The 71,653-nt window shown below is 42.6% G+C and overlaps 3 protein-coding genes, 1 non-coding gene and 1 pseudogene across 5 annotated transcripts; 4 read left to right on the forward strand and 1 right to left on the reverse strand.

Moving 5' to 3' along the window:
* Positions 1–342: 342 nt before the first annotated feature.
* On the forward strand, positions 343–8,909 carry Homez (homeobox and leucine zipper encoding). Of its 2 annotated transcripts, XM_032918028.1 has the most exons (3): positions 374–540; positions 6,125–7,639; positions 8,753–8,909. In XM_032918028.1, the coding sequence occupies exons 2-3, from the start codon at positions 6,157–6,159 to the stop codon at positions 8,791–8,793; spliced, it is 1,524 nt and encodes a 507-aa protein (XP_032773919.1). In that variant the 5' UTR covers positions 374–540; positions 6,125–6,156; the 3' UTR covers positions 8,794–8,909. The 2 variants fall into 2 exon arrangements, with proteins under 2 accessions (XP_032773920.1, XP_032773919.1); XM_032918029.1 differs by lacking the exon at positions 8,753–8,909 and having other exon boundaries at positions 343–540; positions 6,125–8,456.
* A 1,762-nt stretch (positions 8,910–10,671) lies between these two features.
* Positions 10,672–55,748, reverse strand: Rnf212b (ring finger protein 212B). The gene is made up of 14 exons (XM_032918217.1): positions 55,649–55,748; positions 52,792–52,844; positions 52,511–52,585; positions 33,272–33,387; positions 32,200–32,260; positions 31,054–31,082; positions 28,781–28,827; positions 28,514–28,556; positions 28,286–28,346; positions 27,497–27,545; positions 17,113–17,152; positions 16,471–16,565; positions 14,674–14,735; positions 10,672–10,734 (listed from the first exon to the last, which is right to left on the reverse strand). Exons 1-14 carry the CDS (start codon positions 55,746–55,748, stop codon positions 10,672–10,674), a joined length of 894 nt encoding a protein of 297 aa, XP_032774108.1.
* On the forward strand, positions 21,424–23,223 carry LOC116913951 (WW domain-binding protein 11-like). Its single transcript, XM_032918216.1, has one exon. It carries the CDS (start codon positions 21,424–21,426, stop codon positions 23,221–23,223), a length of 1,800 nt encoding a protein of 599 aa, XP_032774107.1.
* On the forward strand, positions 29,919–30,024 carry LOC116914169. Its single transcript, XR_004389714.1, has one exon. It is a non-coding gene; the product is annotated as a U6 spliceosomal RNA (small nuclear RNA).
* Positions 36,764–37,001, forward strand: LOC116913953 (annotated as a pseudogene).
* Positions 55,749–71,653: the final 15,905 nt, after the last annotated feature.

A 71,653-nucleotide genomic window follows, 5' to 3' on the forward strand; every position in this document is an offset into this window, starting at 1 on the left:
GTGTACATTCTCAGTGGCTTGAAGCGGTTTGCCCCGGCTGCCGCTGCTGGTGGCGCTTGGTCTCCAGGTTAAGACTGGTGGTAGATGTTTTAAAAGGTCTTCCGAAGGTCTTCCTGCGGGACTGGGGGCCAGTTCAGTAAAGAACTGTGGATGGACCACAGGGTGCAGAGGTCCACTACAGGCGCCTTGCCCAGGAAGACATGTTCCCAGCCCCACGCGCCTACACTGACCGATTCCCCGCAGCCAATCGCGGACCTCGGCTGGAACCCGTGCAGCCAATGGCCGGCCCAGTGCGTTGTGCCGATGCCCGCCCACCAATCCCGACCTTGGCCCCGCCTCCGCCCCCGAGCCGCACTAGTAGGGGCGGAGCGCCTGGTTCCAGGGGCTGGGGGCAGCGGCGGTCCAGGGCTTCGCGTGGCTGGGGTGCCAGGAGTCGGGCGTGCCGCAGCCCCTCTCCCTCTTGGATACCCTACCCTCTTCCCCCTTCCCGCCCTAGCCCGCGGTGCGAGGCTGGGAGCCGCCGCCCGGGGCCGCGCCGTGGTGAGTGACCGACCCCCCCAGCCCCTGGGCCTGCCTCCGGGCCAGTGCGAAACCTCCGACCCTCTGAGTCCCATCCTCGTGGTGGGAGGAGAATCCTCCGTTGGAAGTCGTCGGGTCCTGTCCCCATTTCCTCCCCTGGACTTTCGAATCTGTGTTGTTGTAACTGGGGGAGGCTAGGGGGGGGGGGATGGGAAAGGTTGGGTTGGGACGCCCTTTGCAAGGATGCAGGTTCACCTGCCTTCTGAGCTCACTGCCCCAAGTGCTGCAACTTTTTGTTCTCTGACCCAGTTCCGGCCCGGGCTTCCCCTGTCCCCATGACTACCTCCTGGCGACCTCAACAGGCATATACAACTAGACCTCACTTCTCGGGGAGCCCTACCATTTGGAAATGAATGGTTTCAAACAAACAAGTGGCCCCCCGACTCTTGTGCCCCTCCATACTGAGAGAACCAACCAGGAAATGAAAAGCCCTCATAGGTTCCTGGTATTGCGTCTGAGACTTGTCAGCTGGAAGAAAACTCAAGCTTGAGGCCTGTCTGAAAAATCAGTGTGGGCCTAGATCGATGCGTATTATGAGTCTTCGTCATATGTTTCAGATAGCAGTAGTTGCAAAAGCCAGAAATCGAAAAATTATCCTAAACCTTAAAATTCAAAGTAAATTTCACCAGTGTTTGGTGTATTGTTTAACCCGTTTTTAGCATTAACTGCACCCTGAGAACTTTTTTTTTTCTTCTTTTTTTTCGGAGCTGGGGACTGAACCCAGGGCCTTGCACTTGCCAGGCAAGCGCTCTACCACTGAGCTAAATCCCCAACCCCCTGAGAACTTTTTAAAATTATGAATGCCTGTGTCCCAGTGCATTAATCAGAAGGAAGTGGGGAGGAGGGTGGCCTTCTAAGTTTCCCAGGTAATTCTAGTGTGCCACTCTAGGTGAAAGCTACTCACTTTGACCATGTTATTTCCAGTTTGGCTTTTCTCAAAGTGAAGTGAGATTGGACCTTTGGAAGCTGTCTGAGTTGGAACACACTTCAGTCTTCAACAGTTGCCTTGCCCACTCCTGACTGGGCAGGCTTTTAATGCATATTCTTGAATTAGTCTCTCCAAAGCATTTAATTTGTGTTAATACAGCTTTACTGTGTAGCTCAAGCTGGCCTCAAATTTGTGATCCTCCTGCCTCAGCATGCTGAGGCGTCTTTAGTTTCCATATTTAAATAGGTGCATGACATTTTAATTACATTATTATACAGATACCCAGAGATGCCCAGAAATGGGCAAGTGTGTGGGGCCACAAACAGTTGGAGAAGCACACAGTTTCAAGCACGACAACTGAATAAAGCCAGTGTGTTGCACTAGACGGTAGCTAACCTTGAGTGTCCAGGACATTGGGTATTGACCATGTAATCTATTGGGTCACTTTTTAGCATCTTTCCCATCCTGTCTGGTACCACAGATACCCTGGTCCCTTTTAGACAGTTGGAACTCTTGTCTCCCACTCTTTCCGTTCATTTAATTTGCTTGTTCACTTTTAAGCAAGACAGCACACTGCCTTCATTAAGTTAGGAAGACTTACAAAGCAGAGATCTGAAGCTGATCTCTTGGCAGTGATGTCTGAGTGCAAGTGTGACTTGTATTGGGTATACATTTTTAAGTCATAAATTTCGAAAGGTCTGGCTCTTAAAAAAAGATTGATTTGTGTGTGCCTGTGTGAGTTTGTGTGCACTATGTACAATCAAGCCTGGGGAAACCCGAGGGCTTTGATCCCTTGGAACTGGAGTTACAGGTGGCTATGAGTTACCTGATATGGGTGCTTGGAACTGAACTTGTGCTGAGCCATCTCTACAGCCCAAAGTGCTGTGATTTTTATCTGATTCTCAAAGAAGTTGATTATTTAAAAAGTGCAGAAGCAAAAGGCCCTTAACACTATATTACCCAGTAGGCAACTCAGAAGCACGTAAGTTAAACATCACAAAAGTCCGTAAGGCCCTTAACACTGTATTACCCAGACATACCTTAGGCATTATTTCAGATCTTATTTGAATAAAGACGTAGGAGCTGAGCAGGATCATATCCAGCTTTCTGCTTTGTTTTCTGTTTTAGTACAAGCCTATATTTAAGTAAACATTCCAAACTCTTTTCCCTATCAGTGTATGGGCAGCATCTAAATTCCAAGTTTAAGCTGCTTGTCCTTTCTGGCTGGCTGGGGTGTTAGAAATCAAAGGGAGGGAAGAGCGTTATAAGTGTATTTTTTACATCGATGACTAAGCAGAAAAATATACCTGGCATCTGTAATAAGGATTCAGGTGTGATTATTCATAATAGATTTACCACCATCATCTCTGCCCAGGTAGAAACCCTCCAGTTTGGATTCTCCTTCTCTCTCCAGTCCAAGATAGAGGCACAAGAATACTGTTAAGAACACTGGTCTATCATCCTTGTCACTCTTGCTTTTGAGACAGTCTCTTTACGTTGTGCCATTGTGCCTGGCCCCTACTTGTTATTAGGAGCCATGTGCTCCTGATTGAAAGACAGATTCTTCAGAGAGTTACCAGCCGCACAGTGAACGTCTTGATTCTAGCTGGGTATAGTGGCACACGCTTTCAATCGGCATTTATCCCTCTGAGACATGGCCACAGACTATTTTTCTTTCTCCGCTGTATTTTACATGTATGTCTGTTCACCACATGCATGCAATACCCACAGTGGCCAGAAGAGGGCACCAAGTGTCCTGGAACTTGAGTTGCAGCCGGTTGGGAGCTGCCTTGTAGATGTTAGAACTGAACCTGTGGCCTCTGGAAGAGCAGCCAGGTCATTAAGCACTGAGTCCTCTCTCTAGCCTTTATACAGATTTTTTCAAAGCAGCAGACTCCATCTTGAAATTGTTTCAAAACCTCAGAATTGGAGAATATAAAGTCATGGGGCTGGAGCTGTATATAGCTCACTGTTAAACGGCCTGCCTGCCAGAAGACTGACTTCTACCCAGTTTAGACTTCCCAGGTAGGGTACCTTTTTCTCTGAGGAGAAACTAAGCTTTAGGTGAAATAACTTGGCTAAGGACAGATAGCATTCTAGAAAGCAGGGAAGCTGCAGTTAACCTCAAGTGTGCTACACCCCAAACTTCGGTCTCCCCAAGCTGCTGTTTGTGACGCTGTAGCACCTGCACACAACAGATGCCTGGTGACAATATGGCTTTTCCGTAAGCACACAGCATACAGCATTCTTTACAGAGGAGGGAAATGGAGCAGAGAATCATTAGGGATTCAGTGACTAACCCAGAGCTAGACCTAAGTAGAAGGAACTTAGAATTCTTTTTTTTTTTTTAAGATTTTTTTATTTATTATTTTTGAGTCCATTGTCAATGTCTTCAGACACACCAGAAGAGGGCATCCGGTCCTATTACAGATGGTTGTGAGCCACCATGTGGTTGCTGGGACTTGAACTCAGGACCTCTGGAAGAGCAGTCAGTGCTCTTTTTTTTTTTTTTTTTTTTAAATTTATTTCTTATATATAAGTACACTGTAGCTGTCTTCAGACACACCAGAAGAGGGCATCAGATCTCATTACAGATGGCTGTGAGCCACCATGTGGTTGCTGGGAATTGAACTCAGGACCTCTGGAAGAGCAGTCAGTGCTCTTAACCACTAAGCCATCTCTCCAGCCTGCAATCAGTGCTCTTAAGCCCTGAGCCATCTCTCCAGTCTGGAACTTAGAATTCTTAAGCTGCTTCCACTTAGATCTGCCTCCTCACCTGTAAAGAACCCTTCAAGTGTAATGCTTTTAGGATCTGCATGACTTCTGGTCTCTTAGATTTGATTGTCAGAAGCTATGGCAAGCAAACACTAAAACGAATGTCCAGTTTTATAACCATAAAGCCTCAAGGGGGCTGGCTCAGCGTTCAGGAGCACTTGCTGCTCTTGCAGAGGACCTGGGTTCCATTCCCTCACCTACATGGCAGCCTAGAACCAGCTTTAAGTCCAAATCCAGGAGATCTGATGCCCTCTTCTAATCTTTGAGGGCACCAAGCACACACATGGTGCATATGTACATGTGGATCAGTTATCAAATAAAATCTAACTAAAAAACCTTTATAGATTAAAATAAAGCCCCTAGGACTTGACCTTTTGGAGCATTTGCCTAGGCTGGAGGTCTCCAAAGAAATGAAAACAGTATATGCGGTCTTTGTAGACTTGAAACTTGTCAGTTAATCAGTAGCATTTATGTGGGAATCTCATCCTATCCTAGACAGACCAGAAATAATATAAATACCAATGGGATTCCTCCAAGAATAAAATGTGATGTGATAGAGTATCTCTAATACCTAAGGAGGGAGCTGAATTAAAATGTTAGAGAATGAGTGGAGATGGCTCAGTGGTTAAGAGCACTGACTGCTCTTCCAGAGGTCCTGAGTTCAATTCCCAGCAACCACATGGTGGCTCACAACCATCTGTAATGGGATCCGATGCCCTCTTCTGGTGTGAACAGAGACAGCAACAGTGTATTCACATACATAAAATAAATGAATTTAAAAAAGAGAAAACTAAAAAAAAACAAGTTAGAGAATACTCCCGGATTTTGCCAGGCATTGGGGAATGGACAGGTCCCTTCCCACCGCTGGGAGCGAGCCGTGCTGTTTAATGAACTTGCCCCGCTGGTTCTGAGGAGAAAACTGGACTGAAGAGATAAAAGCAGGAGCCCTTTTGCCCTTTGTGGAGTAGGCTGTTCATGGGGAGGGAATCATCTCTGGGCTCCTTAGGCTGAGCTGTGAGAGGTGACAAAGTCTCGGGGAGGGGATTAACCTTTATTAAGCTGGCTGAGGGAGAAAACTGCCCTTTCCACAAAATCTAACCCAAGGGGAATAAGGTTCTTTTATACCAAGGTTTTGGACTCTGTCTTCCTACTGAGATGAGTTTAGGGCTTTAATGTACTATGAATACAGTTTCCTATTTCCAGTACTCCCACCACCAAGAAAAGAGGGGTGGTCTTTGGGGCTGGGCAGAGTACCCCCACCCTGTTTTGTCATTGCCTGCTTTTTGTATGTTTTGAGATAGTTTTATGTAGTTTAGGCTGTGCTTGAACTCCTGGTCCTACTAACTATCTCTCAAGTGCTGGGATTGTAGGCATACACTCTCGTGCTGACATGACAGGTTGTCTCCCTGTCTTCATGTTCTGGAAGTCATACGAGACTGTTAGGCACTAACGAGTAATCATTCTGAGATTAGAGCACGAGGCCCTGGTTTTGTGGTTAGGTACAGACTGAGTGCTGGTCCATGAACTTAAAGGTGAGAGTTGAGTGACAGCTTTAGAAGCAAACTGAAGTTGGAACAGTAAAGGCTGTGGCAGGATACCTATTTTCCTTAGCCTCTAAAGACAGATTTTTGTCATGAGGCTTAGGGTCAGTTTTACCCCAACTTCTATGGACCTTACATTTAATACAAAGAAACAAGAATTACAGCAGGTCCTGATGACTTGACAAGATTGTGAAAGTTGAGAAATGATTTTAGGAGCGATAAACATGATTCAGATAGAAAACTGTCTGGTTTTAGCAGTTTGTAAACATTAAATGTGATGGAACTATTTCTTTTCTTACAGCTGTCTCTGAAGGGTACAAATCAGAGCAGGTCATGAGTCCGAATAAAGACGCCAGCAGTCTCAACAGCTCGGGAGCAGGCCTTGTCTGCCTCCCGCCAGTCTCCGAGGAGCTACAGCTTGTGTGGACTCAAGCGGTCCAAACCAGTGAGCTGGACGGAAATGAGCACCTGCTACAGGCTTTCAGCTACTTCCCCTACCCAAGCCTGGCAGATATTGCTCTCCTCTGCCTGCGGCATGGGCTGCAGATGGAGAAGGTAAAGACCTGGTTCATGGCCCAACGTCTCCGCTGTGGCATTAGCTGGTCATCTGAAGAGATAGAAGAGACTCGAGCCAGAGTGGTGTACCACCGAGATCAGCTCCTTTTCAAGTCTCTTCTGTCTTTCACACATCACGCAGTGAGGCCCCCACAGGAGATGCCTCCAGTGACCCCTCCAGAACAGGTTGCTCTTGGACTGCGTCCTCTGGCGCTTAGCGAGCCCACTCAGATGAAAGGATTGAAGGTTGAGCCTGAGGAGCCCTTTCAGGTCTCACAGCTGCCACTGAATCATCAGAAAGTTAAGGAGCCTTTGATGATGGGCAGCAGAACATTGAACCACCAATCAGATTGTCAGGATCTTCAGATCAGTGGCCTCTCTAAGGAGCAGGCAGGCGGGGGTCCTGACCAGTCATGTGGTGGAGGAACTGCTTCCTGGAATCACTCCATAGCTGTCCATCAGCCAGATAAGTCCCCATTGATCTCATTACTTGATAATAGTTGTAAGGAGGAATCCGAACCTAGTGGAACACCTCCATCTTCCTCTACCTCTTCTCCTTTCCAGGTACTGGCTAATGGAACCACTGCCACCCATAAACCCCTCCAGCCTTTGGGTTATATCCCACAGTCATTCTCACCTGGTGAGCAGGCACTGTCTCCACAAGTAGAACCACTCTGGTCCCAAAGGCTACGGAATAACTCAGTACCGAGCAGGGTTGGCCCCACCGAATACCTTTCCCCAGATATGCAACACCAGCGAAAGACTAAGCGTAAAACCAAAGAGCAGTTGGCCATCCTCAAATCCTTTTTCCTGCAGTGCCAATGGGCACGACGAGAAGATTACCATAAGTTAGAACAGATCACTGGTTTACCTCGCCCTGAGATCATTCAATGGTTTGGTGACACACGCTATGCCTTGAAGCATGGACAGCTGAAATGGTTTCGGGACAATGCAGTACTTGGTACTCCTAGTTTTCAAGATCCAGCCATTTCTACATCATCAACTCGTTCTTTGAAAGAATGGGCCAAGACACCACCTCTACCAGCCCCACCGCCCCCACCAGATATACGACCTTTGGAGAGGTACTGGGCCGCCCACCAGCAGCTGCAGGAAGCTGATATCCTTAAACTGAGTCAGGCATCAAGACTAAGCACTCAGCAAGTGCTGGACTGGTTTGACTCTCGATTGCCTAAGCCAGCAGAAGTGGTAGTTTGTTTAGATGAAGAGGAAGAGGAGGAGGATGAAGAACTGCCAGAAGATGGTGAGGAAGAAGAGGAGGAGGAGGAAGAAGATGATGATGATGTAATCATACGGGACTGAGGGAGGCTGAGGCAAAGGGCAGTCTATTACTGAAATATTAATCAACTTAGTGACTGTTGAAACTTTTTAAAATTGCTCTTGTAAATGTTTTGTTTTCTTGAATAGTCGAAGTGTGTGATCTTGACAGTAGACAGGAGAGGGTAACAAGGATAAACTGAAGTAATTGGATCAGCACAAATCCAATTCTCCAGCCTCCATGTAGAGAGAATTTGGGATGTGGACAAACAGTGGCTGAAAAGAGCATTTGCTCTGTCTTGTTCTTTAGGACTCTTAAGTTATGTCTCAGCCCCACATCTACAGGGCACCTGAGTGGAGAGAAGCATTGTGATCCAGTTGATCCTAGTGCACCCCAGCATTGGTCAGAGAATCCTTTGTGCCTGTCCTGTCTTTCTGAGCACATGTCAAACACAATGCTGCTACTGATTGCAGGGCCCTGGTTTTGTAACAGACATGTCCTCAGACCCCTTTGATTTGTCACTAATTCACAGCAGACTGTTCTTGCTTCTGACACTGACCAATCTGCTCTCTACCATTTTATTTCTATTCCCCTCTTTGCTCACTATTGTCTCAGGGTAAATCTTTACATACAGAGTTTGTGGAAATTTTTTTAATAATCAGAGTGTGAATATTTGTATATTTATTGTAGGTGTCATAGTCCCTGTGACTACTATACTTGGCGGGTAGAGGCAGGAAGATCAAGGAGTTCAAGGCCAGCCTTGACTACTACCTAGGACGTTAAAGGCTAACCTGGACTATGTGAGAATCTTTTTTTTTTTTTTTTTTTTTCGGAGCTGGGGACCGAACCCAGGGCCTTGTGGTTGCTAGGCAAGCGCTCTACCACTGAGCCAAATCCCCAACCCCGAGAATCTGTTTTTGAAGCAACAGTGTGACAGAGGAGAAGGGCAGTGGGGTAGTTACAGGTTGGATTTACAAACCTGACACTACTTTCTGCCCAGGTTGATAGAGTTTGTTAGGTGGGCTTTTTTGTTTGTTTGTTTCCTTTATTGCTAGTGCTTCAGTTTGTGTCTAACGAGAGATGTTTCCCTCTTTATAGGGTCTGTCTTGTGGACAGAAGGACCATGGTCTTCTAACTAATGGTGCTGTAGAACGGGGATCACTGCTAACAGTTGGTTAGTCATCTGAAAGTAGAGTGTAAGCCCCAGTTGCTAAGATAATAAAAAGGCCAAAAATAAAATTGTTTCTCTTCTCCACTTTGCCACTCCTATGTTTAAAGATATATCTTTATCTGTCTATCCACCCACCTTCACCTATATATATGTGAATATACTGTCTGTGTCTTCAGACACACCAGAAGAGGGCATCAGATCGCAGTACAGATGGTTGTGAGCCACCATGTGGTTGATGGGAACTGAACTCAGGACTTTTAACTGCCGAGCCATCTCTCCAGCCCCCTCTTCAGTGTTAAATGCTTGCTTGCTTTGAACTCACTGACACCATGGCTGCTGGTGGACTTCTGATCCTCCTGTTTTCATCTCCTAAATGCTGAGTGTAAGTATGTATGTGCCGTCATGCCCAGTTTATACAGCCCTGGGATCAGACCAAGCCTCTGTGTGGTGGGCAGGTACTCTGCCAACTGGGCCACAGCTGTACCTAGCCTAGTGTAGGGGTTTAATGTAGCCAAGTCCATTACCATCTGACTTACTGGCTGGTGCGTAGCTCAGCGATAGGCCTCTTACTTAGCATGTGTGACATTCTAGTTTCAAGCCCCAGCACCACTTTAAAATTACTTCTGGTTTAGTATATTTTTATTATTTTTTTAAAGAGTCGGTCAGTACACACTGCAGTAAATAAAAATAGAAAAATTAAAGACAGTAATTCAGCATCTGTTGACACACAATGGTTTCCAGAGTCAGATGGCAAGATTTATTGGTCCTTCAGCAGACAGACTGTAACTTTATTTGTTCATCCCACCATTCTAGAAACTGTTTTAGCAAGAGTTGCAGTAGCCACAAAAGGGTATATTTTTAATGATTTTTTTCCTCTTTATTAGTCTATATAGTCTATAATAAAGCTGGAAATCTATTGTTGTAACAGAAAATCAAAGCTGGAAATGTATTCTACCTATTGTTTGGACAAAGGAAAATCAAAACATTTCATAGCAGCTGACTGTAGAACAAACAGTAGGTAAACATGTGATACATTAGGGCGGGAGCAATCGTTTATTAACCTTGGCAACACGATAGCTGAGTCCAGAGCTAAACAGTGAAATCCAGAAATGAACCAGGATATATATAGAATGAATATATATATATATATATATAATATATATATTCTAGTCTCCCTATGCCAAAGCATGAGGCTAAGGATTTCTGCAACTTTAGTTTGGAACTAGGAAATGAAAGGCTGTGCATGAAGGGGAGAGATGATTATCTTCCTGAAGCCCTGTGTAGGACCTAATCGCTTTCTCATGTGTTAGTGGAAGATAGAGCCACTGAGATGGCTTAGAGAGTAAAGGCACTTGCCCCCAAGTCTAGTGACTTGAGTTGGATCCCCAGGACCCACTTTGTTGGAAAGAACTGACTCCTACAAGTTGTCCTCGGATTCCCCACAAGTACATACACCAAATAAATTAATAAAAAATTCAAGGGGCTGGAGGAACGGCTCAGCAGTTTAGTATGCTCTGTGCTCTTCAAGGAGCCCAGACCGGGTTCCCCGGCACCCACGTCAGCCAGCAAACTGCCTATAGCCCTGGCTTTTGGGGATCACACGCCCTCTTTTGGCCTCTGAGGGCACCTACATCACAGGTGCAAGTGGTATACCCTCCTACGACAGGGAATATTCTTTAAAAAATGTTAAATGTTTTGGAGAGAAAGACATGTAAGATAAAGTTCAAGAGATGAAGCTGCAGACTGAAACCAGGAAACTGCAGGCCCCCATATTCCCTAACAGTGCTGGACACTGCAGTCCAGTCGGAGCATTACGCACAGATCAGACCTTTCAGAAGAGGGATCTCTATCTGGAAACGCTCCATCCGTCTCTCCTGGCTAGTCCCATCTGTCTCTGTTGGTAGAATGTCTGCAGCAGAGAACAGATTTGCATGTTATGACAACACAGATGAGTAAGGGGTTCTACCAATAAAGTTTTATTGAACAAAATCAACTGCCTATTGCTTCTCCATAGATTTTCCTCATTGTATGGTGACTAACTTCCAAACTAAAAGAAATTTTGTTTGAGACAGGGTCTCACTATCCCTGCTGGCTCTGTAGACCAGGCTGGCCGGGAATTCAGAGAGATCGGCCTGCTTCTGTTTCCCAAATGGCAGGGATTAAAGGTGGTGCCACTGTGCCCAACCCAGACTAAGATCTGATACATCCTGTGTGATGAGGGCTTTGTTGTTACTTAAACTGTACGCTTGGGGTTGGGGATTTAGCTCAGTGGTAGAGCGCTTGCCTAGCAAGCACAAGGCCCTCCTGGGTTCGGTCCCCAGCTCTGGAAAAAAAAAAAAAAAAAAAAAGAAAGAAACTGCGCTTCAGTGCTTTTATGATGATGGTGTAAAATATTGAGAAACTTTTGGAAGATTTGGAACTTTGACTATTGTATCAAAAAGCAATTACCAGGGAGGCAGAGATCTTACACCTCCAGTGATGTGGCGCTGTTCAGTAACTTTTTAACTTTATAGTGTTTTATTTTCAAAATTTTATATTTATGGATGTTTTGCTGCATGTATTTCTGTGCTCTGGAGATCCCCTGGGACTGGAGTTACAGAGGGTTGTGATCCACTATGTGGGTGCTGGGACTCGAACCCAGGTCCCCTAGAAGAGCAGCCAGTATTCTTAAATGCTGAGTCATTCCGAGTCACAATAAGTTTTGTTTTAAAACAGTGGTTCTTGTCTTATTGGTCTCCACCCCTTTGGGGTCAAATGAACCTTTTACAGGGGTCACATCAGATATCCTATATATAAGATATTTATATTATTCATAACAGTAGCAGAGTTACGGTTATGAAGTAGTAACAAAATAATTCTGTGGTTGGGGTCACCACAACATGAGGAACTGTATTAAAGGGTCTTGAAAGAACAAATGAAAGAACCGCAAATTGGGGAGACTCTCGCTCCAGTCTCGGGATGGCGGCGTGCCCCAGGAAACTCGAGAAGCCGATCTTGGATCTTGATGTAACAGCAAGAGGTAGTTTTATTAACGAGATCTCGGGCCGACATGCCACGCATCTCACGCAGGAGATAGAGGAGCCGACCACGAGTCTCTTCAGGCAGGGGTTTATATAGGGGAAGCCAGGGAATTTCGCGCGGTTACACAGGATTGGCTAATTCAAAGGACTCACAGTTACTTTTGGCACGGGATTACATCAGCAAAGAGTACAAGCTATCTAGCCGCTCAGCAATGTGGGGTGGGATGATCCATCACACTCAGCAGGGGGATGACTCACCTCTAGGGAGTGAAGGAAGGGGAGGGGGTGGCTCCAAATGGTCCAGCAAGCCCTATAGTCTCCCTCAGGTACGTCTGGACCTTGTTTATGACTAACTTTTTAAAATTTAACTCTTCAGTCTCAGCAGTAGGAAGGTTGGGAACCACTGTTTTAAAGGGTAGACCAGAATAATGACTTATCATCTAACATCAACAAATCTCATAGCCAACCTTTATTATTTTCTATTACTTCTTTTTAGTAAATTATACTAAAACAAAATCTAGATACCACTTAACTTCATAAAATTTTTATTTACATACATATGGGTATGAACTTATTTGTGTTTGTGCAAACAGAGTCATCAGACCTGAAATATTTCTTGTGTTTACAGTTCTTTTAATACTTCAGGGAATAGTACATACCTTTAATCCCATACTCAGGAAGCAGAGGCAAGCGGATTTGAGTTTGAGGCTAGCCTAGTCTACAGTTCTAGACCAGCCAGGGTTACAAGAGAGAGCCCGCCCACCTCCCACCCCAAACCCCAAAAAATGTTTGTAATAGTGCCTGACAGACTAAGATTCCTCAACTGTCTCATAGAAGCAGGGTTTGTTTGTTTTGTTTTTGAGATAAGGTTTTATATAGCTCAGGTTAGCCTGAAAACTTGCTATGTAGTCGAGATGATCTTGAACTCCTGACCCTCCTACCTAGATCTCTCAAGTGCTGGGCGACAGGTATGCATCACTATATCCAGACAGAAATAAGTGTGTTTTTTGTTTTTTTTTTTTTGGTTCTTTTTTTCGGAGCTGGGGACCAAACCCAGGGCCTTGCGCTTCCTAGGTAAGCGCTCTACCACTGAGCTAAATCCCCAGCCCCATAAGTGTGTTTCTTAACAAGATTCAACTTGGGGCCACATACTTCTAGATCTCTTGCATTTCCTTATAGGTTTCTCTCTCTCTGAGGGTCTGTGGGAGCATGCTGTCTGTTTCCTTAGTGTTACTTCTTACAGCTTGAATCCCAGCTTTTTCTTTTGTTGGTTTTGAGACAGCTTAGTTATCTCAGTCTGGCCTTAAGCTCCTAATCCTCCTGCTTGTCCCTCCTGAATGCTGGGGTCACAGGTATGTGTCACTATGCTGGGCTCCTGATATCTTAAAACAAAAACAAACAAACAGCAGCAACAACAATGCTCTTCCCTTCCTCTCTTCTCTCTATTGAGACATGGGCCTTGAACTTGATATATAAACAAGGATACCTTTGAACCTCCTGTTCCTCTCCTGAGTGCAAGTATCTAGATTTATGAAATGCAGGGGATTGAACCCAGGACTTAGCTCATGTTTTAAATTTACAAGCAAAGAGTTTGATTATTAAACCTTAATTTCTTTTTATTCTCTGGTTTTAGGGATTGGTATCACCGAGGGCCTGGTGGATGCCAGGCAAGCATACTTACTGGTGGCCTGTATCCCTATATAGACTTGGTTTGTCTATTCTTTTACCTGAAACAAGGTCTCTAGCCAGCCTGGCCTGGAACTTGCTGTGTAACTTAAGATGGACTCAAACATGTGATTCTCCTACTGTCATCTTCTGAAACCCTGGGATTATAGGTACCCTGTACCACACCTGGTTAATTGTCATTTTTCAGGCAGGGTTTTACTAAGTCATGAAACTCACACTATAGCCCAGGCTGGCTTTGAACTTGTTTTTCTTTTTTCTTGAAGTCTCTGAGTAGCTTGAATTATAGACTTTTGCCACAAAGCCCTACTTAAATTTGATTCCTTGCTGATAAAGGACATCTTAGATTGTGGAAATAAACATATCCCAGGAGCTATTCCTTGGTTCATGGGAGACTTTCAGTAAAAATAATCTCAAAAAACTGCAAAGACACAAATGTGGAGTTTTTCACTTCGGGATATCCTTACAAACTTCTGCCACACCCTTTCTTCTTGTTCTTTGGATTAGGATTAGCCCCATAAATTCATCTCTGGAGACATGCTCTCCACAGTTTGTGCAAAAGACACATTCCATTGAGAGGAGTCTTGGTTGCCAGAGATGACCGTGCAGGCCTGTGCTCACTGCTATGTGGAAGACTGAGCCAAGAAAGCTAAGCCCATGACCAGCCTGGGCAACTCACTAAGATCTGACATAAAATGGAAAAAGGTCTAGGGAGAGAGGTAGCTGGGAGAGTACTTGCCTATAATGCACAAGGTACCCAGTACCCAAGACAAAACAAAACACCAAACCAGTTGGGTAGTGATGACTCATGCCTTTGATCTTAGCACACAGGAGGTAGGCAGATCTCCGAGTTCAAGGCCAGCCAGGTCTACAGTGTGAGTTCCAGACAGAGAAACCCTGCATTGAAAAAAAAAAAAAACCAAACAAAAACAATTACTCGCCCCCCTCCCAAAACAAAACAACCCATAGCAAACTAGTATTACAGTAAGACAGAATCATTGAAACTGAAACTGAACACCGGCTTACCACCGTGACACCTACGTCACTCTCCATTGGTTATCTTCTACCGCCTGAGCTTCAGCTTTTAGCATGAAGGCCTAACTTCCAGAGTTCCATACACTGATAAGTTACTAGTCAGACCTCACCTGTAGGACTGGAAGTTGGAAGCCAGGAAGGTTCTCTGGTGTGGTTCTGCTTTCCCTCTGACCTGAAGAGTAGGACAGAATTGTAAAATGACTTACTCAGACAGTTACTCAGCCATGTTACTGTAGACTATAGTATCTAGTAAGATCTAAAACAAAGACTACTACTTGGAAAGGGAAAGGCAGCTTGGCATAGTGATGTATGCCTGTAATTCCAACACCGATAAGGTAGAGGCAGAAGAATCATGAGTTTGAGACCAACCTGGCTATAGACAGTTCAAAGCCAGCCTTGGCTAAACGGAAAGGCCCTTAAAAAGGCACACACCTGCCCCCCATGCAGAAGACCAGCCTCAGTTACAATGGGAATTCCAGGCCAGGCTGGGCTACTTGAAACCTTGTCTCAAAGAAGTTAAGCAGTTTGTCGGTTCTTTTCATGATGCCAGTGTGGCTATATAGGATGGTATGGGGACAGAACAGTCTGAGACTTAAGTTTAATTACAAGTTGAAAGAGGCAGGATAAACATTTGAGTGTGCAGTTGAGAGATAGAGTTTTAAATTAGCCCTAAACTCAGCAACAGGACCTGACTCAGGAAGACAGAGTGTTAAAAATGCAAGAGAACTACTTTGCTTATCACCCGGTGTGAGTAACTGTTCTTTGTTCTGCCCGGTGATGTTTATTTAAGCCCCTACTGTCCTTTCCAGCCATTACCTCCTGCAGAGAACATTCCAAGAAACCGGAGGCCCAAACCCAACCAGAGGTGTTTCAAATGCAGATGCTTCATCAATTCTGACAAACTTTTAAAAATAATGAGGACCTAAAGACCCGACCCTTCTCCTGATTTAGTAGCTCTGTTCCAGGAACCAGGGGGCCATAAAAACTTTTGGCGTCCCCTTATCTCCTGGAGCCATAAAAGAATCCTGTAACTTGCGTGCATTCCCCTGTGACATCCCCCATCCCCTGGGCTCACAGCCTCTCCCTTTAAATACCCTTTCTCCCAGCCTCTCGGGTCGACACCTCTGTCTCCTGCGTGGGATATGAGTCTCGACCCCAGTGCACTGGTTCCTATCGATAAACCTCATGTGATTACAGCAAGGACGGTCTTGTGTGAGTTCTTGGGGGGGGGGTCGCCCGCTCGGGGGATCTTTCACATTGAAGGTGACAACAGGGCTGGTAACAGAGGTACTTTAAAAACATACTGGCTTTTACAACCTTTGGAACCAAACACCCACCATGTTCAATGTGGGATCTAAAAATCCACAGCTTTTTTTTTTAAACATTTACTATTATTATTATTATTTGTGTGTGTGTGTGTGTGTGTGTGTGTGTGTGTGTGTTTATCACACACACGGGTGCCATATGCACAGGTGATATCCAAGGGCAACTTTCAAGAGCTGCTTTTCTTTCCTTCCATTATACAATTTTCACATTTGTGAGTCCTAGGATCAAACTACGTCATCAGGCTTGGTAGAAAGCCACTACCTGCTGTCCTCTTACCAAATCCCAACATGAGATATAGAAAAAAGCCAGATCACTAGTTTGAGATATACCTGGACCTCATAGTTGGTTGAAGGCTATCCTGCACGAGGCCTGGCTCAGGAGATCTAATTTGTGGTTAGCATACACTTTTAATAAGGCCCTGGTCCTGGGTTTGATATCTAGCTTGTGGAGGGCATGGGGAGCCAGCCCACTACAAGCCAATCTGCACATAATAGGATTCTACTGGTGACAGGTTTGCACTAGTCAGGCAAAATGCAAACCACTCTCCTCATTGTAAAGAAAACTTGAGAACATTAACTTACCAGAATTGTTGGGGGTGAGGACTCTTGTGTGGCCTGAATCCCCACTGAAGAATGGTCTAAAAGAAACCCCCTGTCCAGAGGAGGCAGATGAAGGTCTAAGGAGTAGAAATAAAAGCAACAGCAAAGCTAGAATTGTACGAGCCCAACTGTAATCCCAGGGGTGGTGATCCAAGAGACAGGAGGATTGAATCAAGTTCTCAAAACAAATCAACCAACCAACAGTAAGCAAAGTAATCAAACTCAATAGGGAAGGAAAGACAGGGTAAAGTGCATGTAAAAGTAAGCCTTTAGGCAGTGGAGAGAGAAAATCCTGCCCATAACTGAGAAGAAAAGAATCTGATTGCATATTATACAAATATTCCTCTACTCTATAGACTACACATTATGAATGCCAGTAGTATAGGCTTTTGGGCAAGGAACCCGAGGAATTCTGGCAGAAACATTGTAAACACATCTCTAGAAAAGGAAACAAGACAACAAGGCATGGTTGTGCTCACCTGTGATCCCAGCACTTGAGAGGCAGAGGCAGCAGGATCAGGCCTTCAAAGGCAGACTGGCCTACATAGTAAATCTGAGGCCAGCCTGAGCTACACGAGACTCTGCCTCCAAAACAAAACAGAAAGGAAGTGCAAAGTTACTTACCGATAAGAGAGGCTATGAGTTGAAGCTGGTGAAGGGGTTTCTGGAAAGCATAAACATGAACCAGTGAGATAATTCAGAAGGGATTCTGGGGCCAGAGCAAAAGAAATAGGGCCAAAGATTTTTCCCATATGTTTTAGGGTTAAGGCTAATGGTGTGTGAAAAGGCTTGTAAGTCACAAGGCAGCACCCCATAAAGGCGTTCTTTTCCCTTTCTTGAGTTTGGAGCCAGGGCCCATCACTGATGTGTAACATGGCTGTACTTCAGCTTTCTAAGGCGGGACTGAAAAGTATAGCTGAAGGAGAGACATCAGCGAAGAGAGGGTGAATCAGAGCTCCAAAAGTGATCCCCAGCATCCAAGGCATGGAAAAATCCTGCAAAAGCAGTTAGAATATCCTTACAGGACACCTAAAATTATAAAGATCTGGTGGCAGCCTGGAGAATTTACATTAAGGAAAACAAAAACAAAACCAACAGTGAATGTGAGTAGAACTCACACAACTATAGCAAACGCTTTAACCTTTCAACTGTATTCATGTCTCCTCCAGCTTCATGGTAGCTTTGAAAAACAATAGGCCATAATCATGTATAAAACAGGTTTGACAGTGACTAGAGGGAAGGAGTGAGGTTGGAGTTCTTCAAAGCTGCCATTTCTGTGCCTGTGCTGTATAGGTGTGCATGTGCTGTATAGGTGTGCATTGCTGGATAGGTGTGCATTGCTGTATGGGTGTGCATTGCTGTATGGGTGTGCATTGCTGTATGGGTGTGCATATAGGTGTGCATTGCTGTATAGGTGTGCATTGCTGTATAGGTGTGCATTGCTGTATAGGTGTGCATGTGCTGTATAGGTGTGCATGTGCTGTATAGGTGTGCATTGCTGTATAGGTGTGCATTGCTGTATAGGTGTGCATGTGTATGGTGTGCATGTGTATGCACATACATGTAGAGGCCAGAAGTTGGTGTCAGGTGTCTTCTATTACTCTGTACACTTTTAAAGCAAGGTCTCCGGTTGGGGATTTAGCTTAGTGGTAGATCCTCAGCTTCAGGAAAAAAAAAAAAAAAGACAAAAGCAAGGTCTCACTATGTAGCCCTGCTAATTAGAGTTCACAGGGATCCACCCACTCCCCTGCCAAGTGCTTGGATTAGAAGTATGTCACATTACACCTAGCCAGTTCCTTATTTTTTTTTTAATTTTTAAAAAAATTTATTTATTGTATGTATGAGTACATTGTCTTCAGTACAGTACAGACAGTACAGCTGTCTTCAGACACACCAGAAGAGGGCATTAGATCCCATTACAGATGGTTGTGAGCCACCATATGGTTGCTGGGAGTTGAACTCAGGACCTCTAGGAGAGCAGTCAGTGCTCTTAACCGCTGAGCCATCTCTCCAGCCCACCTTATTTTTTTAAAGAGCTGTGTTTTAAATTATGCATATGGTGTACATATGAGGATAGGTGCCCAAGTCATAGGATCCCCCAGAGCTGGAGTTACAGGGAGTTGTGAGCCGCTGCTGTGGGTGTTGGGAACAAAGGCACTATGAGCCCTTACCGCCCAGCCACCTTCCCAGGCCCAGTACTTTATTCTCAGAATTGGGAGCTCATTAGCTCTGTTCATCTAGACAGCAGACAGCACTCCAGGGAATCCTCATGTCTCTACTTCCCCAATACAGGGCTACAGACACATGCCATTATACCTGGGCTTTACATGTGTGTTGGAGAGCCAAACCCAAGCACATGCTTGGGCCTGCCCAACCTGACAAACTAAGCCATCTCCCAGCTTCAAAGCTGCATTTTTAGACAACTGTCATTACTTGAACTGTTTGGTTCCTGGAAATCCTCACACAGGACTGAAGACTTAGGACTAAAGGTCACCAGGTTTTTTCTGTCAGAGCTCACCACACACCAGCCTCTTCCCCAGGAGTACTGTTGAAAACAGTTAGAGGCATTTGCTTTGGCTGCTTGAGATGATGTCAGTTGGGGCAAACAACAGACTGAAAGACATAGAGGAAAACTGGGGGAGTGAGATGTGTGAGAACTCTGAGATGTCTTAACCCAAATCCAGGACCTAGACCCAGGACTGTGCACAAATGCAGGAAACAGTTGAAAAGGCCTAAGTTCTCACCTTGAACTAACCCTGACAATATACAAATGGAAGGTCTCAAAGAACAGTAGTCAATTAGATGACTGAAGGTTGGACGTATGCAAATCATGTAACATATAAAAAAATTCAGCACTGAATTTTCCAAAGATTTAATCACCCTTTTAAAATACATTTAAAGAAGGAAAGTGAATTATGTCTAAAGCACTGAAAATAGGTTGGTGAGATGTTCATCCCTTAAGAATATTTGCTTTGCTACACAAACCTGAGGGCCTGAATGCCTGAGTCTGATCCACAGAACCCATGAGAGAGAAAATAGAACTGACTCCCAAAAGTTGTCCTCTATGTGCCACATATGAGCACTGGAGTTCCTGTCTGCCCCATTATATTAACATGCTAAAAGAAAGGATGAGAATAGCACTTTATCAAATCAAGAAAGCAAACTACACAAGAGAATTAGTAGGGGTGAGGGTGGGGTGTGGAAGGAAGGCTGTCTCAGCTAGGAAAGAGCTTGCTATGTAAACATGAGGACCTGTGTTTGGAACCCCTGTACCCATGGGAAACCCAGGCATGGCATTGCAGTGTGAGCTTGTAGCCCCATCGCAGGAGGGACTAGAGATGACTGGATCCCTAGGATTTTGTACCCAGGCAGTCTAGCAGAAATGGCAAGCTCAAGTGAGAGACCTTTTCTAACAAATTAAAATGGAGCACACAAGGTTCAGGAATCACTAAGGAAGATGGGGTGGAGATCTAAGACCCTGAGGGTGGGGAGGGAATGGTGTGGCCTGCTGCATTCATCAATTCCCAACAGCTGTGGTTGCCTGGACTCGAAACCGGTAAACAGTGACACTATGGTCAGGGGAGGGAGGCTATGAAACCTCACCCAGGCTGAGGAGTTCTCGGCAACTGAAGAGGGAGGTGTTACTTTTCTTTGGGGATGTAGCTGGTAGGTTGCCTACGCTCATATAGGCAGGACTAATTCAACTCAGTGGAGAGGGAGGAATGGGGTAATTGAGGGTGGGTATGATCAAGATACAAAGTATGTAATAAGTAGGAAATTACCAAATAAATTTAAAAAAAAATGTGGGCACGGTAGTGAATACTTTGATCACAGTGCTGGGGAGGCTGAGGCTGAGGCAGAGGGATCTTTGGACTTTGAGGCAGTCTGGTCTACAGAGTATATTCCAGGATGCATAGTGAAACCCTGTCTCAAAAAAAATAAAAAATAAAAAAGGAGGAGGAGGAAGAGGAAGAAGAGGAAAGAAAGAGAGGGGCGGGGGGAGAAAGGAAGGAAGAAATTAAGGTGACTGGGCTGGTGAGATGGCTCAGTGGGTAAGGCACTTGGTACCAACTCTGATGACTGGAGTCAGATCCCCAGAACCCACATGGTGGAAGGAGAGAACCAGCTCTCAAAAGTTGTCCTTTGACTTCTACATGGACACTGTGGCTCATTTGTACCCACATACATATACACACTAAATACATTAATAAATGTAATTAAAACATTTTTCTTGGGGCAGGTGTTGAGACAGTCTTTCTATGAATCTTTGGTTGTGCTGGAGCTCTATGTAGATCAGGCTGGCCTTGAACTCAGGGATCTGCCTGCCTCTGCCTCCCACGTGTTGGAATTAAGGTGTGTGCTAGCAGACCCAGCTAACAAAGCAAGCTTTAAAGGAGGTAGAGGTGGATGGTAATTGAGGAAGACACCCAAAGTTAACCTCTGGACTAAATAAAAGACAAAAACCCATTTAAAAAATATTCCTAGGACTGAGGTCCTTTGTATGGAAGACCCAAACATTTGAGAAATGTTATTTAACACTTAGGTAGAGAAGGAATCAACAAAAGAAACTCTAATAGAGAAGCCAGAGAAGTCAAAGGAAAATTGAATTTAGAATTAAGAAAGAAGTCACAGTACTCTCTCCTTCCTGCCTTGGAGTTCATTTGGAGGCAGAGGCACACGGGATAGTCGATCTAGGACAACCCGATCTATACACAGAGGTCCAGGGCAGCCAGGACAACCGAGAAAAAAATCTATCTTGGGAAGAAAGGATCTTCCTTCTTCTGAGAAGCTGAAGTTCACCAGTGTTTGAGGTTTCAAGATTGCCTTGCCTGGGTGGTAGACACAGAGGCAGAGGTGAAGGCCCCTTCGCAGAAAGGACTCAGTGGTCCTTCTGTTTTTTATTTACTGAAGAAGAAAATCAAATAGATTGTCAACATGGGACGAAGATCAACATCCTCCACCAAGATTGGGAAGTTTATTAACCCCACAGACCAAGCCAGAAAGGAAGCCAGGCACAGAGAATTGAAAAAGAACAAAAAACAGCGCATGATGGTCCGAGCTGCGGCTTTGAAGGTGAAAGATCCCAAACAGATTATCCGGGACATGGAGACACTGGATGCAATGGAGTTTAACCCAGTGCAACAGCCACAGCTGAATGAGAAAGTACTGAAAGCCAAGCTGAAAAGGCTGCGGGAAATGTTTGAACGAATTCTACAACTTTATCGAAAAGAAAACCCAGATGTGTACAAAGAATTGAGACAGCTACAGGTAGATTATGAACAAAAGAGAAATCAACAGATCCAGTATTTTGATGCCGTCAACAACGCTCAGCATGTGGACTTAGAGAGCATCCCTTTGCCAGACATGTCCCATGCTCCTTCCAACATCTTGATCCAGGACATTCCTTTTCCTGGTGCCCAGCCGCCCTCCATCCTGAAGAAAGCCTCAGCATACGGGCCTCCAACCCCAGCAGTTCCTATGCTGACTCTCCTGGGTCGTGGTGTTCCACGTTTGCCCCCTGGCAGAAAACCACCCGGCCCTCCACCTGGCCCTCCTCCTTCTCAAGTTCTGCTGATGGATGGCTGTAAAGAGGGCTTTGCTCTAGGTCTTCCCCCTCAGAGACAAGATGAAGACCTGCTGTACAGCCCAGAGCTTGCTCAGCGTGGTCATGATGAGGACATGTCCAGCACCAGGGAGGATCATGGGTATGGGGAGGACATGGAACAGGATACACATGATGAGAGTACTGAGGACAGTGACACTGACAGATTGGACTCAGAGAGTCACCCCAATGGCAGTAGGAGATACAAGACTGAAGAGAAAAGGTCAGGTCTGAGGGTGCGATGTGCTGATATGCCTGGGAAATCAAGGAAGAACAACATAAAGGAGCTGACTCCTCTTCAAGCCATGATGCTGCGAATGGCAGGTCAGGAAATCCCCGAGGAAGGACCGGGAGTAGAGCAATTTTCAGAGGAGCAGGATGAGAAAGACTCTAAAGATTCTGAAGTGGGGAAACAATCGCAGAAGCAGGATAAAGAAGATTCCCACTCTGAGGGCACAACTGCTGCCTCTGCACAGCACCAGGCTCCTCCACAGTCCATTGCTCCTCAGACACAAGCACCTCCCATGCCAGGACCACCACCTCTTCTACCTCCTGGACCACCTACAGGCCCTCCTCCTGGGCCACCTCCAAGGGCTACTGCATTCCTGAGACCACCTGGAATGCCAGGAATTCAAGGACCTCCTCCAGGTAGACCTCCTGGCCCTCCCCCAGGTCCACCTCCAGGTCTACCCCCTCAGCCCCCGCAAGGACCTCTGCCAAGGCTTCCTCCTGTACCTCCAGGGATCCCTCCTCATCCTGGGATGATTTGCCCATCCTCGGTGCCTCCTCTTGTACCTGCTCCACCTTCCCTTTACTCAACAGGTCTCTTGCCCAATACAGGGGTGGTGACTGACCTGCCCAGCCTCATTCAGGGACCAAAGGCAGAAGGTGCAAGTGTAGTCACCATGGAGAAGAAAGCCACAGTGTCCATCAGTGCCAAGCCCCAGATCACTAATCCCAAGGCAGACATCACACGGTTCGTGCCCACTGCACTGAGGGTGCAACGTGAGAATAAAGATGTTACTGTTTTCCAAAGAAGGTTGGAGGATGACGCTGCTGTGCCCATTGCCAAAGCAGCCCCAAGATGGGGTCCCTTAGTTCCTGCTTCAGCACAAACTAAGGACGATGCTTAGGAAGCGTTTATGAAAGAGATGGAAGGGCTGCTGTGACAGAGTCTCCTGCCAGGACAGGCTTCTCTCCAGAGGACTGGATTGTGGAACCACAGACTCTTGCTGAACTTAGAGGGAAGAGCAATGTCCACTGTCAGGTGTTTTCCAAGTCCCGTTCCAGGAGCCTCCTGATGTTTGCCTGCAGGGATCCCCCACACAACGCGTTTCTTTATAATGGACCAGGACGTGAAGGAATGAACGCTGCCCACCCCTGTTCCCTTTGACACCACCATATCCTCCGTCTCATCCCCTCTCTATTTTGGGAATTCTGTAAGGGAGGTCTTAGTTACTCGTTTTCACTCATGTGCAGTGGGGACTAGAGTAGAAAATTCTGGAGGAAAAAAGATTACTCCAACTTGACTTTTGTGACTGAGTTATTTTTAATATTTTCCTGTAAATATTTTGTAATATTTTCCTTGTACTGAAATGGATTACAATATCCCTTACTAATTCAACGTTTGGTATGTGGGAAGAAATATACGATTCTGGGATTAAAGATAATTTTCCAAAAAAAAAAGAAAGTGAGAAATTATTTTAAGAAAGAATTTACCAATGCTGGAAAATGGCTCAAGGTTTTATGGGACCTTGACTGAAAATGTTCAGTGAATCTTGTGGTGTGTAGTGAATTGAAGTTGAAGGATGGAGGATAAATGAAAAAGTTAAATGGTATTGGGGAAAAAAAATTAAAAAGTAGCTAGGGATGGTGGCAAGTACCCAGAATCCCTTCCAGTACTTGGGGGGACAAGGCAGAAGAATTTTGAGTTCAAGGCCAGCCTGGTCCGAACAGTGAGATCCCTTTGAAAAAACAAAAGTGGCTAGTGGTGGTGGAGCCCACCTTTAATCTAGCACTTGGAATGTAGACACGGGTGGATCTCTGTGAGTTTGAGGCTAGCCTGGACTACTCTAAGCAAGTTCCTGAGGACAAGTTTCTATTACAGAGAAACCCTGTCTTGAAGATTCACCCCCCCCAAAAAATAAAAACAAATAAAAAACAAAACAAAACAAAGCTGGCAGGGTGTGTAATACTATTTAACTTAAGAAAACAAAAGGAGTATTCTCTAAGAGTTGCCTATACTTTGCTTCTTGTCATAACAATCAATGATTAATTGAGCTTACTCTTTTGAGACAGGGTCTCAAGTAGCCAAAGATGACCCTGAACATCTGATCCTCCAGCCTCAGTCTCTCTGGTGCTATAATTATAGGTTTGTGCCACCATGCTGGGGATCAAGTCAGGGTTTCATGTAACCTATGCACTCTACCAGCTGAGCCACATGCCCTCTACCTGGCAAAGAGCCTTAAAAGTAGCAAGAGGCGGGGTTGGGGATTTGGCTCAGTGGTAGAGCGCTTGCCTAGCAACCATAAGGCCCTGGGTTCGGTCCCCAGCTCTGAAAAAAAAAAAAAAAAAAAAAAAAAAAAGTAGCAAGAGGGAAGCCACACATCACAAAAAAATAATAATGACTTTTTCATCAGACATACCAGGGACCAGAGAACACTCAAAGTTCTCAAATATTATCAACCAGAAACTTATATCCAATAATACTTCCTTTCAAAACTGAAGGAGGAGTTAAAATATTCCTATATAAACAAAAATTTAGACAGTGAACTTATCACTCTCAAACTTGCCTTATAAGAAATACTAAATGGAGTCTTTCAGGCTGAAATGAAAGGACACTAATTAGTAACTCAAATGCGGAAAAGATAATTATAGAGGTAAATACAACAAAAGACAGTTTAAGTGCATTTTTCTTGGTAGCTTCCCCCTATCGTATTTTTTTTTTTTTTTTTTCGGGGCTGAGGGCCGAACCCAGGGCCTTGCGCTTGCTAGGCAAGCGCTTTACCACTGAGCTAAATCCCCAACCCCCCTATCGTATTTTAAAGACAATTGAATAAGGTAGTAATTTAAAGTTTGAGTTGCAGAACTATGAAGTTTTGGTAAGTATTGATGTTAAATGCGGTACTAACTTAAACCAGGCTTTTATAAATGATGTTAGCTGTAATCTTAAAACAGTTTTGAATATAGTAAAGGAAATAAAAGATCTAAAGTGTTGTACTAGAAAACAATCAATTTAACACAAAGGAAGGCAGTAATAAAAGAATTAATGACAAAAGGATGACATTTATAAAAGAAATAGCAAAATGGCAGTTCTTTCTTATTAGCAATTATAGCAATTATAAATGTATTAATGTTTCCAATGAAAAGGCAGAAAATCAAGACCAATGCTGCTTAAACCTGGAGACCTGAATTCAACCCTTAGAGACCACCTAAGGTGGAAGGAGAAAACCAACTCCACAAAGTTGTCTTTTTACGTCCACATGGATGTCATGGTTTAGTATACATTCATGTGTACACATACTAAGTTAAAAGAAAAATTTACATAAAATCAAACAGGCTGGGAATAGAGGCCAGTGGTAGACATTTGCCTAATATGTATTTGATCTCCAGTACTGATTGAAAAGAAGAAAAAATGAAGGAAAGCAGAAAGCAAACAAGGAAAGAAAGAAGGGAGGAAGGAAAGAAGAAAAAGATTGTGTATGTATCTCAATGGGAATATGCTTGAGTCCCCAGATTCAGTCCCCAGCCCATCATACACACTGCCTTCCATGAAGAAAGCAAAAAGAAAACCCAAGTGGGGTTGGGGATTTAGCTCAGTGGTAGAGCGCTTGCCTATGGCGCAAGGCCCTGAGTTCGGTCCCCAGCTCAAAAAAAAAAAAAAAAAAAAAAAAAAAAACCCAGACAAAACAAGACTTTAAAAAACATTGTTAATTCAGCTCCGAAAAAAAAAAGAAAACGGGTTGTGGGGGATTTGGCTCAGTGGTAGAGTGCTTGCCTAGGAAGCGCAAGGCCCTGGGTTCGGTCCCCAGCTCCGAAAAAAAGAATTAAAAAAAAAAAAAAGAAAGAAAAAAAGAAAACAAACAAACAAAAAAAAACATTGTTACTAAAAACGAAGTCCATGTTTTACCTTTATAGCGGAGTGAGAAAACAAACACCTTTCAGGTTACAAACTGATATTTTATGCACTGGTGAGATGGCTAAGCAGATAGAGAGCTTGCTCAAACCTGATGACCTGAGTCTGACCCCTGGATCCCACAGAACTGACTCCACACAGTTTTCCCTCTGACCTTCACATGTGTCTCGGTGCAGGAAAGTAGAAGTAAATGCCATCATTACAAAAGAAATTCAGTTTGTTAATTTCCTTTTAGACTTAATTTCTACTGCCATCTTGTGGCAATTCTGAAAATTCGAATAACTTAAGGTCTTTTGATCAGAGGTTTTTTTTGTTTTTTTGTTTTTTTTTTTTAAGTAGAGGTAGAGAGAGGTAAGAGAGAGGTAGAGAGGTGGGAGTGGGGGTGGGGACAGAGAGGGAGAGATTGTTGTGCCATGGTGCACATAGGAAGACCAGAAAACAACCTTTTAGTTGGTTCTCTCCTGCCATCTTTTAAAAAATGATTTATTTATTTTTACTTTATGGGCATTGGTATTTTTGCCTGCATGTATGTCTGTGTGAAGATGTTGGTTCCCCTGGAACAGGAGTTACAGACATTGTGAGCTGCCATATGGGTGCTGGGAATTGAACCCCAGTCCTCTGGAAGAGCAGCCAGTGTTCTTAACAACTGAGCCCTCTCTCCAGTTCTCTGTCTTTCCATTTTTATGTTTGTTGGGGTAGTCAAATTTGGATTAGAAGGCTCTTACCCGTTGAGCGACACCTTTGATCAGGTTTTCTTTTTTTTTTTTTTTTAGTTCTTTTTTTTTCGGAGCTGGGGACCGAACCCAGGGCCTTGCGCTTCCTAGGTAATCACTCTACCACTGAGCTAAATCCCCAGCCCTCTTTTTTTTTTTAAAGATTTATTTATTACATATGAGTACACTGTCATTGTCTTCAGACACACCAGAAGTGGGCATTGGATCCCATTACAGATGATTGTGAGCCACCATGTGGTTGCTGGGAATTGAACTCAGGACCTCTGGAAGAGCAGTCAGTGCTCTTAACTACTGAGCCATCTCTCCAGCCCCCTTGATCAGGTTTTCAATGGCTATCTCTCAACTTTTTATTTTCTTACTCTCTGTTTCAGAACAAAAATACCATACTTGAAAAACTGTAATACATGCTGGGATACCTGGGATCATTTTTTCAAGAAAAAAGTAAAACAGCATTATATTATGCATAGAACACTAGAAATTTCTAGTATCTGGACAGAACATGCAGACTTCAGATACCTTCCCCCTACCCTCTCTCACCAGTGTAAGAGTCTCTGGGAGTGCTCCTTTCGTGCAGGCCTCTGCTTCCCTGACAGAAAAATAATGACCATTAATTACTCAACCTAGTTCCTCTACATCCCCAATTCCCCATTGTTTCCCAGTAACAATTCATTCACACATCTATCATTCTCCCACATCATGTGAACTGGTTTTAAGAGGGACCTATGCAGGCTGGAGAGATGGCTCAGTGGTTAAGAGCACTGATTGCTCTCCCAGAGGTCTTGAGTTCAAATCCCAGCACCCACATGGTGGCTCATAACCATCTGTTATTAGATCTGATGCCCTCTTCTGGTGTGTCTGAGGACAGCTACAGTGCACTTATATATAAATAAATGAGTCTTTAAAGAATAAAGAGGGATCTGTGCTTTTTTACTTCAAACATGCATGAGGCGGGTACTGCACATTCACTTCTTGAGCACTTACACTGCAGCTGCCCCTGCTGATCCATGTCATTGTCCAATGCTGAATATCTAAGGTGCCATATGGCATGACAAGATTTGTGCCAAAACCAATATATATTTAAGATTCTTGAATTACAGTCTTGCTTTTATTAAACATTAGAAACCTCAATATAGAAAAATAATAGGGGGCTGGAGAGATGGCTCAGTGGTTAAGAGCACTGGCTGCTCTTCCAGAGGTCCTGAGTTCAATTCCCAGCAACCACATAGTGGCTCACAATCATCTGTAATGGGATCCAATGTGTCTGAGGACAGCTACGGTGTACTCATATAAATAAATCTTAAAAAAATAATATGACCATTACTTTACCTGTTCCACATGACTGATACCAGCCACTGTGTAAGGGATGGACTCCATAGAAGAAGAGCGACTGCATAAAATGAGATAAAACAAGAACGCAAACAAAACAAAAGCAAACATAAGAAACCGGTGTTACATTTGACTTGGCAGTAATCCTCTCCAGTACCACTTGGAGCCACCTCACTCATCTTCCACCTTTGTTAACAGCTACAATGTTCAATAATAGCCTTCACTCACCTGACCACTTGGCTGCTCTGCTGGGAGCTGGGTCGTGGAGCAACTGAAAGAGCATGAAGTGCAGGAAAAATTGCCATTAGTGGTACTCTGCCTTACCTGGCTAATGTGCTTTGAGTGGTGACCTGGCTATATCATGTTTTACACATTATACATAAGATTAGCATAATCATGTTACGGTTTCTGAGGAAAAAAACAACTTCCATATCAGGAAAAGATACTTTTTCATCTCACACAGATATCTGGAAAGAATTAGTTTTTGTTTTTCACCTGACTGTGATGGGGAAGTAATACCCACTGGTCGAGGTGTGGTTAACCTACAAGAAAATGAAAAGAAGTCAGCTTTGATCTCATGGAGCAGAATTACAGGTCACATTAGAGAGTCAATCATTCACTGATTATAAAAACAGTAGCTTAGAGGCTGGGGAAATGGTTCTTGCATTTCTGAGGATCCATGTCTGACTGCTCACAACTGCCTTTAACTTCAACTCTAGTGGATCTGATATTTCTGGCCTCCATGGGTCACACACACTCACACAAACACACACAAAATCTCTTTTAAAAAAGATTTATTTATTTCACGTATGTGAGCACACTGTCACTGTCTTCACACACACCAGAAGAGGGCATCAGATCCCTTACAGATGGTTGTAAGCCACCATGTGGTTGCTGGGAATTGAACTCAGGACCTCTGGGTGAGCAGTCAGTGCTCTTAACCACTGAGTCATCTCTCCAGCCCATAAAATCTCTTTTAAAAGGCAGAGGAAGAAGGAAAGAAAAGAGAAAAGAAAAGAAAAGAGCAGGAAAGAGAAGAAAAGAAAGAATGGAGTAGCAGCTTCTTCTCTAAGAATGAGTACTCACAACATGGTAGGAAAGACATCATCACAGCATACAGAAGTCAAGTTTCCTTGTGAGGTCCCTTACTCTCCACTTCCCCAGTGGAGCCTTCCTCTATTCCCTCTCATAGAGTAATTCTGGAGTTCTGTCTTTCTTCCTTCTGATAGCATCTTACCAAATATTCTCAACTTTATATCTACTGATCCATTCGTCCATTCATTCATCCAGCCAGCCAGCCCGCAAGCCATCCATCCATCCACTCAACAAACATATCTATGTTCTATGCCTTGAGATTAGAACAGTTGGCTATGAGAGATTCATAGGCTACTAAGAGAAGGTAAGACTCAGGCCTGGATAGAACCCAGAGGTAGAGTGCTTCCTTAGTGAGGCCTGAGATTTGATATGCCAAGACCACAAAGGGGGGGGGGAAACAAACAAACTCAAGCACAACAGTTTATATATTATAATGGATATACAAAAATAAAAAAAATTTGAAATACTAGATAGCAACCTCTGTGACTTCAGGAGTGCTATGTCTTTTGAATATATTCATCATTAAAAATATTTACTAGTGCTCGCTTTGGCAGCACATGTACTAAAATTGGAACGATACAGAGAAGATTAGCATGGCCCCTGCACAAGGATGACACGCAAATTCGTGAAGCTTCCATATTTTTGGGACTACCCAATACATGTACTAGACTGACCTATACCTATACATGGACTGACCCAGGGCTCCAACTGCATATGTAGCAGAGAATAGCCTTGTTGGGGCACCAGTGGAAGGGGAAGCCCTTGATTCTGCCAAGGTTGGACCCCCAGGGCAGAGGAATTTCCAAGGGGGGGGTAAGGAGGGTAGATGGGGGAACACCCGTATGGGAGAGGAGGAGGGGATGGGGGCCTATGGACAGGAAACCAGAAAGGGGAATAACATTTGAAATGTAAGTAAAGAAATATATCTAATAAAAAATTTAAAAAAATTTACTAGTTAGTAGGGCACAGTACAGTAATATATGTTGGATTCTTGAGGAATTAGTAGGAACTTATAAGACAGTAATCAAGGGTGAGTATTAAACTCAAGATTTCACTTTAGAGCTGAGTATGGTGGCATATATAACTACTCAGGAGGCTGAGACAAGATCACTAGTTCAAAACCAGCTTAAGTAACTTAGTGAGGCTGTCTCAAAATGATTAGTAGAGAGAGGGCAGGAAGGGCGGGGTGAGGGGCATGGTGGTATGTACCTTTAGTCCCAGCACGTGAAAAGCAGAGGCTGTCAGATCTCTGAGTTCCAGGCTGGCTAGGGCTATAGTGAGAGTCCCTTCTCCATAAAAAGGGGAGGGTGGAGGTGGCTCTTGAGAGCACTAGCTCAGTGGCAAAGACCCTAGCCCCTAGTACCATAAAAAATAAGACAAAAAGATTTCACTTCTGTCAGAGAATCAGGAAAGTAAAAGATATATTCATCAACCATTTTATCCACCATGGAGCCCACACAATTAGGAGTCAAGAAAAACTAGCCAAACGCTTCCCAACATAAGAAAATGGCTAAGGATTAGGAGGAGAAATGCTAGGTACCATGAACTGTTCAGTCCACAGTGTCCACATGGAACACATCATCAGACATTTATGTACAACTATAAAACTGAAAATGTTTTCAAGAACAAATCAGAAAACTTCAAGGTAGAGGGCTAGTGAGGTAGAAACCGACCTGTTTCCGTAGTAGCAGCTTGGCGATCCCTGTAGGTGGGAAATGAAAGTGAGGGAAGCTATCATTAAAGGCTTTAATTAATGGATCATAGACTGGTTTGTTACATAATTTACCTGAAAACCCCCCTAGCTAAGGCTGCCAACAGAAGAACAGAACTGTGTTTCCTTAGAAAATTGTTCTTGGGGTTGGGGATGTAGCTCAGTGGTTAGAGCGCTTGCCTGGGCGCCAAGGCCCTGGGTTCGATCCCCAGCTCGAAAAAAAAGAACCAAAAAAAAAAAAAAAAAAAAAAAAAAAAAAAAAAATTGTTCTTAGCTTTCAGAGAATAAAAATTTAGTTTGTTTTTTTTTATAACAGCATACTGGGGAGGCTAGGCATATAGCACACACATGTAATCTCAGTACTAAGGGAAGAAGGCAAGAGACTCAGGAGTCCTAGGCTAGCCAGCTCAGTAAGAGGGCTCAGGTGGTAAAAATGCCTGCTAACCTGCATTTGATCCCTCATTCCCACCGTAGAAAGAGAAAACTGATTCCGTAAAGGTACCTCTGACTGACAGCTGCTCTCATGCACATAACACATACTACATACGCATCACACACACACACACTAACAATAATAATATTAAACAAATCTTGAAACAAACATAACAAGGAAAGGATCCTGAGGCGTTTTGGACTTCTTCAAGAGAAATGTTAAGTCGAAATATGTTTCTTAATGAGGGATTCTCATCAATTACAGTACTACTCACTGACATTTCAGAATGGGTCGAAAGTGTGCTAACTATTGATGCTTCTAGCCTTCCAAAGTCTTCTGTGCCTGTATTTATTTACTACAGTGTGCCTACTGTATAAATATGAGTTTTCTGGGAAGCACTGTTCTAAATAGCCATCCAGAAAGATGGATAAGGTAGGAAGTAGAATAATAATAAAGAGTCTTATTCAACTGAGCACAGGGACATGGGTGGTAGTTCTCAACCACAGGGACAGAAGGATCCTAAGTTTGAAGCCAGCCTGGACTACCCAGTGAGAACCCTGGGGATGGAGCTCAGTAACTGAGCATTTATCTATCTGAGCATGTGAAAGACTCTGAATTTGATTTCTAGAAATCCAAACCAAAACAAGTAAAAAAGATAAAATTTATTTTATTCACCTTTAGGATGGCTAGAATTTTCTTCAGTTCTCCATTCTCCTTCCTTAAGACTGATAGCTCTCTAGGCAAAAGATGGAAACAGTCAGGTCCAGGGCACTACGATAGAAATTATTGTTATTATCAACATCTTAGTTAATGCTTGCTGAGAGGTGTTTGCAGAAAGACAAGGTACTTTCATCAAGGATCTGGTGATTCAGGGAGAAAGTGGCAGGGTTTTGATGGTAAAAACAAATGGACAAGATGAGCAGTTATTTGGTATGACTTCAAGGGGTTTTGCATAGAATTCCATTTCTTCTTCATACATAATCTTGGACTACTGATGTCTAAGTTTCCAACAACTGGGCCTTTGAGAAGGCTCAGTGGAGAAAGGCCTTGGATCAGATCTATGGCTTGAGTTAATTCCCTGAACCCACATAGTGAGGGGAGAAAACCAACCTGCCAAGTTGCCCTCTGAGCTGGCATGCATGGAGGGATGCACGCACAGCACACTCACAAACAGTAAAGAGACAATTTAAGTTTCCAACAAGGACTCTAGTTTTTTAATTAGCATTTTATTTTATTTTATGTACATTGGTGTTTTGCCTGCATATATGTCTATGTGAGGGTGTTGGATCCCCTGGACCTGGAGTCACAGGTAGTTGTGAGCCACCAAGTGGGTACTGGGAATTGAACATGTGTCCTCTGGAAAAGCAGCCAGTGTTCTTAACTGCTGATCCACCTCTCCAGTCTCAAAGATTCTGTCTTTTAGTTTAAGATTTCCAAAATGCACTCCTTTTGAATGTTATATCTCAGTGTTATCAATATGAGTCTGCTATATCTGACTTCACTGAAGAAATGTTTTTGGATATAATGAAGTAGAAGAGAAATGCTATAAAGTGAGGAGGGTCCATAGACTGAAGAATGAAAAAAAAATAAGAGAGACCAAGGGGAACAACCAAAAATTTCATACCTGACTTTCCTAAGACAAATATGAACATGCATAGGGCAATTTTCAGTGCTTACATTTGGAAAGGACTACAGTTTTACTAAAAGAAAGAAAAGGTGCTAGCTGGAGGTTTAACGTTGTGCTTACTTGTTCTGGCTGGCTGCTGTTTCCTGGGCCTCCTTCACAGCTGCTTCTAACTTTCTAATTCTGTCCTTATAAAAGGCGATAAGAAGATCTGTTTGTTTCTTCTGGAAGCACCACACCTACTAGGAAAAAAGAGGTCTTTGGCATACACTTCTATTAACTCATTCATATTACTTTAAACTATAAAGGGAAATTCACTAAATCATAGTTTAGAACTGTTCTTCTCCTAGACCCTTTAGTATAACTTTTAACTCCCCAAAACTATAGAGTTCAACACTAGGGAGAGCCAAAACTTTCCATTTTAGGACATTGGCTTTCTCTTACCTTAGTGAGAATATTTGGCATTATTGAATGATATATATATATGCATATATATATTCATAATATTCATTCTACACACACACACACACACACAGACACAGACATAGACACACACACACACACACACACACACACTGTTCATCCTGAGCAAAAAAAACAATAATAAAACTTTCAAGTTTTTTTTCAATGCTTCCAATGTATTTTCTGTAACACTTAGGCTGTGCTAGTCGAAGGATGTTTGTGCTGTGTAAGTAGAAGTGGTAGATGTGAGCAGGTATGATGACACACACCCATCATCCCAGTGCCCAGGACAGAGAGGCAGAAGGATGAGGAGTTTGAGGCTTGATTTGGCTGGCCACAATGTGAATTTGAAGCTGGTATGGGCTATGAGATCCTGTCTCAAGGAGGAAGGGCATAAAAGAATATTTCTGATTTTTTTAAAGTTTTCTGATTTATTTCTGGATATAGACATATAACTTTATCTTCCGTATTATTTTACCGTTTGCTACACTAATGTATCTAGCACAGGACTGTTGAATCAGAGTTAATATTTACAAAGTGTTTTAGCTGTGTCAGGCTCTATTTTGAATACACAGCAGAATTTATGTCTCATCTCACTGATCTGACTATAAATCCTTTATCAAAGGCCCTTCTCTGGGTATGTGTACTCTTCACATGATTTTTTTTTCTCATCTGATTTGTTTATAAAAGTAAAATTTTAGAAAATTTGAACAAAACAGAAGCAAAAAAAAATTACGTAGAATTATCTGAAATGATAGGAGGATGTGTTTGGAAGTGAATAAAAAAAAGATAACTATGTAATAAGACACAGTACTCCCAACATTCTAGTTTTAACTGTGGGATCAACATGTTATGAAATGAGTTATTATAAGGCACTTGGAATCTTAGCTGAATTTGATAGCTCATGCCTGTAATCTTAGCCCTTGTAAGGCTGAGGTAGGAGAATTGTAACTTTGAGGCCAGCCTGAGCTACATTAGTGGACTGCAGAGCAAGATCCTATGACTAAGAAAGGCCAATAGGCCAGATGGTGAGATGACTTCAGTGGGTGCTGTCAATCTGATGACTTGAGTTCAACCTAGGGACCCACATGTTAGAAGGAAAAAACAGACTCCTGCAAGTAGTCATCCAACTTCCACACATGTGGTGTGACATGTGCACATAAGTGTACATACACTACACACACACACACACACACACACACACACACACACACATCCTTAGTTATTGTTCTATTGCTGTGAAAAGACACTGTGACCTAGGTAACTCTAATAAAAGCATTAATTGGGGCTTGTTTACAGTTTCAGAGCGTTAGTACATGATCATCATGGCAGGGACCACAATGCACACAAGCAGGTATAATGCTGAAGCAGCCGAGAGCTTTACATCTGGATCTACGGGGGCATTGGGAACTACAAAGACAGAAATACACTGGGCCTGGTTTTGAGGTTTCAAAAGCCTGCAGTGATGTACCTCTTCCAACAAGAACACATACTCCAGCCATGCCACACTTCTTAAACCTTACAAGCAACTCACCAAATGGGGACTAAGCATGCAAATATGAGTTTATGGGGGCTATTCTCATTTAAGCCACCACGACAAGCATGCACATTAACATTTTTAAAAATAACATGTACAAAACTTTAAAAATTAACAAAAAGGGGAGATTGATCAAAGCCAAATCCTACTTTAGTCTAGATATAGCTCACTTTGAGACTGTCAAGGGTCACAGGTACACTGAGACTAGACCCCACTACAGAACTCAAAGAGCCAGATTAGACTTTAGGAGAGCCCTCTGACTAGTCCTAAGCAAGCTTTCTTTGCCTTCTTATCCCCCAAAACTGAAATTTAAATCTCACATGAAGCCAAGGGTTATGTAGCATTCTCCTTTTCAATAAAACCTTCCATCTTTCAAAGAAGCTCTTTAAGACATGGGATATTCTAAAGGGACATGAAACAATTCATCCTGCAGGGAAGGTCTCTAAAATTCAGCAAATAGCTCAGTTTCAGGAAGTCCCTGAAACTGACAAGACTCACTAGGTCCCATCAGCCCCAAAATATGGATTAGTAAAAACTGCTAAAACTTGGAAGAAGCAGATGAACCAAACTGCCTGGAAGAGCCTCGGACCAACTGAGCTGCCTGGAAAAGACTCCACCCTGTTAAATAGATCATTTTTAAGATGATTGTTTTGTTAATACAGTAATCTAGAGCAGATAATAAAAGTTGTTATACTACTGAAAACACAATCTAGATAACTCAAGTGTTAATATTATTCATTTAATTATAACACTATGTGAAACTATCCACTTCCCGACCCAAATGACATTCATTCACCTCTACATCTAGGATCAGACAGTAAGTATCATTGCCTTCATGTTATAGATTTTGTTCATTTTAAATATTATAAAATTGTCAGGCTGGTGGTGCATAATTTTAATCCCAGCACTCAGGAGGTATGTACATTTTTGTAAGTTTAAAGTTAGCCTGGTCTTCATAGCGAATTCCAGGCCAACAAGAGTTACACAGTGAGATTTTGTCTAAGAAAAAAAATGTAGGAAATTTAGCTTACAGATACTAACAGGGTTTTAATTAAATGTACTGAAATCTTCATTTATAGTGACAATTTTAAATTTTTGGTTTCTTTAAAAAACAGAAATATTATAAGAATATACTTTTGTTTTGATACCAGAGATGAGATGCTTTGATCCATATGAAGCAGCTGACTATGATTTGCCTGGTGCTCTAATAGAAGTGTGGTTTTGCTAGCTGAAGATAGTTTTTGCAATTGTGTGATGTTTGAAATCTGGGAACTTTTCAGAGGATATACGTTGCAGGATATTTGATCACACGGTGAACCCTGAGATTGTGTACTGGAAACCCCATCTCTAGCTGTAGTCTGGCTCAGCCCTAGCACACACCTTTAATTCAAGAGTGTTACTCGACATTATCACACTGTGAGATTGTATACTGGAAAAAAACTATTTCTAGTAATGGTGTGGCTCAGTCCTAGCACATACCTTTAATACAAGAGCTGTTTATTGTAAAAAAAAAATTGAATAAAATCAACCATAGGTCAAGAGATGGAGCAGGTAACCAGTTGACAGGGAGTAAAAAGAAAAAAAAAAAAAAGGGGGGGGGTTGGCAAGGTCTCAGGATGGCTCGAACCATGGAACCTCTGGCAAGCAAGATCTTTAAAGGAGTTTTAGCTGCTGAGGTTATTTTTGGAGCTTATTTTTTAGTTTAAAAGGATGAACTTAAGCCAAGATTTCAGGCAAACAATGAGTAAGACATTTCCCTTCACTTTGGAAGTTTATTACAAATCCATTTTACAGTCTGGAACGTATGGCGTTAGAGAGAAAGATCAGGAAAAACGGTTGGATAGCAAAAATTAAGGATTTGGTCCCCGCTCAATGTTTATCTTTTCAAGAAACCAACAGTATCACTCAGGATTAAAATTCCACAGCTGACATGGATGGAGTTTCTAATGTGTGAAACAAAATATAAATTGTAATTCAGGTCTTATTCCTTGGGGTTGAAAAAGCTGACTGAGGAATGTTCATTGTATTTATCAATAAACTTTTATTTATGCTACTGAAAATAAAATGTCTATTAAAAGAGAGGAAGTCAGAAAGGTGGGGAGATGCAAAGGAAACAGAAAGGAGGGACATTCGGTTGGGTTTTAAGATAGTATGGAGAACTGTTTTTCTTCCTTCTGGGACATCAGATGAGGAGGAAGGGTGCTTTCTCTGCCTCTCCAAGCTAGCAGGCTTCCACCCCCGCGCCTGACTCCTGAGTCTTCATTTGGTGAAATGCAATGTTTGGTATTTTGTTTTAAAAACAACAGGTACGGAAAGGCTGGGGCCCTGAGAGGTGAGGCAGGTGGTTGTTGGTCATTGAGGGAGGTTGGCTGCAGTCTGTTAGTAATCATGCTCAAAAAAGACACAGAAGAAATTAGATTCATGGAGCTCTCTCTCCTCTATACTTTCTCCCCTATCTAGTCAAAGTGGTGAAAGGGGGATAAAGGGTGGGCAAAAGAAGAATCCATAATGTAGCAAACACCAGCTACACTTCACTTTCCTAGGATTTCAATGACCCAGGGTGCAGTGTGGTTTAAAGTATTTTCATAGCAATCTTTGTAGTGCTTGTGTTTGAGTAACCCTTACTGTACTTACAGTAGATGCTGGCATTTGGAAACACCAACAAGAAGTCATGAAGTGCTTCCTTTAAGTGAATAGGTACAAATTCTCGACTAATGGGAAAAGGGAAAAATGTGTGGAAGTTGTTAAGATTTTTCTAAGGACAAATATACTCATGTATCTCAGGGTTTCTACTGCTGTGATGAAACACCATGGCCAAAAGCAGCCTGGGGAGGGAAGTAACTTAGCTTACATTTCCCTATCACCATCCATCATCAAAGGCAGTTAGGGCAGGAACCTCCAGGCAGGAGCTGATGCGGGGTCAAGGAGCAGTGCTGCTTTGCAGGCTCCTTCCCGATGGCTCCGTTAGCCTGTATTCTTTGAACTTTAACCCAGGGCACCACTCACGGTCAACTGTGCTCTCCTACACCCATCATCAACCAAGAAAATGCACCTCAGGCCAATCTGGTGAGGTTACTTTCTCAATTGAAGTTCCTTCTTCCCAAAATGACTCTGGTTTGTGTCAAGCTGACATAAAACAAGCCAGCACATTGTAAACTGTGCAGAAGGAAAAAGAAGTTTTTCAGTTTTGCCTTGTGAATCTCTTATTGTGCCTAATTTACCAATTTAACTTTACTATAGGTTTATGTGTAGAGGAAAACCACAGCACACATAAATTTTAGAACTATCTGCTGTTTCATGAATCCATTGGGGAACATGGTATTCCTTGTGGCTAAGGACTGTATTGTTTGATCCTTAAATTAGGCATTATCTCTCTATAAGACAGGTGGAGCCTGATAAACTGAGAAGAGTTGGCATTAGAGGCTGAAGAAAACAACAGCAAAAAAGCAGATTACTAATTTTTAAATCAAATTTTAAAATAACTTCAAAATTATTCTATATAGCCCAGCTGACCTCAAACTCATGATCTATTTCTTCATCCTTCCAAGTCCTGGAGTCCTAAGCATATGCTACCATGCCATCTTCATATTAGCAATTTCAAAGGAAATTTCTTATAAAAACAAAATTAATCTTATCATTATGAATAAAAGTGGCATGTTTAAAGTTGACTATTCTCTCTCTCCACCCTTCTTAGGCAGTCATATAAACAATTTAGTTTGGTGGCATGGAACTTCTGCACGAACAGGTCTATTTGGTTTGGTCTGTTGGGCCTACTGCAGCAGCTCAGTCTAATTCAATAGTCTATAAATTTTATCTATAACTTTTATTTAACACATAGAACATACTTCTTTTTGAGATTAGGACTTACTACATACCCCTGGCTACCCTGGAACTTGCTATAGACTTGGCTGGCCTTTAACCCACAGAGATTTACCTGTCTCTGCCTCCCAGGAGCTGGTATTAAAGGTATAAAGGCACCACAATGCCCAACTAGAACATAACTTTTACTTATTGAGGAGAGCATTGTAAAACTTCAGTTCTGCGTTAGGTCTATCAAAAGGCTGGAGAGAGTAAAGGAAAGACACCTGAAAACTGTTCTTCAGCTATGGCCACAGTGACACGATACCCACAATTATTTAGAGAAGGAAAGGTTTTTGGGCTTATTGTTCCCAAGGTTATAGTCTATGCTTATCAATTGTATTAGGTGCTTTTCTGTTGCTGTGGTAAAATTCTATAGCCAAAGGAACAAACAGAAGAACTTGATCTATGTTACAGTTACAGAGGGTTGAAGTCCATGAGAGTAGAACAGGAAGCCAAGGGCTTGCACACTGAACCACAAGCATAAAGGTGAGTGAACTGGAAACAACTGGCTCTGACTCCTTAGAGCCCACCCCTAGTGATGTACTTCCTCCGGCAAGGTTACATTTTCTAGACCTTCCCAAACATCATCGTCAACTGGGAACCAAGTGTTCAAAAATCTGGGATGTGGGGAGCATTTCATTCAAAGTACCACACCAAGTGACCTTGGTTTTGGACCTGTGGCAAAGCACAGTGGTAGGCCCTCAACTTTAAATGGCTGGCAGGAAGAGAGGAAGGGACCAGGATCTCCATGTTCCCTTCAAAGACATATCTATTATCTAACTTTCTTCTACTAGGCCTCACTTAGAACAAGAAATCAGGGTCTTGACTTTATGGGGCGGATGATGCCCTGGACCTTCTGACCCTCTGAGCTTCACTTCCTGAGACCTGGAATATAGGCAGGTATCATGTGCTCAGTTTTATGAGGCGCTAGGGAGTGAATCCAGGGCTTCATGAATGCTTGGGAAACGCTATCAACCAAGCTACATTACCATCCCAACTTTACCTCCTGTAGGTCCCACATACTCTAATAGTGCCACAGACAGGTGGCCAAGTGTTTAACATAGGAGCCTTTGGGAGACATCAGTTTCCAAACTGTAGTGAGGCACAGTTATGGAAGCAAAGTAGGAGCTCAGCAGATTCACTCTGTATTTTGTTGTTGTTATTTTGCTTTGGTGTTGTTTATTGGTTTATTTTACACTAACTTATTTTGGGAGGAGGCACATGTGGCCAGCAGAAAATAGTCTAAAGGGTACTGTTTTTGTCTTTCACCATGTGGATTCTGGGGACTGAATTCAGATCATTAGGCTTGGTTGTGAGCCCAGTCTTTAACAGCTGAGCTGTCTCTTCAGCCCAGGTCATTCTACTTGGAAAGAAGTGCCCTCCCCACTGAGAAATCTTACTAGCTCTCAATGTGGGTAATTAAAACAAAGATTTTGTTTATAAACTACTGTTATAGAAATGAGCATTACTTGTAGCATTATTATTAATTTTTTTCTTTTGAGACAAGGTCTTATTATAGTTCTTTCTGGCTTGGAACTTGCTATGTAGACCAAGCTGACTTCAAACCTGTTGTGATCCTCTTGTGCTAGAAGGTATATGTGACTATGCCTGACAAAAGTGGCTTTCTGGTTTTGAAAGTGGCTTTACTTTTTTTTTTTTTTTCCGGGGCTGGGGACCGAACCCAGGACCTTGCGCTTCCTAGGTAAGCGCTCTACCACTGAGCCAAATCCCCGACCCCGTGGCTTTACTTTTTAAAGTTTCCTTGTGTGTACATGCATGCTTGTGGAGGTCAGAGGTTGATAATGGGTGTCTTCAACTTCCTTCACCAAACTTAAACATGTCCTAATGTAGCTGGCCTATGGCCTCTAGGTATCCATCTGTCTCTGTCCTCCACTCCACTTTGCCCAGTGCTGATACCCCTGACTTTTTATATGGGTGCTAGGGATTCAGGCTCAGGTCCATATGCCTGTAATTTACTGATTGAACCATCCCTCATCCCCTAATTCTAATTCTCAGGATCAGTTTTTATCTGGCTAAATATTTATTGCCTCAAGCAGTTTTGAGTACGTGTAGTGAGTTGATAAGTTTTAGAGAGCTATTTTAAGGTTACAGACCTGAACCCAGGTCTTCTGGAAGAGCAGCTGGTGCTCTTACCACCTAGTCATCTTTCCAGCTCCCCAACCCCCCAAAGTCTTACAACTACATTAACTTATTTGTGTGTGTCATGGACTGTGTATGGAGGTCAGAAAACAGCCTGGGAAGTTGGTTTTCTCCTCTCACTATGTGGGTCCCAAGAACTGAATTCAGGGCCTCATGCTCACTGTTAACTGCCTTTGCCCAATAAGCAATCTTCTAGGTCTTATATTCTGAACTATATTTCAGAGTTACAAAGCTAATAAGGCAAGCGCAAGGCCCTGGGTTCGGTCTCCAGCTCCGAAAAAAAGAAAAAAGAAAAAAAAAAAGTATTTCAGCTTAAAAAACTGCAAAGGAAATGACAGAATTAGCATATCGACACTTTAAAACATGTAAGGGATTAACAAGTATGTACAAAGTTCATCATGGCAACATCATACAAATGACAGAAGAGCAACATGTACTTCTTGTGAAATGCAATACACTGACATTGCTTTGCCTCCCCTCCCCCAGATTCAATGATGGTGAGCAAGCTTTACCTGCCGATTTATAGGAAACAGGCCCAAAGAGTACAGTGAATAGCCAATGAATGCAGTAAACAAAATCCATGCTATGAACAGTAAGACAAAAGACCAGTTTATTCTTTAATAATAAATGGAATGAGGTGAAAAGAAACTTGAGAAATAATAGCCAACTGAAATATATACACTTTATTGAAAACTATCTCAAACAAACTCTAAGAGTAATCATGAAAGCCAGGCATGGTGGTGCACACCTTTAATCCCAGCACTCAGGAGGCAGAGGCAGGCAGATCTCTGTAAATTCAAGGTCAGCCTGGTCTCTACAGCGAATTCCAGGACAGCCAGGGAAACCCTGTCTCAAAAAATAAAAATCATAAGAAAACTGAGGAAATATGAATACTGTGTAATTATTTGACAATATTGGGAAATATTAAAGAAAAGAGCTCTCACCTTAAGTGATACACATGAAATATTTATATTTAACATGATAAAATGCCTGATTTTGGATAATTTGGTTAAGATTGTAGAAGATAAGGGGAAAATATGGCCATCAGCTTACAACTGGTGAAATACAATGATGATTAGTAATGGAGATTCATTATATCTTCTCTGGTTTAATATACTTGAAATTATCTATAACAAAATTTTAAAGCTAGGCATGACGATGCATACCCATAGTCTCAGGTTTTCAGGAGGTTGAGGCAAGAGAATCACAAGTTTGAAGACTGCCTAAGTACTTAATGAGATATTGCATCAAAATAAAATTTAAAAGGGCCAGGATGTAGCTGAGAGGTAGAGACTATTTGCCTATCTCCTGTGAATATTCTCAGTGGTATAAAAACAACAACAATGAGCTGGAGAGATGTCTCAGTGGCTAAGAGCACTGACTGCTCTTCCAGAGGTCCTGAGTTCAATTTCCAGCAACCACATGGTGCCTCACAACCATCTGTAATGGGATCTGACACCCTCTTCTGGAGTGTCTGAAGACAGCTACAGTGTACTCATATAAATAAAATAAATAAATCTTAAAAAAACACAACAGCAACTCTCATTTGTATTTATGTGTATGTATATGGGTTTGTGTGGGGGTGTCCATGGAGGCCAGAAGAAGAGCTAGAATCATATGGGTGCTGGGAACCAAACATGGGTCTTCTGAAAGAGTAATAAATGCATAGTAATAAATAACTGAACTATCACTGCAGCCCTTTAAAACTACCGATTGACTGAGGACTGTTGTACAGTATGGCGAAGTATGTATTTTCTTTGTCACTGATTTTATTTAACATAGAAGTCCTGACATGGTTTGGATCCTAATATGCTTCAAAGATTTATGTGTTGAAGATTTTGTCATCAGTCTGTGGCATTATTAGGAGGTGGCTAAATTCTAAGAAGTGAAGTCTACCAGAAAAAGGTTTACCAAAGGTAAGTCCTTAAAAGAATATGGGGAGGCTCAGTGGTTAAGAGCTCCGACTGCTCTTCCAGAGGTCCTAAGTTCAATTCCCAGCAACCACATGGTGGCTCACAACCATCTGTAATGAGGTCTAGTGTGTCTGAAGACAGCTACAGTGTACTCATATACATTAAATAAATAAATAAATAAATAAATAAATAAATAAATCTAAAAAAAAAAAAAGAATATGGGGAGCTGGGAGATGGCTCAGAGGTTAGAGCACTGACTGCTCTTCCAGAGGTCCTGAGTTCAATTCAGCACCCACATGGTGGCTCCACAGCCATCTGAATGGGATCTGATGCCCTCTTCTGGTGTGTCTGAAGACAGCAACAGTGTACTCACAGAAAATAAATCTTTAAAAAAAAAAAAAAGAATATGGGGACCCTATTCCTTTCCTCACTTTCTCTTACAATAAAGGTAGAACTCTGTTGGTTTGAGGCTAGCCTGGACTACTAGTAGTTTCCAGGATTTCATAAAGAAATCTTGTCTCAAAAAACAATCAAAGTTATTTTTTAAAGATTTATTCATTTATTATATATAAGTACACTGTAGCTGTCTTCAGATACACCAGAAGAGGACATCGGATCCCATTACAGATGGTTGTGAGCCATCATGTGGTTGCTGGGAAGTGAACTCAGGACCTCTGGAAGAGCAGTCGGGTGCTCTTAACCGCTGAGCCATCTCTCCAGCCAATCAAAGTTATTTAAAAGAGATTTTTTTGAAAAATGTTACAGACCAGAACCAAAATACCTTGTGCTGTTTTTAGTTCCTTTGAAAGTCATTCATTGCCCACTTCTATGTCTGACTTGATACTATTGTTGTGACTCCTAAAATCTTTTAAAATGTGTCCTTGGCAGACCATTATCTATTCAATTTCAAAGGCTACAAAGGTTGTGAGAAACATGTGAAACCAACTGCAGAATTTTTCTTACTTTGCTATAACTCACCTATTTGTGTTTTCAACCAATGGTTAAGTGCCTGGCTTTATGACTTTGTCCTATAACTTATAAAACTTGATGCAACCATTTCTACATGAAACATTCCCCTCAGGGCAATCTGAACCTAGACTGCCAGACTGTGGCCACTCATACTTATTTCTAGAGTAAACTGTGTTTTTATACTGCCTTTGAAATGCTTTGTATTGACACTAAATTGATTTTCTAAAGAATGTAGCATGACAACGAACACAGTTCCTAAAATCTGTGGCACTGTCCTCAGTGAGAGTAGAATCCAGTTATTCACAGCCCCTTTCAACCATGCCTTGTGTGTGTTGATGAGGTGACTCTCAATGAGACGGGAGTTGGTTGCTTGAGAAATCAGTACTGATTAGAGGGTTAGAACTGTCAGCCCTAATCCTTCCCTTTTCTCCACATATCTATGGAAGGGATAAAGGCTAAGAGAATAAGTTCGATCACCAATGGACAATTATTTAATCAGTCACACCTAGTGAAATGTTCATAAACTAACTGAAAAGAAAGTTTGGAGAGCTTCTGAGTTCCTGAACAAGTTAGAAGGTGCTAGAAAGATGGGTCTGTTGAAAGAACAATACTCAACTTCATATGGAAAAAAAAAAAACCCAGGATAGCTAAACCAATCTTGTACAATGAAAGAACATCCAGAGGTATCACCACCCCTGATCTCAAACTGTACTATAGAGCTATAATAATAAAAACCACATGGCATTAGCATAAAAAGAGATGAATTGGTCAACGGAATCAAATCAAAGTTCCAGACATAAATCTACACACCTATGGATGTTTAATTTTTGATGAAGAAGCCAGGAATACAAATAGGAAAAAGAAAGCATCTTCAGCAAACAGCCCTGGTCTAACTGGATGTCAGCATGTAGAAGAATACAAACAGACCTGTATCTATCACCCTGTATAAAACTCAAGTCCATATCTTTGGCACCAGCAACTATGTTAAATAAGGCTATATTTTGAAGAGAAATAATGAGCACTTTTTTTCCTTTGTGTCCTTGATGTTGGGGTGGTGCCCAGGCTTGTCCAAGATCTCCAATTTGGTCTATCACAGTGATATTCCCTTATCCCAGAAATTACAACTGTAGACCTAAACATTACTCTTTTTTAATGTTAATTTTGCTGATATCAACAGAAAGACATTTGACTTATTTTTATTTCACCTTAATAAAAAAAAAAATAATCAGTAAACAATTTCACTTTTGTAGATCTTCATATAAATGCTACTGTAGAAAACTCGAGGCTAAATCAAACATCCTATTACGGACAGGAAGTAAAGCAGGTACACAGTTTGCCCTGAAGAGGGTACTGTCGTGGAAAAAAAAATTGATCCCTGAAAGTTCTTAGAAGAGGTGAGAAGCAAGGGAGGTTTGATGTAAAAGTCAAGCCTTGCCCTCTCAAGGACTTCCAAGGTCAGCTCTGATCTAGATGGTGAGTTTTCATCCTCAGTCTCTTTGTCCAAATACATTGCAGCTGAAGCCTGTGGGCTGGATTGTGCCATTCCATTCTTGTCCTTACACTGTTTAGGTCTAGGTCCCTCCATCAAATTTCATTTCAGTAGCAATTTTCAAATGGGTGAAAGTTCACACCTGTGAAGGATTAGACATGGTCCACATCATCGAGATTGAGATAGGACCAACAGAGAGGTGGATAAAGAGTCAAGACGAAAAAGTAATTTTCCAACCTTCAGAACAAAAATAGAAGATGTCCTCAGCATCGAAAGGTGACCTGTAGTGAGCTGGAGGGAACTGGAAATGGACAGCTGGAAAAATCCAAGCATCAGACGAGATCTTCGCCAAAAAATGTAGCATGGCATCAAATAAAATTCCATTCACATGCAAAAAAAAAAAAAAAAAAAAAAAAAAAAAAACTCAAGTCCAAGTGGATCAAAACCCTTAACATAAAACCAGACACACTGAACCTGACAGAAGAGAAAATGGGAAAGAGCCTTGAATGCACTGGCACAGAAGACAACTTCCTGAACAGAACACTGATAGTGTAGACACTAAGACTGACAATAAATGGGACCTCATGAAAGTGCAAAGCTTCTGTAAAGCAAAAGGACAAAACAGCAGCCTACAGAATGAGAAAAGATGTTCAGCAACCCTATACCTGACAGAGGACTAATATCCAAAATATAAAGAATTCAAGAAATTTGACACCAACAAACCACATAACCCAATTAAAAGGGGGGAACAGATCTAAACAGAGAATTCTCAACAGAGGAATCTCAAACGGCTAAGAAGCATGTGATGAAATGTTCCTTAGCCATCATGGAAATGCAAATCAAAACGACTTAGAGACTCCACCTTACACCTGTCAGAAGAGCTGAGATAAAAAACACAAGTGACAGCTCATGCTGCTGAGGAGCAAGGAGAACCTTACCCATTGCTGGTTCAAGTTCAAACTTGTACAGCCACTTTGGAAATCAATATAAAGGTTTCTCAGAAAATTGGGAATCAATCTACCTCAAGAGCCAGCTATACTACTCTGGGCATATATCCCAGGTTGATGAGATTATTCTTGGCACTTTTAAGGAGGAAAGATATCCCTCAGAGAAATATAACTATTTAAGAGATGTATGGATGAAGATGAAGGCAACAGTAGGAGTTGGTTAAGATAGCCAATGACTATTTCTAAGCAGAGAAATAAAACTTCAGATGTGGAAAAGAGACCATTTATAATAGAAACAAAAGTTATCTATTGATTTTGATGAGGATGTTGATGCCCTTAGCAGGGGCAGTTTTTAATGCAACAGTTAGAAACCAGATCACAGAAGGCTAATAAGAGTTCAGGAGGTATGGGGCTGGAGAGATGGCTCAGCAGTTAAAAGCACTGACTGCTCTTCCAGAGGTCCTGAGTTCAATTCCCAGCAACCACATGGTGGCTCACAACCATCTGTTATGAGATCTGATGTCCTCTTTTGGTGTGTCTAAGGACAGCTACAGTGTACTCACATATATAAAATAAATCTTTAAAAAAAAAGAGTTCAGGAGGTAAACTAGATGAAAGTTACTTCCCCAGCAGTAAGGTCCAGTACAGTGTTAAGACTCTGTGGGGAATGACAGTAATCTTTACATTGCTATGGCCAGCCAACTCTGATTTTTACTCATACGATTTTGACTTCATCTCTCGACAGGATTTGACTCAGCTGACTATATCTACCATTGGAAACACTTCCTTCACTTGACTTCTGGGACACCACATATTTTTGTTTTAACTTCTGATTGCAGTTTTCCTAATTTCTCTTTTTCCACCTAATTGCTTAACATTGAAGGGACTCTATTTACATGATCTTATTTATTCCCAAGACTTATTTTCGCTGTGTTTATGTGTTGGGGGTGAGGGTAGGGGATTGCGCCTGGATGGATACATGGCTCTGGAGTTCTAACATTCAGGAAGGTATACACCCTACCGCTGAGCTACCCCACCCACATTGCTCTCCCCTCCAAGCTTTAAAAAGGATTTTCTGGCAAGCTGTGAACCCAAAGCTCAGTCTTGTCCTATGCCCTGTGCTCCAGGATGAGCTCAGCCTTCCTGAGTTTTCCACCTGGATTTCTGAGAAACATCTAAAACCTAACATGTCTATATCTTCCTGGCAGATGCAGGAGAAAATCAACCAGGAAAAAATGGTTGCAGATTGGGGTTGGGGGTTTAGCTCAGTGGTAGAGTGCTTGCCTAGGAGCACAAGGCCCTGGGTTCGGTCCCCAGCTCCGAAAAAAAGATCCAAAAAAAAAAAAAAAAATGGTTGCAGATTTTTGAGGAAACAATCAAAACAAGGTAAACCTTTTCTTGCTTTTCACGAGCAATATTACTTCTTCATTCTTTGGAAAGTAAGTCTTGCCAAGTGTGGTGTTCACACCTTTAGAGGGAACGGTAGGTGGACCTCTGCGAGTTGGAGGCCAGCCTCACTTACATATTGAATTCTAGGACAGCCATGGCTATGTAGAGAGGCCCTGTCTCAAAACAAAACAACACACATACACACATACATCCCCTAAACAAACAAAATAAGGGCTGGGGATTTAGCTCAGCGGTAGAGCGCTTACCTAGGAAGCGCAAGGCCCTGGGTTCGGTCCCCAGCTCCAAAAAAAAAAAAAGAACCAAAAACAAACAAACAAACAAACAAACAAACAAACAAAATAAATCCACAAAACAAGCTTTGGGGCACTTAGCTCCCTTAGGCTAGTTCCTACTTCCATTCCTGGAAATGCTTGCTTATTAATTTATTTATTTAATATATTTTTTTTGGTTCTTTTTTTTCGGAGCTGGGGACTGAACCCAGGGCCTTGCGCTTCCTAGGCAAGCGCTCTACCACTGAGCTAAATCCCCAACCCCTTATTTAATATTTTAAAAGATTTGTGTATGTATTTTATGTATTAACGCTCTTATCTGCATGAGCACCTGAATGCCAGAAGAGAGCATCAGATCCCATTAGAGATGGTTGTGAGCCACCAGATGCTGAGAATTGAACTCGAGACCTCTAGAAGAGCAGCTCTTAACAAGTCATTGCTGCAGTCCTTCTCATTTGCTTGCTTGTTTATTTATTGTTTGTGTATAAGTATTTTCTCAGAATGTATGTGTACTATGTTTATGCCTGTGGAGGTCAGAAGAGTCCATCATCTCCTGGAACTAGAGTTATGGATGGCTGTGAACCACCATGTGGATTTTGGGAACTGAACATAGATCTTCCAAAAACAAGTGTTCTTAATCACTGAGCCATCTCTGGCCCCTCCCCCTTTACAATAAGCTGTCTATTTCTAATGTTTAACTCAAAAGGCATTACTTTTTCTCTACTTCTCCTGGCAGCTGCTGGTATTTTCACCTAACCTGTACTATGTTTTTTCTTAAACATTAATAAAATTGCCCTTGAGCTTTCAGAATACAAAACAAAATGCAAGTAACGACCTTCTCTTCTGTGTGCGTGTGTGTCTTAAGAATCAACCCAGGCCTTTCTACCTGCTGGGAAAGGCTCTGCTACTGAGCTATAACCTTCAAGCCTTTTTCCCTTCTGCTGCCATCACTGTGCAAGCAGTCTGCTTAGATTTTCCCCTCCTGACTGGTTTCTCTGCCTGTACTCTTAACCTATTTATGGTCTAGTCACTCAACAGCCACATTCTCTTTTAAAATTATATATCACATGACATCATTTCCTTGTTTAAAAAACGCTCCAAGTCTTGCAATTTGCTATGTAGACCAGGATGACCTCAGATGACTGACAGAAGTTCCCCTACCTCTGCTTCCCAGTGCTGGGATTAAATGGTTTTGCCACCATACTTGGCTCTACAAAACATTTCTCATGAATTTAGGTCAGACAACTAGTAAGCCATTAAGTGCTACAAAGATGCGTCTGCCTTTAAAAAGTGAGAAAAACATAAAACAGATATGTGCACAAATAAATCACATTTTTTAGAGTTAAATATTTTGCAGAGTTAGAAGCAATAGAGGGTACAAGAAACAAAACAAATTTCTGGTACAGAAATCATGGAAGACTTTACTAGAGAAGGAACAATTCTGCCATCTATTTAAAAGGTGCCAAGTTGTGAGTAAAGACGGTGGTCTATGGTTTAGGAATATAAGAAAACTAGCAGGTTCTTATAAGCTCTTCATTTCTCTTGCAAAGTTTAGAGTGGAATCAAGAACAGGAAGCTTTATCAAGAACTAGAACAAAGGGTTGGGGATTTAGCTTAGTGGTAGAGCGCTTGCCTAGCAAGCGCAAGGCCCTGGGTTCGGTCCCCAGCTCCGAAAAATAGAAAAAAAAAAAAAAAAAAAAAAGAACTAGAACAAAGCAGAAAAAAAAGTCCTTGTTGAGTCATCACAGAGAATGGAAATGGACATTTAGAGCCACAGTCCATTCATTCACTTAGGGCAATGTTTTGCATGTTTATTCAGTATTAGAAACTATTCAAAGAGAACAGCAGACTAAACTGACCAAACCTCTGTCCTCCCAGAGCTGTACTTCAGCACAGCATTCAGAGGTAAGCAAGACAACAGACAGGAGCTGTGAGAAAAACAAGACACGAAGTAGATGCTGGAGCAGGGAAGATCCTTCTGGGGAGAGGACCCTTAAGTAGAAGCTTGAATGACACAGTGTAGGGGTAGGCACCACGTCAGCTATTCAACCTCACAGAGTAGGAAAATATATTTCCAAATTGCTGACTTAACCAAACTGTCCCATCACAAAGGTGATGATTAACTGATCCTTTCTATTTATTTTACCTTGATTATTTGACCATGTATAATTGGTCCCGTGATTAGGCAGGTTAAGATTCAGACTATACATAATTTCTTTACTGATTATTAACTAACCATGGGGTTAAATATTAGCCAAAGCTTTGCTTTTTCTCTTGTTCAAGTGACCTCTTTTACATTTCTCCTTGGGTCTCAGCTGGATTTTATTGACTCACAACATCGAATATATCTCAAAATAATGGCTCATCCAAGTGACTAAGACAGCTACAGCCAAAGCTTTAATTCTGCTTACTGTATTTCCAGAGCTAAGATTGGCAGCTGGGGAAACATTAATGATAACTTTCCTGTTTAGAAAAGGTGTACTTAAGCTGGCTGTTGTGGGTCTTGCCTGTGATCCCAATTCTTGGGAAATGGAGGAAGAACAATCATGAGTTCAAAGCCATCCTGAGCTATAATGAGGCATGTCTCAAGAAAAAAAAGAAAAAAAAGCTTTCTTTTTTTTTCCCACGTGGAGAGGTTTAATGAGAGAAGGATGGGAGGAACAAAGGAGGCCGGCATGTGGAGGGGTGGAAAGGGGAAAGAAGGGACAGGGACATAGGGGAAGAGAGCAGAGCAGCAAGAGCAAGAACAAAAAAAAGCTTTCTTAAGAAGAATTGATACTGGTATAAAGCTTGCCTGGTATGTGTGGGACTCTGGGTTCAGCTCCCAGCAATACACCACACAAAAGAATAAGGAAAAGAATATCAAAGCCAAGTATGGTTTTTGGTACATGCCTTGTACTGAATGCCTTGTACAGCATTCAGAGGATAGCAAGATGATTGTGCATTTAAGGTTAGCCTAGCCTACAAGGTGAGATTCTTTCTCAAACGAAAACAATAAATTAACATGCTGGAGCTGGAGCTCAGGGGGTTAATTGCTAGCCCAGTATATGTAAGACCACGGGTTCTATTCCCAGCGCATATAGACCTAGAGTGGCAGGACATTCCTATATTCTCAGCATGCAAGTAGAGGGGAAAGGATCAGAAATATAGGGTCATCCTTAGCTACACAATGAGTTATAGCATACAACAGACCTTCCTTGGGCTGGAGAGATGGCTCAGTGGAAAAAGTACTAGCCACCAAACTTTAATCCACAGCACCCATGTGCTGGAAAGAGAGGAGAACTGACTCCTGCAAGCTGTCCTGCATTTTTGCTGTGGTATACAATGACCCTTTCTCTAACACACGGGCACACATATATAGCAGCAGTGAGTTCGATGAAGTGGGGGATTGGGGGAGGCTCCCCTCGAGGACAACAAGCAAATAAAAAAGACAATAGTTGGGGATTTGGCACAGTGGTAGAGCACTTGCCAAGCATGTAGAGGGCAATGATATTCATGTGAAAGTCAAAGTCTTTACGACTTGAGAACTCTCTCAAATGATCCTACCCTTTCTCTGCCTTTTGCTATAGTCTACTACTCCTGACCATGTCAATCATTCACCAACATATGGGACATCAGCAAAGACAAATATTTTTTAACATTCAAGCAATTGGTTGTTAACTCCAAATAAAGTTGAATATTATTGCAAAGATTACTGAAAGACAAAGGATAAGACATATAATCATGGATATAGGTCTACAAGCAAAAGGTCACAAGCTAAATTACCAAATCCATTCTTTGTAGGCCTAGACATGCAATTTTGAAGAAATGCCTCTGTCTGCAGAGAAAGATGATGATAAGGTTCCTTAGAGCACTGTTGAGTCACAAGAACAGGTTACTAGAAGTAGGAACTACAAAGTAAGATTCAATTAGATTGCAGTTTTCCCTGCATACCATAGATTCTAGTCAGTAAAAAGTTAACTGTAGAGATTGTATCAGGCAAGAAAGCAAAGAAAGCAGTTTCTGTCCACTGTACAAAGACAGTTTAAAAAGAAACTCTGTGTTTACTGAGCATAAAAAACCAAAAACAAACAAACAAACAAAACAAAAAACGAAACTCCCTGCCTGGTGGTGGTGGCACAAATCTTTAATTCAGGCAGAGGCAAAAGGTGGATTTCTGAGTTCTAGAGCAAGTTCCAGGACAGGCAGGACTAACACGAAGAAACCCTGTTTTAAAAGAGGTGGAGGTGGCTCCCCTCACCTTCCTCTTGGAGACAAGGGTTCTATGTACCCAGCTGTATCACTCGTGACCCAAGGTAGCCTTAAGCTTAAGCAGTGAGGCCTGCTCTTCCTCTGGCTATCATACCTGAGCGACGTGACTAAAGCACTGCACAGCCGTCTCCACAGGGCTTTTGAAGAACTTCTTCTCCTGAGGCTTTAGCTGTGAGGAGAGGAAGACATGCAGTGAGAATATCCACAACAAAATGAAAGGAACTACTGACTCTGCACTAAACAACTACCCTTTACAACTGCCATCTTTAAATTTGCTTCTTTTTTCTTTTATTTTTGAGCTGCTCATTACCTGTGAGATTTACTTCCTACAGATCAGGGACCGGATGACAGTTTATGACAAAGGTGAAAACTTACATTATCAGAAAGAGCCAGATGCTTGCAAGGACGTCCACAAACACCACATTTCTCTGAGAGAAAAAGGAAGAGATATTTGTTCTTAAGGACAGGGGGTAAGATTTTCCTAGAGTATGTAGTAAACTGTCAAGTAGAAGAGATTCTTAACTAAATTTAGATTATCATTGTGCTATAAAACATATTACCTTGATCTCTGTTCTCTAAGTCAGCATTGCCAAACAAACATGCTGAAGTATGAGGCCTGCACCGTGTTTATGTCTCTGTCTGCTTTCCTTTGGTTTAGAGACAAGGTTTTATAAATGTAGCCCAAACTAGCCTGAAACTTGTAGCAACCCTCCTGTCTCAGCCTTCTGAGTACTGGGACTAGTGGTATTTACTGGTAGTTTCTACTGTGCCAACAGAAGTACAGGAATACATTTGCAAGTGATCTCAGACAAATACAAGAGTACAATGATCTTCACTTCAGGTGACTTTTAAAAAATATTTATTCTATGAATGTTCTGCCTTTGTGTATGACTGTGTACCATTTACATGTTTGGTGCCTAAGGAAATCAGAAGGTGTCAGATCCTCTGGAACTGGAGCCACCATATGGGGGCTCAGAATTGAACCTGGGTTCTCTAGAAAAATAGCTAGTGTTTTTAACCACTGAGCCACCTCTCCTCTCTGCCTGACAGCAGGCACACACTGGGTACTATAAGAGGCTGGCTCCATGGTTATCCTACCCTGTTGTCACTTTGCTCATATTCCTAGATCTAGAAGCTCTCCTACTCTTCCTCTTCAACTGATGCCATCTGAAAGAGGCAAAAAGTGCACTTTCTAAGCTTTCCTTAAAATGCAGTGTTAGCAGTGTTGCTGATGGTAAATATCACGGGGCTATGGATGAGGCTCAGATAGAATACTTGTTTAGCATACATAAGACCAAGAAAAAGAAAGACAGATGCCATGTCAGGAAAAAGCAGTACATGGCTTTATGCTTCGCAGAGACAATCACTCTAAGGTGAGCTGCTGCAACCATAGAGAACATCATTGCATCAGCAGATAACTCAAAAGGGTCAAGAACCTCAGACAGGAAGACAAAGTTCTCCAGAGACTATTTAATGTGACTGTTCTTTCCTTGGGGAAGAGAGCTTCTTTCCCAGTCTGCCCTATATACTGATCTCTGTATGAGCCAGCAAGTGAAAAAATCCTGTTTAAAAGAAACACAAACTTTACAGCTTTCTAGAACCAACAGGTTAACAGTTCAGGATCCTTACCCTGATGGACAGAAATTTCTACCATTTTGCTTCTGCCTACCACTAGCTTCATCTTTCACCATTTTACCTGTCTCTACTCTATCTCGACTCTGGGTAAGTATCTGCACTACAATTTAATGATGTCCTGTTATTACATGTGCTACTGTCTTAAACTGTTTTAAAAGACGTGTTTTTATTTTATATACACGAGCATTTGCCTGCCTGTAAATATGTGTACCATGCGTGGTGTGTGCCTAGTGCCTGTGGATGCCAGAAGAGGGCAATGAGGCACTGTGTAGACGCTGGGAACCAAACACACATCCCCTGCAAGAGCAGCAAGTGCTCCTAACCACTGAACCATCTGTCCAGCCCCCAGTTTTAAATTAGAATGATCTTTGCCAAACTTGGCAAACTCCAGTTTATTGTTCAAAACCCTACTGCAGCATAATGCTTTCTAAGATGTTTTTTTTGATCACAGCATCCTGTCCTAAGTAGGGAAAAATTCCTTTTTTTGCAATGTGGATAATTTATAGGGTTTTTGTTACAGTTGTTCTCAGACAGAATCTGTGTGTTGCCTATACTGGCCTTCAAACTCCTCTGTTCAAGTAACTGACCCTCTTGACTGAGTCTCCCTAGTAGTTATAGTCATAACCACCATGTCAGCTCACCCAGCCCTAAGAATTTTCCTATTAATAAAAAAAATAGTGATTAGATTAGGGGTGTAGCTCAGAAATTTGTCTAGCATCCTAAAGGTCCTGGGTTCATTTCCTAATGCTCACTACAAAATAAAACTTTAAACTCAACTTCTCTTTCTTTGAGACAGGGTCTCACTTTATAGCTCTGGCTGGCCTGGAACTCAGAGATCTGCTTGACTTTGCCTCTTCAGTGTTGTGATTAAAGGCATTTGTTGCCACACTCTACCTGGCCTTCAAGTTTCCTTTCTAAAACTTGATAGTTGTAAGAAGCTGGCAATCATTTATTCTCTCAGATAATTTCCTTATTTACAGAATACAATTACGACCAAGGACTGTGGTGAAAATTACAGAAGACTGGTGCTAGAGGCTGGATATGGTGGTATATACCTGAAATCCCAGCATTTGGGAGGCTGGGGCAGGAAGATTGTGAGTTCAAGGACAGTTAAAGCTATATAGTAATTATAGATCCTGCCTCAAAAACAACAGGAAAAGCAAAAACTATTTTAAAAAATCAGTTTACTGAAAATAAACGCTGTAACTTATTTTTTTAATTGTATAGGAGCTTAAGAAGTAAGCCCCTGGCAGAGCACTTACCAAGCATGCGCAAAGCCCTAGTTCTATACTGAACACTGCCAAATAAACAGGAAATTGCTTATTAAACTCCAAGGTATCAACATCATTTTTCATCCATTATGACTTTTCCTGACACAATTCAAAACACTGAAGAGTAACACTATTGCTAAATCAGTTAGTTCCATTCTTTTATTAATGGATTCCTTTAATTTCCAAAATGAACAGCTGCGTACAGTGTCCATATTGTCATTGACGCCTACTAACTGACATTTATTCTACATCACACAGAGAAATGACTAGCCACTATATCTAAGTTAGAAATCATTTTGGGATAAATCTGAAAAGAAGTCACTCACCCAGAGTCATACACTTTTTACAGAAAATATGGCCACAGCTGGTGACAAAGAAATGGGCCCCATCTTTTCGGAAACACTGGTTGCAATGAAACCAATCCATTCTGGACCAGATAGAGAGAAAGAGTAAGAATAACGTAGAGCATGACAGAATTATAGCTGTTATAATAAAACTGCTTAACTTTTCACAGTGTACTGGGTGTGGGAACGAATTTGTGTGCATTACGTTTGTCTGTAGTGATATACATGTAACATGGCAAACTACCTTCACTATATGCCATAGAGCACGTGTGTGTGTGTGTGTGTGTGTGTGTGTGTGTGTGTGTGTGTGTACGTACATACGTGTGTGTGCAAAAATTGTACAAAAGTCATAGGAAGTCAGAAATGAGGCTTTCCCCCTTTCTTGGAGTGGCATAGTTGTTAAGTATTTATATTTATGTGCTTGCCTTTACTTTAACTCACTTTTGTTTTCTAAGTTTTGTAGCTTAACACATACATCAATTTATAACTAGAAAATCAATCTTTAAAAACGTGAGAAATGCCATCATGTTTGTGAGGTACTACATTAAACACGCACACCACCACTGAGCCCCAGGCCCAGCCTGTGTCTTTATTAATAGGGCAGAGAAAGGAGCCAATAGACAGTGCTGGATCAGAGAGATCACACATTACGCACTTGGACATGTTTCATATAAGGGAAACAGTTGAGTGATAACAGTCTCAGCTTACACACCTACTTCACAGAAACCCAGTCACAGATCTGGAAGGTGTTTAAAGTCAGGAGCAGGCTTATCCCCACCCCTCCCACACACAGACACACGATGTACATGACTATAACCATGACTAACCAACCTTTTCAAAACTCCATCTTTACTGGTAATTCTGGAATTAGAATCCGATTCTCCTGATTCTGTAGAAAATGCATGTTCCTGTATTAAACAGGCCCTCCATTCACATGGTAATCATACCATAATTTGTATGGTATGATTTTGGTTTTTTCTAACAACAGCAATTTTTGTACAATTTCTTAAATATATATCCAAACAAAAGTGATTTTATGAGGTTTGAAAAAAAATGTTTATTTCATAAGTGGAGCAGGCAAGTGTAGAGGTCATAGGAAACTTTTGAGAGCTGTTTCTCTCCTTTCACCATGTTGATTCTGGGGATCATGAGCTCCACATAAATGACAACCACTTGTACCCACTGGGCCATCTTGTCGGCCCTCTTTGTAGGAGTTGCTTTGTTTTTCCATACAGGGTATCTCTGTGTAGCCCTGTCTGTTCTGGAATTTACTATGTAGACCAGGCTGTAGGAGTGTTTTAAATGAAGAAACTGACATTTGGGCTCTATAAAAGAACACAACAAACTATGTTGGATATGAATATGCTAGTTAATATTAATGTATTAACATAATATAATGTATCATATATTTATAAATTTCTTAATAAAATATAAATTAATATTTAAAATGTTAAAACAAGTTACTTCTTCCCTACCACAATCCTTTTCTCTCGACAATTCTCATTTTTAGAGTGCCAGTTTATGCAAAGGCTTACAAAGTGAATGAGGTTACTTTGCACCCCATCTTAAAAAATTCTGCCACTTAGCCAGCGAAGTGGCACACACCTTCAGTCCAAGAACTTTTGGGAAACAGAAGTAGGTGGACCTCTGTAAGTTCAAGGCCAGCCAGAGTTAAATAGTGAGACCCTGTGTCAAGAAATAAAATAAAAAGCTGCCATTTAAGATTTATGATCGGGGGTGGGGATTTAGCCCAGGGGTAGAGCGCTTGCCTAGGAAGCGCAAGGCCCTGGGTTCGGTCCCCAGCCCCAAAAAAAAAAAAAAAAAAAAAAAGATTTATGATCAATGGAGCTGGAGAGATGGCTCATTGGTTAAGATAGTGGTGCTGCTTACTGTTAGGTCTGGTGACTTGAGCTTGACACCTGGGATCCACAGGTAGGACAGACTCCCAGAGGCTGCCCCCTGACTTCCACAAGTGCACCACGGCAAGCGAGCCACCACCCAGTTACTATTCGCATGACCCCCACCCCACCACACAAATAAACGTAAAACGTTCTTTTATTTACTAAATGGTAGGGTGAGGTAGCACAGGACGTTAATCCTGGCACTTGGACGGCAGATGCAGGCAGATTCACTGTGTGTTAGAAGGCCATGTCCTGGTCTACTGGACAGTCAGGGCTATGTAGTGAGAACCTGTCAATGAATGAATGAATGAATGAATGGGTAAATAAATAATATAAATAAATAAATATCTAAATAAACCGTCCTCACAGCACCAGGCTGGGGGGTTTCAGTCGCGGCTACACTGGAGTAGTAAGCGGCCTTGACTGGCTGGGGAAGAGGCCGCCAGCCTTCGCGCGGCCTCCAGCTTGACTCTAGCTCGTGTCCCTACCAGCTTGGTAGCCGGGATCCAACACTTCAGATCTCAAACCATCCGGTTCTCTCACGAGGCACAGGAAACGGCGGGAAAACAAGCAGCCGCCACCACAGGGGACAGCCACCAGGTGTGAGGCTGCTGCACACCAGACTGAACCAGCACGCGGTGTGGGCGGGGACAGGCGGGGCGGGGTGGGGCGGGGATCCTCTTGCGCAGCCGCAGAAGCAGCCAGGCCGGCTCCCTTGACAGGTGGGCCCTACGGTGGCCTGACAAGTCCAAGAGGTCTTCGAAGCACCCTTTGTTACCGTGGAAGCTGTGAGGTGGAAATGAGCCTATTCATGTTCCAACAAACGACCCCCAAAACCAAAGAAAATGGAGTCACAGAGCCATAGAAGCTTTGACATAATCTAAAATGAAGTGAAAATCATGGATGTTTTAAAAGTACAGCATAAATTAGAAATAGAAAAACTAAGAAGTTATGTGGATAGAGGCTGATTGGCTTAAACACACAACAAACAGCTCTCCAGAAGAAAAAGTTTAGTTTTTTTTTTTTTTTTTTTGGTTGAATAAATAACCCCATGCTTGGGAAGGTGAGGCAGAAAGATGAAAGAACTCAGTATCATCCTCAGCCACATACCTAGTTACGACCTGAGACACTCAAGGCCCTATCCCAGAAAGAAAAGAAAAAGGGGACAAAGAGAAGATAAAACTGATAAAAAAGAAAGACAATAAACGTTTCTACTGCCCTTGTTGTCAGTGATTCTTTTGCTTTTAGGTCAGGTTGGTCTAGATAGTAAGTTCTAGGATATCCTGCGCTACAGCAAAACCCTGTCTCTAAAAATTAAAGAAAAAAACAAACAACAACAACAAAACCCAAACAAACAAACAAAGCCTGGGGGTAGGGACAACCTTTCAGTATCTGTGTGTTGGAAACAAGCTTCATTTAAATGTTAAAATACAGAGCACCTGTAAAATTTTAGAAATGTGCCAGGGAAACGTTAGCGATCCCCCAAAACACATACAGGAGCCAATCTGATGCAACTCACAGCAGGGTCGTTATTCTATTCGAGCTAGCTCGCCCCACCCACCCTCCCGTCCCGCCCCGCCCCCAAAAGCACCACCATCACGCAGGGCGGTTTTGGAGGTGGGGGAGCCCCGAATGTCCATTGGGACAAGGCTTTATAGTAAGTAGCAAGCAGGGAGTACTTGTGCAAGCATCTGATTGGAAAGCTACTGTGGCCTTTAACATAATTGGCTGGTGCTGGGAGTCTTATCATAAACTTAATTTCTGCTTCCCTCTGCATTGGTGGTCGTTAGGCAGGGGGTGGACTTGTTACCGGGTGTGCAGGTTTGTAGGGTGAATAACCTGAAGACTCTGGTCTTGTTGGGGGTATAACCTGGAAACGCTGGTCTTGTTAGAGATTAGCCTAGAGACTGGAACTAGGCTCAGGTTCGGTTAGGGGACAACTTGGAAATTAATGCTAGGTACCAGCCTGTTAGTTTACCTGAGTTCAAACTTAGGTCAGGTTCTCTAAAATGGAGAATTTAAAAGATTTGGCATCTTAGAAACATGTCAATTTAGACACATTGCAATAAACATACAGAAGCCTGGTAGTGGTGGCCACACCTTTAATTGTTGGGGCACAGGTGTATCTCTGAACTCAAGGTCAGCCTGGGCTACAGATCGAGTTCCCGAACAACAAAGGCTACACAGAGAAACCCTGTGTCTAAAATAAACAAACATGTATGGAAGAGGCTAGGAGGGTAAAACACGTGCTTGTGCATAGGCCCTAGGTTCAGTTCACACACACACACACACACACACACACACACACACACACACACACACACACACACACACACACACACACCTGAAAATACAAGGGAAAGCCAAGAGTTTAAGGCTTGTCTGGGACTCGTAGTAAGCTCCAGGGTGGCCTGAACTACAGTGTAAAACCCTGTTTCAAAAACAAAGAGGCTGGAGAGATGGCTCAGTGGTTAAGAGCACCCGACTGCTCTTCCAGAGGTCCTGAGTTCAATTCCCAGCAACCACATGGTGGCTCACAACCATCTGTAATGAGAGCTGGCGCCCTCTTCTGGTCTGTAGGCATACATGCAGGCAAAGAGCTATATATATAATAAATAAATAAATCTTTAAAAAAACAAAACAAACAAACAAACAAAAAAAAACACACAACAGAGTCAGTACTGAGCTGGTTCGAGATCTCCTCTGCCAAGGCAAATAATCCAAAACGTCAATGGAGTTCCAGGCAAGGGCAGAAATCAGCTATGTTCTTTGGCAAAATATCACAAGAATGATCTCTCAGCCACAAACCAGTATTCTCCTCTGAAATTTCTGGAGCCAGGCCTCCACAGTTCAAATCTCTCTCAGCACCCACTGTCTGCCGCGTTCTTACTACTATAGCCCCTTAAGCCCCACATAAAGCATCAACTAATCTAATCCAAAATTCCAAAGTCCACATTTCTCCAAACAAAAGCATGGTCATTTTTCCATCCAAAACTGAGAATTGCTCTTTCCATGTCTGTGAAGAATTGTGTTGGAATTTTGATAGGGATTGTGTTGAATCTGTAGAATGTTTTTGGTAAATGACCATTTTTACTATGTTAATCCTACCAGTCCATGAGCATTGGAGATCTCTTCATTTTCTTTTTTGATTTCTTTCTTGAGTGACTTGGAGTCATTTTTGTACAGATCTTTCACTTGTTTGGTTAGAGTTACCCCAAGGTTTTTTATATTCTTTGTGGCTATTGTGAAGGGTGCTGTTTCCCTATTTCCTTCCTCAGCCCGTTTGTCATTTGTATAAAGGAAGGCTACTGATTTGCTTGAGTTGATTTTAGCCACTTTGCTGAAGTTGTTTATCAGCTGTAATAGTTCTCTGGTGGAATTTTTGGGGTCACTTAAGTATACTATCATATCATCTGCAAATAGTGATACCTTGACTTCCTCCTTGCCAATTTGTATCCCCTTGATTTCCTTTTGTTGTCTTATTGCTCTAGCTAGAATTTCAAGTACTATATTGAATAGATATGAGGAGAGTGGGCAGCCTTATCTTGTCCTTGATTTTAGTAGGATTGCTTTAAGTATCTCTCCATTTAATTTGATATTAGCTGTTGGTTTGCTGTATATTGCTTTTACTATGTTTAGGTATGGGCCTTGAATTCCTGGTCTCTCCAATACTTTTAACATGAAGGAGTGTTTTATTTTGTCAAATGCCTTTTCAGCATCTAATGAGATGATCTTTTTTTTTTTGAGTTTGTGTATGTAGTGGATCACATTAATAGATTTTCGTATGTTGAACCAACATTATCATCCCTGGGATGAAGCCTACTTGGTCATGGTGAATGATGGTTTTGATGTGTTCTTGGATTTGGTTTGTGGGAATTTTATTAAATATTGTTATATAGATATTCTTAAGCAAAATTGGTCTGAAGTTCTCTTTCCTGGTTGGGTTTTTGTGTGGCTTAGGTATCAGGGTAACTTTGACCTCATAAAATAAATTAGGTGGTGTTCCTTCTGTTTCTATTTTGTGGAATAGTTTGAGGAGTATTGGTATTAGCTCTCTTTGAAGGTCTGGTAGAATTCTGAATTAAAATCATCAGGCCCTGGGCTTTTTGTTGGTTGGGATGTTTTTATGATTGCTTGTACTTTCTTAGAGGTTATGGTACTGTTTAGATAGTTCATCTGATCTTGATTTAACTTTGGTATGTGGAATCTGTTCAGATCCATTTCTTTAGATTTTCCACTTTGTTGAGTATAGGCTTTTGTTTGATTTAATTTTATATCCTGCCACTTTGCTGAAGTGGACACTTGATCTTTGACAAAGAAGCCAAAAAAAAAAAATAGAAAAACAAAAGCATCTTCAATAAATGGTACTGGTCTAACTGGCAGTCTGTATGTAGAAAAAATGAAAATAGATCCATATTTGTCACCTTGTACAAAGCTCAAGTCCAAGTGTATCAAGGACCTCAACATAAAACCAGATACACTGACTCTAATATAAGAGAAAGTGGGAAAGAGCCTCAAACTCATTGGCGGTGGGAGTGGAGTTGGGGATGGGGTTGCTAAACAGAACTCCAAAGGCTCAGGCTCTAAGATCAAGAATTGATAAATGGGACCTCGTGAAACTGAAAAGCTTCTGTAAGGCAAAGGACATAGTCAACAGGACAAATCAGCAACCTACAGATTGGGAAAAAAAGTCTTCACTAACCCCACATCCAATAGAGGGTTAATATCTAAAATATATAAAGAATTCAAGAAGCTAACTTCCAAAGAAACCAAACAACCCAATCAAAAAATGAGGTATAGAGCTAAACAGAGAATCACAACGGAGGAATCTCGAATGGCTGAGAAGCACTTACAGAAATGTTTAAAGTTTTAGTCATTAGGTAAATGCAAATTAAAATGACCCTGAGATTTCACCTCACACCAGTGAGAATGACTAAGATCAAAACCTCAGGTAACAGCACATGCTGGCAAGGATGTGGAAAAAAGGGAACACTCCTATATTGTTGGTGGGATTGGAAACTGGTACAACTACTCTTGAAATCAATGTGGCGTTTCCCCAGAAAATTGGAAATAAATCTCCCTGAAGACCCAGCTATAACACTCTTGAGCATATACCCAAAAGATGCCTCACTGGGCTTTACATACTAGGATATACAAGATTTGGACAGACAGACTCACTGGATCACTCTTTGGAATGGGAAAAAGGGAAACACTTGAGGGTCCAGTACAGGTAGAGTCTAGCTCCCAGCTGGCTCCTGGCTATGTCTGGTACCCAGCTCCTAGACACTATTTGGAGAATGAATGCTGTTCTTGAGATTCACCATGGGTCTTACAGGAGACCTGTTGCCATTTCTCCTGCTCTAAGGGATGCTGCTCTCTATGAGTGGAATTTCTTGAGGGCGGAGTACGGTTGCTGTTCCTGTTCCAGTATCCATTATTCCTGCCTCTGCCTTTGAGATCCACTGCTTCAGCTTCAAGAGGGGGACTTGCCCCAGACTTTCTGACTTGCCAGAAATGGGAGCTGTTCCTGCTACTGGAATCAGTGACTTGCTCTCCAAAGACTTGCTCTGCAAGGGATTACTTTTAGTTGGCACTCCAAGACCTCTGAGAGCTTTCAAACTGTAACACTTGCTGGTATCTCTCAGCTGACACCCTAAAGCCAGCTGAGAGCACAGAACTGTAGCATCTGTAACCTCTCTCAGCTGGCACCCCCAAATCCTTCTAAGAGGACGAGTTGTCACACAACTTTGTAAATATAACTTTTATTCTCCTATAGTAATTATCATCGCAGAGGCTAATTGCCTCTGTCTGCTAACCTAGGCCTACTCCTGGAAGCTTCTAGACTTTGTATAATCTTATCTAGGCCTAGAATGTTTTGAGCCTCTGAGACTTGCTACTGATAAGATCAGCACTTCCTAGTTCTTTCTGACCTCTATCTGGCTGATTCAACTCAGCTGTTCCGACTCAAACTCCTCTGCAAGCTGACTCATCTGGCTTCTTCTCTCAGCCTCTGACTTTTTGCTTTGCTTGGCCTTCAAACTAACTCTGGCAATCTGTTCGGTCAAATCTTTCTGTGATTCGTCATTTTGTCCACCGTTTAATTGGATATCACTTCCCAATATGGGTGCTTCTTTCTACAAACTGACGTTACTTTCATTGTTTGGAATTAAAGGTGTGTACTAAGGTTGTGTCTGTAGTCCAGCCAGAGGGGTTAAAGGTGTGTGCTAAGGGTGTGATCAAATATTCTGCAACACAACGCCTTACTGTTCTTTTGCTCTGAAGAAACACCATGACCAAGACAACTTACAGAAGAAAGCATTTAATTAGGAGCTTGCTTAAAGTTTCAAGTTGGTTCATGACCATCATGGTGGAGCATGGCAACTGACGAGCAGGTATGATGTTTGGAGAAGTAGTTGAAATATTACATCTGATTCACAAGTGTGAAGCAGAAAGGGAAGAAGAAGAAGAAGAAGAAGAAGAAGAAGAAGAAGAAGAAGAAGAAGAAGAAGAAGAAGAAGAAGAAGGGGGGGGGAGGGGAGGGGAGGGGAGAGGGAGGGGAGGGAGGGGAGGGGAGGGGAGGGGAGGGGAGGAGAGGGAGAGGGAGAGAGGGAGAGAAAAAGGGGGGAAGAAGAAGAAGAAGAAGAAGAAGAAGAAGAAGAAGAAGAAGAAGAAAGAAGAAGAAGAAGAAAGAAGAAGAAGAAGAAGAAAGAGAAGAAGAAGAAGAAGAAGAAGAAGAAGAAGAAGAAGAAGAAGAAGAAGAAGAAGAAGAAGAAGAAGAAGAAGAAGAAGAAGAAGAGGAAGAGGAAGAGGAAGAGGAAGAGGAAGAGGAAGAAGAAGAAGAGGAAGAAGACGACGACGACAATGATGACGACTGGGGCTGTATATGGTTTTTTGAAACCCCAAAGCCAACCCCAGTGACACACGTCCTCCAACAAACCCACAGCTTCTAATCCTTTCCAAAACAGCCACTAACTAGTGACCAAGCATTCAAATGTATGTCTATGGGGGTCGGTCACATTCAAACCAACACATATAATCTCTCTGCTTGGCATCCTATTGCCACAAAGGGTCTCTATTTCTGCTTTTCTATTAGAGCTGTCACTGTTGAGCGGCAAATAGAAGTTCCTCTATTTGTCCACTGTTGTCTGTCTCCCTCCATTCTCAGAACGAGAACAGGAAAAGATCTCTAGATAAGAAGTCAACCACCTGGGCTGGAGAGATGGCTCAGCGGTTAAGAGCACTGACTGCTCTTCCAGAGGTCCTGAGTTCAATTCCCAGCAACCACATGGTGGCTCACAACCATCTGTAATGGGATCCAATGCCCTCTTCTGGTGTGTCTGAAGACAGCTATGGTGTCCTCATATATGTATGATTAAAAAAAGAAGAAGAAGAAGAAGGAGAAGGAGAAGAAGAAGAAGAAGTCAGCCATCTCTCCCTGAGGTGAAAAGGGCCATGTCTAAGAGACGTAGAGGCATTTATACCAGCAATTCCATTCTTAGGGTTCTGTTCCAAAGATACTAGCAAAAATAAAGGCTTAATGTATTAACCAAGTTACTTCTTACAGTACCGACAGAACAAGGTCCAAGACCAGAGTCCCGTGAGGAGATTTCTGAGTGCTTGTGAGAGAACTCCAAGTAAACAAGATGAGAGTCTGATGACTTCCAAAACACTAAATTGTTCTTGGAAGGTGTCCTCGTGCAGACGTTGTGGGTAGAAGTGAGGCTACTTCAGATTATTCATTACAACTGGAGATCGCCACTTGTTTATGTCTTTATGGAAAAACAAGTGTTTGCTGAGAGTAGCTTGCCTGCCGTGTGTGGCTTGCGCTTGTACGCTTTACTCACGGGATTCCTCTAAACCCTCAGGATATAAACTGTCCATCTGATGAACGACGTTGGCTATTGTGTGAGACCTTAGTCTTCCTCATCGACCTGCTCCATTCTCCCGGGTTCCACCACCTCCACAGTGACAAACACAGTGCTACTCCTAACTGCCACAGACTGACACCAGCTCAGATTTTTATCAGGGACCAGTTATAGCTGACTATTATGCAAACACAGAGACAAATGGAAACGCTCTTTATAGATAAACATGAAGCAATTCCCACAACTCATTTTAAGTGTATGTTGTGTGAGTCTTGGATAAACATGTTCTCACCCCGGACTGGGAACTGATAACAAACCAAAGTAATAATTCTACCAAAGCTCTTCTTGGTGACCTTGACTTCCGGCCTACACACACACACACACACACACACACACACACACACCTGCTTGCTGTCAGCAGATCAGCTACTGCTCCAGGACCATGTCTGTCTGCTTCCCACCATGATCATGGACTAACATTCCGAAACTGTAAGCAACCCCAATTAAATGCTTCATTTTATAAGTTGCCTTGGTTATGTTGTCTCTTCAGAGCAATAAAACAGAAACTAAGACAACCCAGCTTCCATGTTCCCATGTGGAAGGGGGTTTTGTGAGGTCTAGGAAAGGTTATGGCAAGCAAGTGAGTTTTCTGGAGCTGGCCCACCACCGTGCACGGCTGCTGCGATGGGTGCGCTCTGAGACGCAGGGTCCTCAGAGACCTCATCCCAGGATTGCTTCTCGATGCTGATGTGCCTTTCCTGTCACTGTTACATAGCCTCAGCCCACCCTATGGGACAGATCCCCTGAAGAATCCATATGAAGATATGCTTTCATATAGTAATGCTGTGTAGACGAACTGATGATATTGAATTCCTGATAATGGTTTTATAGAATCCCTAAACTGATACAAGTAATCTCAAGTCCCCCGTAGAATAAAAGCTCCAAATAGAGCTCTCTGTAAGCCTTCACATGTCACAGGCTAATTGCAGTAGGAAAAGAAATTTGCAGGTTTAAAACAAATTTATGATCAAGGAAAACATTCCTTCTAGGCTAAGAACGAGGCCACTATCTGGTAACTAAAGGTCATAATCTGGGAATGGGCAATTTATCGTAGGTGTAAGGACAGAAAGTAAATGATGGGCGGGTCCATCAATACAAGACTTCAAAACAATGAGACGCAAGGCGGATGATTTGTCTCTGGATAAAACAGTGCTAACTTATGACATGAAAATTATTGCTTTAAATTTAGAATGAATGTGTGAACCTAGTAACAGATAATGAATGTTTAGTCAGGTCCTAGTCTTAAAGGACAGACATGTAAACAATTCTTCCTCAAGCTCCTCACCTGGCCAGTCAGAGGCCTGAGTCAAAGAGAAAAGAAACAAAGTAATTAAGTTTCCCCCCTACTGCTGCTATCAGCAGGAGTTAAATCGCCAGAAGCCAGCAGCTTCTGGGCCTCAGAACAGTCTGAGTCACAAATCCAGGGGTCATCAGCCTTTGGCCTTCATCCAACGCTGTGTCCCACCTCAGTACCTGAATGCCAGGACTGACCTCCGGCAGTTATAATTCAAATCAATTTTAAAATACACGTGTGAGTACATCAGATAGGCCATTACAGCGGGTTGGGGAATCTCCCCTGTAGGCCTCTGATGCTATTCCTAGTTTTTCTGTTGGTGGAGAACAGGGGTTTGTGAAGTGAAAAGATTCCAAAGGTTTTACATCAGTTTATCAGGATGTTAAGCTGGCTACAGAAGTGAGCAAGGAAGCTAAAGATAGCCCAAAAGAAATAGCAATTAGGGGGTTGGGGATTTAGCTCAGTGGTAGAGCGCTTGCCTAGCAAGCGCAAGGCCCTGGGTTCGGTCCCCAGCTCCGGAAAACAAAAAAAAAAAAAGGAGAAATAGCAATTAGGCTATGGATGAGCAACATTCCAGACTCCACGATGTCACAGGGCTGGCACCAGTCTAACTACAAGAGTGCATGAGAGTAAGATACAGCATCTGGGCGCTCCTGAGCTTTGTCCTCTCCTGGGATTCTAGTGGCAATTTGTTTATTCTGATACAAGATCTTGCTCTGTAAACCCAGGCTATTCTCGAACTTGAAAGCCTTCTGTCTCTACTGCCCAAATCCTGGGATTCAGGCATATTTCGCCATGCCCAGTTTCAAGGGGTATTTGAATGGGCCTTAAATAAGGGAAAAGTTTATACAGCAGCAGAAGGGAGAGGCACATGCCAGGACTTAACGTGGGAAAATTTAGGTTGGTCCAGGGTTGCTGAAGGGACTCAGGGGCAGCGATATCAAGACAGGTGATGGGGAAAGGGTGCTACGGAACCGCTTTGGAGAGTGACCCCGATGTCTCTGTATGGAAGTTTGGACTTTATTTTCAAACCTGGTAGCTTTCTCAAGCAGTAGGTGGGTCCGCTGAAATAACAGGCCCTGGGGAATGTTGTGGTGAAAGGAAGGTTGGCTATGACAGGAAGTTACCAGCAGAGGGCGCTGTAGGAGAGGGTGTGCCTGAGCCTTTCTTAGGCTAAGTCTAGTTTGCTTTTTGTTTCTTAATTCCATTTTCAACTGGTTTTTTAAAAAGAAAAAGAGAAAGCTGTACCTGTTAGTGAAGTATCGTGCGACGTCTCAGTCCATGCCTACAATACTAATGTTTAAATCGAGTTAACTTGTATATCTTCAAATATCCCTCCTTTCTCTTGGTTTGGGGGGCGGAAGGGAAGGCAGATGTAGGAATTGTCCTTTTTTACTTTTGAGACAGAGTCTCATATAGTCCAGGCTAGTCTCAAACTTATATGTAGCCAAGATTAGCCTTGAAACTGGCCTTCCTGCCTCTAACCCTCAAGGACTGAGATTCAGGCGCGTACCACCACACCCAGTTTTTATAATACCTTTATTATGGAAACTTGAAATTCTTTCATCTTTTACAGACAATTACCCACCCCGCCTCATTCGTAGGATAGATTATGTTCAGGATAGACCTTACTATATTACCCATTTCAGAGTCTTGAGATGCCCAGCGCGTCTCGTCTGCGGTGGTCACTTTAGTCAGGCGCTCGCAGAACACCTTATTCCCATTGGCTGTGACTTGCCGCCCACCAATCCACCGGCAGCTCTAGCGTTTATGTCTGCATCTTTTGTCCTTTCCAGTTCTAGTCTGTTTTATTTTTATCATTTCCTGGCAGCTAAGGATCTAGCGTTATATCCCCCCCCCCCCCCGGTGTTTGTGATGCTCACCCTGCCCACCCCGCCCACCCCGCCAACCTTAGGGGCACTGCTTTGTTCAGTGGGGAGCCTTCCAAAGCTTAGAGCAGGATAGAGGCATGACTGACCCCAAGACTCATAAAACTAGTCTGGGAACCGAATAAAAGCTTTGGGGTACTGAGATAGGTGGTAAATCCCTACCTCAGGAGGGGACAGGTGAGTACTGCAGGACAGGAGGCAGGTGATTTAGTTCTTAGACTAGGGCAGCTTTGGGACAGGGAGAAGACAGCTACAGGACAATTCTCAGAGGTAGAATCAGGAAGGACTGGTCAAGAGTAAGACGTGGTACTAAAAGGGGGCAAGCTGTGTGTGTGTGTGTGTGTGTGTGTGTGTGTGTCTGTTCGCGCGCGCGTGCGTGTGTGATTTGGGAGGACCGAGGACAACCTCAGCTGTTACTCTATCCACTTTGTTTTCTTCTTGCAACGGCTTGGGGTTTGCCAACTCTGCTAGGCTGACCGACCAGTGGGCCCCAGGGATCCTCCGGTCTCTGCCTTCCCGATGCTGTGATTCCAAGTGTAGGCTACCATGGCTACCATGCTCAGCTCTATGCTCAGGTCCTCATGCTTGCACAGCAAGCACGTGATAGACCAGCTCTCTTCCCAGCCCCTCTGTCTGTTTGTTTGTTTGAGATAGAGTCTTGTCTTGTAGTCCAAGCTGGGCTTGAACTCACGATCTTCCTGCTCCAGCCTCTTAAGTGCTGACATTACAAGTTTGTTCCACCACACCGACTCAGTGACTGGGACTATTTTTTGATCCTGAGTGGGCCCTACAAACCCATGTTTTTTAAGCTGTCCCTAGCCTGGGACACTATTGGTAGGGGATATCCTTTTAGGAGATGGAGCGTAGAGAGCCTTTTGGGGCTACTTGCTTCTAGACACTTGGCAGGAATTTGACATTATCAGGACAAACGAAAGAAGCCCGTTGCAGGAATCTGGCTTTGGGCTTGGGCTCAGGAAAAGGGTCCTGATTAAGAACGTTTACATTTGAGTTAATGCAAAGCTCAGAGCAGGCTCAGGGGAAGCATGTGAGACAGTCCTTTTGTCCTTCGGTCTTCCTGACCAGGCCCCTAGAAAGGTGTTTACAGGATTTTGATTATCACCTTGCCTGTTGCTCAACTGAGAATGATAAGATAATGTACTTCAAGTGGTATAAAAGCAGATTGGAAACTAAAACATCTGCTTCGGCCTCAGAACTGGCTGGAGTCGTGTTAGAGCTTTGTCTAATTGTCTTTTTTTTTTTTTTTTTTTTTTTTTAATCCTCACTCCTGCCCTGGAGAACCTGTTGACTGACTGAGCTGGCTTGGTCAACGGAGCCCAGTGGAAGGGAATTGGATCCCTTGGCAGGGGTAGAGGCTGCCATTAAAGAGAATGTTGGAACCCTGGCCCCCTCCCCTTCCCAAATACTGTCCAGTAGGAAGCTTTGCTCCACCACCGCTTGCCACCGGGGTAGATCGTCTCAGCCCAGGACAAAGGCAACAGAGCTGAGGAACCATGGAAAGAAGCCCCTGAATCACAGCCTGGCTCCTTGACAGTAGCCCTTCTGGGTATTCATCCTATTTACAGTGGCAGACACCCTACTGACTCAATACCTGGGCTCTGTGCCGGATCCTGTGTTTTCACTCGAAGCCCATTTTCTGGGCAATAACATCTATCACCACCATTAGTGTGCTAATAACTGTCAAAGTAGCCCACGTCTTTCTTTTGGGCTATGAATATTCATATATCCAATGGTCTAGCAGGCATAATTTTTTTTTTTCGGAGCTGGGGACCGAACCCAGGGCCTTGCGCTTCCTAGGCAAGCACTCTACCACTGAGCTAAATCCCCAACCCCCTAGCAGGCATAATTAATACTTACAGAACCCATGTTTATTCATCCAGCAACTTTGCGTTTAGATTTATTTGTACTTTGTGTGGACGAATGTCTTCCTGCTTATACATGTGTGCACCATGGGCACCACGATCACAGAAGCCAGAAGAGGGCATTTGATCCTATGGAACGGGAGTCAGGGTAGTTGGGAGCCACCATGTAGGTGCTGGAACTGAACCCAGGTCCTCTACAAGAACAGCAGGTACTCTTAACCACTGAGCCATCTCCAGCTCTCGTTCAGGAGCGTTTGGGTGTATGTCAGATTTGTCCCAATCACCGTGGGGTCATGGGGACCTAGGTGAGTAAAATGGACCATCATCCTTGCATTCATGCCTTCTAGTGAGGTCACTGTGAGTCGCGCAATGACTGTAGTTAGTGAGATGGTAAGTTTGTAATGCATAATTGTATAATGCATTTGTAATTATATAATGTAAGTATTACATAATTACTGTGTGTCTGCAAGTGACTATCCTGAAGCAAATGATACGGTCAAGGGCAGGCATGGGGGCAGGGCGAGATTCTCTGAGGAGGTAACAAGAAACACTTGCATCATTGCTGAAGGACGAATAGCAGAGATGTAGGCTAAAAGAAACCTTCAAAGGGAAAAGAACAGACTAAAGCCCTTGGCTGGTGCATCTGAGGACTGCAAGGAGGCTGATATGGCCCTGTCACAGAGAGCCTCGCTATGGTAGCAAATGACCTTGGATGTCAGCAATGCTTGAGCCTTTTGACATTGGCGTTCACCATCTAGAGTCAAGAATGAGTAGAGGGGTCTGGAGAGGGACCACACGGGCTGACAAGAAACAGGAGTTTATTCCAAAGCAGAAAGTGGGTCGGGTGATTGGCAGCTCTAGCCTAAAAGACAGTTTGCAGGAGCCAAGAATAGAACTCAGTGGGGAAACATTTGCCTAGACTGACAGGTCTCTGGGCTCAATAGAGGCACTGTGAGAAGGAAAGGGAAAGGGAAAAGAGGAGATTAAAGAGGAGGGGAGGGAAGGGTCAAGGGCAGGCATGGGGCATGACCCCTCAGAAGGGGGGGTAAGGAACATTAGTTATTTTCCTGTTACTGTGACAAAACGCCATGACCAAAG

The sequence above is a fragment of the Rattus rattus genome, chromosome 12 (genome assembly GCF_011064425.1).
Source record: "Rattus rattus isolate New Zealand chromosome 12, Rrattus_CSIRO_v1, whole genome shotgun sequence".
Lineage (NCBI taxonomy): Eukaryota > Metazoa > Chordata > Mammalia > Rodentia > Muridae > Rattus > Rattus rattus.

Coding starts and splice junctions, on each gene's coding strand:
- Homez (XM_032918029.1), top strand. CDS start 6,157: ATGAGTCCGAATAAAGACGCCAGCAGTCTCAACAGCTCGGGAGCAGGC.
- LOC116913951 (XM_032918216.1), top strand. CDS start 21,424: ATGGGACGAAGATCAACATCCTCCACCAAGATTGGGAAGTTTATTAAC.
- Rnf212b (XM_032918217.1), bottom strand. CDS start 55,748: ATGGATTGGTTTCATTGCAACCAGTGTTTCCGAAAAGATGGGGCCCAT. Junction 52,845..55,648: donor TAAAAAGTGTATGACTCTGG/GTGAGTGACTTC, acceptor TTTTTCTCTCAG/AGAAATGTGGTGTTTGTGGA. Junction 28,828..31,053: donor AGCTGCTACTACGGAAACAG/GTCGGTTTCTAC, acceptor ATTTTCTTGTAG/GTTAACCACACCTCGACCAG.